The 72,089-nt window shown below is 41.6% G+C and overlaps 3 protein-coding genes across 3 annotated transcripts; 2 read left to right on the forward strand and 1 right to left on the reverse strand.

The window, feature by feature from the left end:
- The first annotated feature begins 617 nt into the window (after window positions 1-617).
- On the forward strand, window positions 618-2,182 carry LOC147621401 (uncharacterized). Its single transcript, XM_086824449.1, has 2 exons — window positions 618-633; window positions 732-2,182. The coding sequence occupies exons 1-2, from the start codon at window positions 618-620 to the stop codon at window positions 2,180-2,182; spliced, it is 1,467 nt and encodes a 488-aa protein (XP_086680575.1).
- Window positions 2,183-2,374: 192 nt separating this feature from the next.
- On the forward strand, window positions 2,375-26,497 carry LOC147621402 (pentatricopeptide repeat-containing protein At3g20730-like). Its single transcript, XM_086824450.1, has 6 exons — window positions 2,375-2,663; window positions 13,550-14,106; window positions 14,192-14,285; window positions 14,456-14,773; window positions 25,138-25,758; window positions 26,217-26,497. The coding sequence occupies exons 1-6, from the start codon at window positions 2,375-2,377 to the stop codon at window positions 26,495-26,497; spliced, it is 2,160 nt and encodes a 719-aa protein (XP_086680576.1).
- Window positions 26,498-27,979: 1,482 nt separating this feature from the next.
- LOC147621403 (pentatricopeptide repeat-containing protein At3g53360, mitochondrial-like) lies at window positions 27,980-59,292 on the reverse strand. The gene is made up of 8 exons (XM_086824451.1): window positions 59,073-59,292; window positions 44,554-45,288; window positions 36,087-36,442; window positions 35,908-36,001; window positions 35,417-35,737; window positions 28,706-29,262; window positions 28,527-28,620; window positions 27,980-28,356 (listed from the first exon to the last, which is right to left on the reverse strand). The coding sequence occupies exons 1-8, from the start codon at window positions 59,290-59,292 to the stop codon at window positions 27,980-27,982; spliced, it is 2,754 nt and encodes a 917-aa protein (XP_086680577.1).
- Window positions 59,293-72,089: the final 12,797 nt, after the last annotated feature.

The raw sequence follows: 72,089 nt of genomic DNA on the forward strand, positions 1-72,089 counted from the left end.
AACGTATATAGATACTTCTGGTGATCTGGCATCAACATGGCTCACACTGATTTGACATACTGTCTTACATGGTGCTCATATATAGTGGATGGTGGGGGTAGGCTCAAAGGATACCATGTGAGCTAAAGAAGCTTATGATAGTGATAGGTATGTATGGTCTAGTCCTATCGAGTGCTGTGGTTACTACTATGGTTAGATTCTGGAAGATGTGTGGTCTCCTTAGATCCAAGTACATAGTCCAGAGTGCTATGCCCTCCCCCACTGAAACACGTGTGTGCTTCATACCCGTGCCACTTATGCCATCCCTATAAATAACGAGATGGTGTCATGAGCCAAGTCAATCAGATACTGACAATAAACTTCTTGAATATAATGCTGATCAAAAGAAGAAATCCTACTAATTAATATGTCAAGTTAATTTCTATCATGAATAGATGATGTATTTCTTGGCTGAGTAATATATGGGTATAAATCCTAAAGAAGCATAATTAAATGCTTGCATGAAATATTGATAAGATCAAAAAACTAAGTTTTTTATCACAAAATGTGTAGCTGACCCTCTTATGGTTGTTTGAAAGATTCATGTTTTGCGTGAGAAGATATCTACATAAGAAGATATGGCTGGAAGCAAAGGTAATCATGCTTTAACTTTGACCAGCCTGCTGCCTCTTGTGTCTTGTCTACCGTTTTTTTTGCGTTTGCATATTTATGTAGAATCTTGTCAAAAACAGGAACTTTTAAACAATTGAATTTGAAGAGCTGGATTTTAGCACGCTCACCTCTAGTCCCTTCCTTGGTGCAAAAATCTGAGCAAGATGCACTCAATCAAATGTTTGCAGAGTTATTTGGAGAAATGTCATCTACTTCCGAAGGGAATGATGAGCTTTTGGCTGAGATAGAAGAAAGTAATGAAGCCACAGAAGCTAGTACCTCAAAGCCAAAGGTTGGATCAAAAAGAAAGTTCAGAGACTCCTGGAGGTTTTTTCACGGTTGGGTGCTGCCAGATTCCAAAAATGGTGAATTAGTTGTGAAATGCCAGGTCTGTATAGCAGCAAAGAAAAGAAACAAATTTGCAACCACAGGATCAGATGTTATGCTTCTTGTAGCATTCAGAAAACATGAAAGTACGAATCAGCACCAAAGTGCCGAGAGGATAAAAGAGAAGCTTCTAAAAATTGGAGGACAAATAGTTGGAGCAATGGATACAGGCTTGCAAAGAAGTGGGGAAGTTTACAGGTCTCAAGTCATAAGTGTTATGCAGGCAGTTTACTATAAAGCTTTAGAAGGAAAGCGCTTGCATGGTATCCCAAGGCTTATAGAATTCTTAAGATTCATGCAGACACCTTTTATCCCTATTAGTGATAGTTATGGGACTTATGGAAATGCTATGGCTGCAAGGGAGATGCTACAGGCTATCTGTGATTATATAAGAGGTGAATTACTAACAAAGCTGAGAAGAAGTCAGTTTTTCTCTTTGTCCATCGATGAAAGCACAGATCGATGCCTAGAGAAGCACTTGATTGTTTATGTGACTTACTTAACATCACAACTTGAGGTTAAGGTGAATTTTTTGCAGCTATTGGAAATAGAAAAGGCTGATGCTAAAACAATTTACAATAGCATCGTTAAGCTCTTCAAGGATTTGAAGCTCGACACAAGAAGATTTGTCGCCATTGCCACTGATGGTTGTAGCACCATGACAGGGAAGAAAACAAGTGTAGTGGCTAGATTGAAAAGGCTGTTTCCCTCTCTAATTGCTGTTCATTGCATTGCACATAGAGAGGCATTAGCTGCCAAAGATACTGTTGATCAATTTCTAGAATTGGAGTATATGGACAAATTAGCAGGAAAAGTATACACTTGGCTGGGAAAATCTAGTAATCGACATGCTGAATTTTTAAAGCTTTTGAAAGAGTTTCAAGTCCATGACTTGAAAATTCTACAACTTCACAGTGTTCGATGGCTTTCAAGAGGTTTGGTTATGGCCAGAATTGTAGAGGTAATGCCAGCTATATTGGAACTTTGGAAAGCAAATATTCATCTAGATTATGGGAATATGCTGCTTTATCAAGTTCAGTTTTTATTTCACTACCTTGCTGATGTTTTGGAGCAATTGAACATACTGAGCAAAGTTTTTCAAGAAAACATCGTTGATGTTTCAACGCTTGGAGGAAAGTTCTAAAAAACCAAAAACATATTACAAACCAGGTACTTGGACCCGCAAAGTGAGTTTGCCAAAGACTCAACGAGGCTTAATAAATTCATGAAGGGCACAAGCTCCATTGGATTCATGGGGTTTGAAACATTAGGTGTGGCAGCATTAAAAGTTTTCCCATCACCTGGAGATCAATACATGATCAGGTAATGGGAGAAAATGTTGAAAATGCTGAATCTGGAAGACTGTAAGAACATAGCAAAGCAACACGTGCAACGTCTTCTTCAAGCTTTAGACACTAGACTTGAGGACCTTGAAGTATTCAAGGCTATGAAATTTTTTGAGCCAGTTGGGTATCCAGATATTGCAGGAAGACAAGGTGAATCAACTTCTACATGGTTGAAGACTCTTTTCGAGCATTTTAGTGCTGGAGGAGCAGATTCCTCAACATGTTATGCTGAAACAGAAGGCTTTGTGGAGACATTGTACAATGCTTGTCCTCACAAAAGTATGCTTGGTGCCTGGAGATACTGCATTTTCAGATGTGAGTTACTCAAAAGATGGGCTTCTAAAAGGAAAGTGGTTTGACGACTTTCCTACAATAATGAGATTATGGCAAAGGATTTTGGTTGTTCCAGTGAGTACGGCAACCTGTGAAAGAGGGTTTTGGAAACAAAATGAAGTGAAATCAAAGCTAAGAAGCGACTTGCATCTTGACACATTGGATGCTCATATGATGATTTCTATGACAAGGATTCCATACGAGAAGGTGGATTGGAAAAGAGTGGAGCAAATATGGAAAGCGTTAAAGGAGCACGGGCGAAGGCCATGGTAGATAGCATGAAGAATCAGTTCAAGACATAAAACAATTCAAATTTTTGTATCTTTGCTTGAGTTATTTTGCTTCAACATAACTCTAGCATCATTTTTTTTCCAGCAAGTTTGAAGCAAAATAACTCCTGCATCATTTTTTGTCCAGCAAGTTCTACATTGAACTACATACGAGGAGCTTAGAGGGAACAAACATCAAGTCTTCACGAACATAATAATTTTTGTGCATTTATCTGATTATTATTTTTTGTATGTAATGAGTCAGCTCCTTACCCAATGTATTATGTCTCACCCAATGTATTATGTGCTTACATTTCCACAGAACTTGTCTCTTTTGAGCTTCTTTTTGTTGTCTCAAGATAATTTGATGCTCTTGGTTGTTGTTTTGTGCCACAATAATCTCGTGATTCACATCTATATATGACCCGAGCAATCCATGAGCGTTGCATTGTAGGGTATAGCCATTGTCAGCCTCTTATCTCCCTATTTCTACCTCTATGTTGAAATAGGGAGATAAGAGGGAGACAATGGCTATACCCTATGATGCTGCTCGGGGTGCCCAACGTGGGAGACTTCATCCCCACCTTGGCGTGGATGGATCTGCAGGGTTGGGAAAGGAGGATGAAAGCCGTGGGGAAGAAGATGCAGCAAGCGATGGGGGAGATTATCCTGCAGAGGAGAAGGGCTGAGAACTACGTGAGGAGTGGGCCAGATCGCCTTGAGGATCTGTTGGACGTGTTGCTAGAGGTGGTGTCAACTGAGGCATAGAAGGCCAATTCTAAAGTGCAAATAACCGACAACAGCAGTCATAATGGTAAGATTACTAGAAGCTGGAGTTGTATATGACTGTAGATTAGTGAATTTCTATCACTTACACCTGATGCAATCGCGGCTTGTGTCTTTTACAAGATATGTACTTGGGGAGAGCTGGTACAATTGCCATTGCAATGGAGTGGGCTCTTGTTGAGCTGCTACGACACCCCGAGGTTCTAAAGGGAGTGCAAGAGGAGCTAGATAGGGTGGTAGGAAGAGAGCAGCGAGCTGCCATACCTACGGCGGCGGGCAGTGGTTCTGAAGGGAGTGTAGGAGGAGCTAGACAGGGTGGTTCCTTATAGGAAGAGAGCGGCTGGTGGACAAGCTACCATACCTGCAGGTAGGTTCCAAATGCACCCGATGGCACCTTTGCTAGTGTCATGGGAGCCTCGTAGGCTTGCACATGGTTGGCTATGATCAGGCCGTTATATGTGCCTATGTAAACAAGTATGCCATTGGCAGGGACCCCAACACGTGGGAGGATCCCCTCTCCTTCTAACCTGAGAGGTAATAGGTAGCAAAGTGGAGGAGACGGGCCACCATTTCCAGCTCGTGCACTTTGGCAGTGGCAGGAGGTGTTGCTCAACTTGCGTCTCTTTCTGGCCATGCTTCTTGAAGCCTTCGAGTGGAGCCCAGCTCAGTAGATGGACATGTTTGAGCTATGGGCTCAACGTCATGCTGGCAACCCCTCTTGCCGCTATTGCCATGCCCAGATTCTTGCCCACTCTATCTTTGTATGGAGAGGTGAAACTCTGCTACATGCACTGATGTCCTAATGCTGAGAGCCTCCTTCAGAGCCAATCCCTGCATGACACAGAGAACTTTAGCTTTCTTGATGGACTGAAGCATACTGCATGCACCAGAGAATGCCTATTAGATGATGTAAACAGTTGAGCAAAAAATATTTGTGTAGAGGCTTACTTGAGGCGCTTCCAAATTCTAGGCTCGTTTGACACTGGCATGGAAAGTTGATGAAATTCCCTCAGCTTCACAGCAATCTTAGTTGATACATCAGAATCTCGTAAGTCTTGTGCAGTTAAGGTATGTGGGGTAGATAGTCACATAGAATAAATTAGAAAACAGCTTGTAGAGCAGGATCATAAAGCTGAGGGGTGGGCTAACAAAACATATGGCTTGTTTCTTTGCCATGGTTGATGTCTGGCTCAGTAGTCTTGTTGAACTATCAAAGGATCAATAAACGATGGCTTATAAGCCTAACAAGGAACACATTTACACATGTGGTAATTGCACTTGTACAGAAGCACAAACACCCAGACATGCACATAGTAGAACCACTAGCCTAGTCGGGGATTAGAAGCATGAACATCCACCTCAACATGCTTGATCACGACACAGAAAAGGATAAGAAGAGCTGACTCACCCTGGCATGCAGAAATTCCTCAATACGTCCCGTGGCAAAGCGGCCAAGAAGACGAGGCCCTTGCCGAGCTTTAGACATAGCTTAAAAGGTGCAGATCTCATCCTCACGATTGAAGAAGTTATTGACGTCCTTGCCGTAAACACGCACCAAAGCAATTCTTCTCTGATTCTTCCCCTGTTTGGGCTGCACATTCATGGCCTTCACCTCATCAGCGTTTCCATCAGCTTCATCATGCTCACGATTAATCCTCGAAACACTCCAGGATCACTCATAAACTGTGATATCTATCAATTATGAAAGAGTGTACATCATCCGTGATATCTATCAATTATGCTCCATGCTTCTGTTTTTAATGGTAGGTGCATTCAAAGAATCCGTTCAATTAAGTGATATGTTATGTTAAGAAAAGAGCTCTCATATTTATCTTTGATACTGTGTGAATTTGTCATTTGTTTTATGTCTTTTTGATTGTTAGTGTGTACCCACAATACAAGTGCCTTTTTATTATGAATTGGTATGATTGCAAGGTTAAGCAAAGAGGTGTCTTGTTTGTACTCTGAGTGTTTATTTTTTTAGAAGTTCTTTGTCGATCTTGATTTGAATTAACCATAGAATGTTACAAACTGAGGCCGCCAACTGATTCCTACCAAGGCTAGAAGAGATAGACAAAGTTTTTCTATGGAGTTCTACCAATCGAGGATAAAAGTACTTTGAGTGTTTAGTGTATGCAAGGTTAGGAGGTTACATAATATTGAAATTGTGTAGTAATGTGTTTGATATGTTAAAGAAGGTCGCTTAAGTCTCTCTTTTTCATGTTCCAGGTTGGTAAAAGACATCTTGAAGAATAAATTTTATCGACTACATTGAAGAGAGAGAGTGAGAGAGAGAGAGAAGGAGAAGAAGATAGAGAGTAGAGAAGAGAGAAGAACAAGAAGAGAAGAAGAATATAACTTTGAAGCTTTCTAGGAACACTCGTGACTCGTGAGTCATGAAGAGACCAAAGTGATCTATCATCTAACCAAAGAGAGAGAGAGAGAGAACCTGCGGCGGCAAGGAGTTTTGCTAGTATAACTAAGACTAACATTGGATGGTTCATTGAAAGACGGAGAGCACATATTCTAGAGGGGCTAGGTAGAGAGTATAGGTAGGGCATAGGGCTGCCTATTTTAGGCAAGTTGAGCAAGAAGATTTGGAGCAAGCAAAACCAAATAAAAATTTTGAAACTCTATAAATTTTTCAAGTATACTATGCTTGAACGTTTTGATTTTGTTACCACATGGTAACTAGAGGATTTGAATTAGTTACCATATGGTAACCAAAGGTTTTGAATTTGTTACCAGTGGTAATTTTAAAGAAATTTCAAATTTATGCAGTGGGCGCAGGAGGGGCGGAGACCGTGAGGACAGATATTACTACGGGGCGGATTGGATGTACCAATGTCGCGGCCGCCCGAGAGCTCAGCGCCAGCAGCGGCCTTTCACATCACCATGTCCTTGATTGGACAGCCTCTCTAATGGCCGCGCTCCTCTTTCTCTCTCTCTCTCTCTCTCTCACACACACACACATACAACTCACTACGTACCCACTCTCTATCCTGCGTCGTGTAATAAAAGCTTGGTGAAAAAATCGCATTTCAAGTTACCGTTTTCGTTATCCCCTGGAAAGCGATCTTACTCTTGCACCTTTGAGTACTAGGCTTATTATATGAAGATCAGCTTTCTTACTGCCCTTTTCCTTGTTAGGCCATCAGATGCAGAAGCTGATACTGCTCCTGCACAGGCTTATTTGTTGGTCCACCTACACTACAAGATCCTGGGAGACTTTCGCAACAACTAAGGAGTGAAGGCTTCTCCGCCCTTCCTATCACTGCTAATACTAGATACAGCAGCATGCCTCTTTTAAAGGTAGAGGCTGAAGCTAGATACTAGAAAGGCTAGCCGTTGACGGCTGAACTGCATGGAGCATTGGAGATAGGCTAGCCGTTGACAGCACACGTGGTGGTGGTGTCCGCAGCCCTACGATTAGGGGAGGGGAGGGGACCTCGGTAATAGGCAAAACATGATTAAAGGATATAATTGTGTGTGGAATAGGAGGAGCATGTGCGTCTGCTGCTGAGCGCACTATAATTCTACTAGCATATGTGGGACATTGTGGGTGTGGTCCGTGGTAGAATTGTATCTTCATCACTATTCTAGCCCGGACCAGAGGGTACTTGGAGAAAACATCTTTCATGTAGGTCGAGTCTGATGAAACGCCTCACGGTGAGGAGGGCGAGAGGGTAGTTGTGTATTGCGCACAGGAGAAATACAAATTACAAATTACAACACCACCACCCTCAGCTCCTTCCTTACACCTGATCATCAGCAACTAAGCATCATGGCAAGCAGTTGGACAGCAGGCGGCAGGCTAACATGAATGCGCCCAGTTCTGACACAAGCATTTTGTAAGATCTGCATGCATCAGGGCAAGCCGGTGGGTGCGCACAGTTTTGAAGGAGAGGGATGCCTTACATTAATGCGTAGCAGGAGCTGTTTTGTCCGCCCGCTAGTCTGAAAGCGAGCATCTTTGCCCACCCTCTGTTCGAGCAGGTGCTGATCAAAATTTTCCAAAGTAGATTCGGCCGCACTTCCGTCGCATTCGTGTAGCCCAAATCGGCTCAGCCGTTCTAATCCACACAGATTGCTCACTCAGCAATATCTGAACTCATATTTAGTCTCAAGTCAGCGAGCTTACTTCGAAGCATTTTGACTTAATTGGAATAGCAGATGATGATCCAGTGTGCATAGAAAACCCCCCAAACCCTTACAATGCACCTGCAAAATGTCTCATGTCAATGAGCTTACTTTGAAGCATTTTGACCTAATTGGAATGGTAGATAATCCAGTGTTCACAGAGAAAACCCGCAAACCCTTAAATTCATGATCTCGCTTCTAAAATTTATTTTTGCAATTTTAAAAATTCATAAAATTTTAGGCATTTTAGTTTTATTTTAGTGAAAAAGCTTGTTAATATTGAAAAAAAGCTTATAAATTTTAAAATTACAATTTTTAAGATCTGAGAAGAAAAATATTATCCATGATGAGTGTAATGATCCCTTCTTTCATGTCTCTGCATGTGTGTGATTTAAGAATAAGAAGGTAGCGTACGCTTATCAAGTTCTATTTATGAAATCTATTGTACATGCCGCCAATATGAGCAGGCAAAATTCTCTCAAGTGTGAAAAAGATTATAAAAGCGGCCAAATGAGCACGCTAACATGTGTTTGTGTGAAAGAAAAGAATGCAACCCTTGTAAAAACATTACATCCAAATGAGTTTGCAAGTGTAGGTGTGCACAAGAAACAACCAAAGAGTCGACAAGAAGAAGAGGACATTATCAACATGAAGAACAAAGGAAACAATGAGGGATCTTCATCAAGAAAAAGCAAGGAGTTCTCGAGCCAGCAAGAGCACTGAGCAACATCAAGGTACCACCACTACCCTAGCGATCTGTTTATGAAACAGGGGTCACTGTATGAGTAGACACCCATCTTATCCTCTTGTTTGTTGTGTGTATCATACCCGACCACCTGAGAGTAGCCAATGGAGTACGTGGGGGGGTAAATAATTGTTGTAACTCATACCCGAGCACCTCTAAAAATAACTTGTGAGCTAGAGAGTAAGCAAGCCAAAGAGCCTTTGAGTTACCCAGCCAAGTTAGAAATGAGGGGGGGTGATGACACATTGTAAACCTCACATTTGACCACCTTGAGTAGTCCAAAGATTTGGCACTAAGGAGGGGTGTTGAGAAATGTGGTTCCAAAGAGCACAAGGAAGAGGTAGGGAGTGAGATGAGTAGCCAAGAAAGTGCAAAGCATAGCATGAAGCCATGTGAGCAAAGGGATATATCCCACATTGATGTACAAGCCCAAGGATGTACCCCTCATATAAAAGGGGGTCATTTCAAGCAATGAAATCATATCACTTGCATACATCTCAAGCCTCTTTATAAGTACAAGTCTTAATCTTTTAACCTAATTATGCTTGAGTCTAATATTAATTAGCACACACTCATAATGAGTCTCCATCATTTCTATCCACCTTGGATTAGCAATGTCATTAGAGTATATTAGTTTGTGATTAGGGTATGTAGTTAGGAGAGCTAGATCCATAGTTTCAACACTCTTTAGAGTCGCGTAATGAAGGTATAGAAGCTTCATCTTTCGACTTACATTTTTTGTGATATTGTCCACTGAAGTGGTGTATATCACCACAACACAACCCTCCCTTACCGACGGGTCCGAAATGATGGGTTTTACAAAAGCATCGTTTATGCAATGACAAATGTTGTATAAACGACACTATATAAAGCTGAGCAAATTACGTCACACGGACCGACGTTATTTGTGCCTTCACTTACACGATGTTGTAAAAAAAGGTTACAAATTGCAATGCATTGCTTAAGCCACGCACAAGAAAGTTAGAAAACCCAAAATATATGGCTTGCATGAAATGGAAGGAGCCATCTATTGTAGCCATGCTCAATGCGCATCACTGCTAGCCCATCCATGTCCGTGCGTGCCCTTTCCTCAGCCTGTCCATGATGCCTTCTTGCATGCTAGGTCAGTGGGTGTGTGTGTGGGTGTGTGTGTGTGTGTGTGTGAGAGAGAGAGAGAGAGAGAGAGAGAGAGGGAGGGAGAGAGAGGTGTGTGTGTGAGAGAGAGTGAGAGAGGGATGTGTATGTGAGAGAGTGTGTGTGTGAGAGAGTGAGAGTGTGAAGAGTGAGAGAGGGATGTGTGTGTGTGAGAGAGAGGTGTGTGTGTGTGATTAAAGGATTTAAGGTGGATCCCAAAAGAGGATTAAGATGGTGGATTAAGCATAATGATAAACAAACAAGGGGATTTTAAAATATGGAGTGACATGGAACTGTGGTAGCTCCCTAATGGCAAGATTCAACCATTAATTTTTCCTAATGGTTGGGATTAGGGTTGATTAATCTCCAATTAGTGAAAATTAATCATTATTTTGGATGCAGTATAGTAGTATGTCTAGTTATGATTCAAGTCAAAAATGAAAATATTGAAGTTACCACCTTGTAGAGCATGCCAAAAAACCCGGACAGCCAAGAGAAACTCGAGATATTTACACTAGTTGCTTGTAGATCTAGATTTCCCTTTCAAAAAATAGTGTTAGTTCATCATGTAGCCACCAATAGCCTGGTTGTATGAATGAAATACCCCCCATAGTTGTTTCATCCCTCACACGGGTAGTCGAGATTTCATCCCTACACATTTGCATCGATTGCTTGTAGATCTAGATTTTCCTTTCAAAAAATGTCGCCAATTCATCGTGTTGCATCTACAACCTGGTTCGAAATTCAGTAACTCCTTTGATGTGCTTGTGTCCCCCAATGAGTTGGGAGGTAGCCTAGCTAGTTGCTTTAAGTAATGGTTAAGTGTATGGAGGGAATCCCCCCCCATAGCCACTTTGTCCCCTACACGGGCGGCTGGGATTCGATCCCTATGCATTTGTATTCCCTCATTGAGATAGTACCTCCCCACGTCATATCCATTCCTTGCCTTTAGGGGGAATCCATCATTCAAGAGTGGAGTAGTCAAGCGTTCTTGGCTAGTGTTTCATTTGCAAGAAGATGGGCCACCTTGCTAGAGCTTGCTCTCGGCACCAGTCCAGGAGATCGCCTTCAGTGGTCCCCCCAGTTGTTGTTCAAATCCTCACTAAGGCGTAGAAAAAGATAGTAACCCTCAAGAAGCCAAGGACTAGGACCCGATTGTGGATGACTCTACTGCTCTGCCGCACTAGGAGAATGGCAGACCATTGTCCCATGCGAGCGCTATCAATCGACTACCAAAGCTGAGTGCCACCGCCGTGGACATGAGTTCCCTCCTAGTGGACAGGATCATGCACTTTCTCTACACAATGCAAAAGACAAGACAATGTCATTGCTACTTTTGTGGAAAGCAGGTTCCTTTGGCCATTAGGGCCAAAAAAGTTAAAAAAAGAGTCGCATTTTAATCACTTGTATCGGATTTTAATTAAGCTTTAGACCAATAGAAATGCGACATTCTACCATAAATATGACATTGGGTGTCATATCCACTTTTTACTAACTTCACTAGTTTTGGCTATTTTAGTGGGTTATCACCACTTTAATGTAATACAGTGCAGCTATTTCAATATCATTTTAGTGCATTCCAACTTCAAAGGCTTGTCGCTTTACGTACCAAATGTAAGTACTTCAAAAAATTGAAAATTAAAATTTAGGTTCCCCCCAAAATGAGTAAATTAATTTGAAATTCCCTATTCCACCATGATTGCACATCTTTCTAGTCGTATTTTTTCATCATCCTCTCCTCTATTCATCATCTAACAATGTTGAGACAACCCAACCCAAGGTGCACTCCTAATGCCATTTCATCAAGCATCCTTCATGATGTTAAAGATGATCAAGGTTTGTGGAAAGTTCTAAACTTCAAATTAAACGATTGGGTGATTATGCAACCATCATGTAAAGGTCCGCATAGGATAACAAGGAAAAGAAGAGGCTTTGTACAATACCATAGAAAGGGATGTATCTTTAACTCCTCAACCATTCTTCCAGCCTACTAAAATTGGTGCTTGTTTCCCTAACATAAAGAGAGACTATTGGGTCTAACAAAAAATGAGGATAGTAGGCCTCCGGGGGTAGGTGGCCAAAAGAAGCCTACAAAAAATAAATCAGAGGATAATTTAAGCATTTATTAGAGAATAAAAAATAAATCAAGGATAAATTTTCAAAAAAGGTAGCTTACATACTTGAGAGATATCAAGATCATAACATCATTTATTTCTTGATTTCTCTCTACCAGCATATCTGAAGGTGCTATATCAAGATACTCTAAACCATTTACAAAATCTTTCACCTGAACAACAAGTTATCCAGGTACCTTCTTAAAGATTCTTATCCTCAAGTTCCATGAGCTCACCTTCCATTATTATTTCTTCATGAATTCTCCTTTCTTCCTCAGAAGACATTTTTTGTTTGCCCTGTCTTTGCTTGTTCTGTAGTCCTAGTATCCCTATGATGTGTAACATCTTTGCTTGTTCTGTAGTCCTAGTATCCCTATGATGTGTAACATCTTAAATCTTGAAACTTGCATCCTTGGGTTTTCTACATGGGGGTACATTCAAGATATTAAAAGCCCTAGAGTCGCTTAATGGTATAGGATGCAATAGATTTTCAAATCTGTACCTTTTAAGCCTATAGCTGTGCATATCCTTGTCCATAAGAGTGACCCTATTTATGTGCATGGGCAGAACAAATGTAACTATCAATAAACAAATCTATAATGATATCTTTTCTAGCTTCTTAAAGGACACATACTGCATTGCCATCCCATCTCATCCTAAGCTTCCAATCATCACAAATCTGTCTCATGACTCTCATTAATGTAATCTTGGGTATGAGTAACTCAATAAGTTTTTGAGCCCTCATTATCTCTCGTAGGAAGTTCATGTGTTGGTTGATCCTTTTTTAAAGCTTTCACTTTGCTATTCTACTTTGATTTGCTACTTTCTCTACCAATCCAATCATCCTTGTTGTTTTCTTCATTCAAGTCATTTATGGCCTATCAATCTAACACAAAAAGAACTAAAATAGTTAAACTACATAACCAAAAAACCAAGAAAGCTTACAAACTCTCTAAGACATGCTTATGAACACTAGAGAAAAAGAGAAAGAGGGCCAACAAATATGGGACTCATATGTGAACATTTTTCTTAACTAATATAAAGATATCGCGAATATAATCCCCAGTCATTTCTATCGCACCATCTTTCCATAGCTTTTGTGAGATTTATATCCATGCTAGAAGGAGGAAACTTTATGAATGTGAGACTACGTTGTCGTGCCATGGCACGTCTATGGTGTGAAACCATGCATATGAGGCCATTAAATGCAAATCCAGATGCATGGGATTAAGTGCCATGACTTGAGTCATTATATGATGCCTAAGTACATATGTTCATATTGTAAATGAGGTTCAATAAGACGAGTTGAGGCTGAGCCAAGTCTCGAAGCCTCTGTACATAAGTGTGGTGTGAATCATGGAGTTTTTTTTATGCTTATGGTGAACCTTGAGGTAGTACGAATTATCAATGAACCAAAAGCAGCATCACTTTCTAATGGGGCTAACAAGAAAGAAGGATTAGTTGCAGTTTTTGATCTTGATGGAGGGCATAACACCAGATAGAGTAATTTTCATTTCTGTACTAAAAGCATGTGGTAGTATTAGTTCAGCATGGCCATGGGCCTTCTGCTCTTGAGCTTTATGAGGAGATGTGGCATGAATGTGCAGAGGCTGACAAAGTGATTTTTTTTGTGTGTTTTAAAAGCATGTGGTAGCGCTGGAGCTATAGAGCAGGCAAGGCGGATACATTACCAGATCATTTCAAGTGGTCTTGATCACGATACAGAAATCGGGAACACCCTTGTTGATATGTATGCTAAAATTGAAACCCTGGAGGAGGCTCGCAGATCTTTTGATCAACTGCATACTCGAGATGTGGTATCCTGGGCTGCCATGATTGCAAGATATGCCCGATGTGGTAACGTCCAGGTAGAGGGTCAATGCCTTAAGGATATGCAACGGCAAGGCATGCAGCCGCATGATGGGATATTTACAAGTCTTCTCGTTGTTGCTTGCACACATGCCGGTGTTCTAGATGAAGGCCACCGGTACTTCAAGTTGATGATAAATGACCATGGCATCACACCAACTATTGAGCACTACAACTGCATCATTGACTTTCTTGGCCATGTGGGATGCCTGAAGGAGGCCATATCACTACTTACAACCATGCCCGTTCCATCAGATGTGATTGTGTGGACATCTTTGCTCAGCAGCTATAGACGTATTCGAAGGTGGCGTCTTGCATGGGAAATTACGAAGGTTTTTTAAAAAAAGGAATATCTGAATTTTAAGCAAGAAAAAAGGAGGCGCAGTGTATTTCAAATCGGGAAATCCGAATTTTTAGCTGCAAAAGCGAATGGAGCCCGAATCTCTTGCGGGGAAAAATGGGAAAGAACCAGAAAATCAGATATACGAAGGGGGGATATGCAGAAACGGAAGTGAAGGAAAAACCAGAGTTTGAATTTTGCAGAATATCTCGTTTTGTGAAGTTAACTTCTGTTCAAGCCTTGTAGGGGTTTGAATTAGAGAGGAATTGAAGCTTCATCCAGTGATACACTTCCTGAAAAATTCGAAAAATGAAGTGATGCACTGCCAATTTCATGCAAAGGACGAAGAGCTGAAGCCTTGGAGAGATGCCTGGGTAATCGTGAGGAAGCTGAGGCTGCCGTTTGTGAGTATAAGCTGCTGCTGGTGTTGACTGAAGCCGAGGAGTCACTTGCAACAACCAGAGGAGCTAAAGTGGTCGTGGAGTTGGCAAAGGATGATTGTCTGAAAGCTGCAGTCTTTCGCCATCCTTCTTTTGTTACTGTTGATGATATCAAAGATGTAAAGACTCCTTTAGCGATTTTGGCGGCAGAAATAGACGATAGGACTCCGCCTGCTGGGGAAAAACAGTTTCAAGAGATTTTAGAGTCCAAAAAGGGAGGTAAAGAGTTTTGTGAACATATATCCAGGTGCGGTCAATGGATGGACTACTCGTTATGATGTGAATGATGAGAAGGCAGTTGAAAGGGCAGGAGAGGCTCATCAGAAAATTCTAGAGTGGTTTGGAGATTTACTTTAGAAGTGCAGGTGCTATGGATATTGTAGAGGCTGATGCATGCTAGCTGGGAGACCGCCCTTATCCATGGATACAAATATAAAGTAAACTTGTTCTATCTTTGGATGTGCATAACCTATAACATCAATGTATAAAAGGAGTAGATATACAATCCTTGAAGATATCACTTGTTGGGACTTAACGAGTTGGATCTATGATGCATTGATGGATTAAAGTTGTTATTCAAGCATGATGCTATCCAATAAACATATGTATCAACAGTTTGGCAGTTGCTCCATTGATGCTCTTATGGGTTGTATTAGGTCCCTTGCCTTACAAGGGGGGGGCTCCTTTTTTGTGTACATGGTGAGTGGTTACTTTAGTTTGGGATAAAGGAAGGTTCGTGAGTCTATAGAGGCGAGAGAGAGTGAAGCCCTAGGTTCTGCAGACAGACGAGAAAGTTATAACCTTGGATTTTGGTTTGAGCCATGATGCTTATGATGGTTTTTGGTATAACTCATATGGCTTGCTGAGATTTGGTATGTAAATATTATGGTTCCAGCCTCTGCTGGTGGTTCCCCTTGAAGAGATAAATATTCTGTTTCCTTGCTAGGATTTGAAGCTACTCTCACAGCCAGAAGTCTCACACTTGCCCAGCGATACCCCCCACGTCACGACAGCTTTGGTGAACCCGACGTGAAACTGCTGGGGTGAGAGTGTGGTGGAATACACAGGGAAGCTATGGCTGAGAATCCTGGGTTCATTTTGACCCCGGAGTTATGCAAATGTTTCAGATGTTTACCATGTATATGCAATAGCAGCAAGCAGCTGAAAGGGGGCAAATTTCCACGACTAAAGCACTGCAGTCAATTGTGAAAAAGGTGGATCAATTTGATGGTAAGGACATCACAAAGTACCTGCGTAATTACACAAAGGAAATGGAGCTAAACAGGGTGACTGAGGAGGATATGGTTCAAAGCTTTGAGCTGGTATGTGTTCTTGAAATAAGAGAGCACATAAGAGGATTACAGGCAGCACATGGTGGCAGAAATTGGAAGGAGTTCAAGCTTGCTTTGAAGGATGATTATTTCATGGAGGATTCCGAGCGGGTGACCAAACGAACTTTCTTGGAATGGGTTACAAAACCCAAAATTGGAATTTTTGCCACAGAGTTGCTAAGAGAGTTTGAGAAGCGCTATGCCCAGCTGTCAAGGATAGAGCGCACAACCTTAGACAGGGAAAAAACAGAGCTCTTCTTACAAGCAGCTGGGAAAGATCTCCAAGAAAAACTGGAAATTCTCCTTGAGGATAAGGATACAGAGCAGGGGCTAAAGAATGATTGGAATGATGTCGAGGATGCGGTCACCATGTTAGCAAAGCGGCAGCGAAGGAGGGATAAAATGGTGATGAGCTCGACAACTCCTATAACTGCTGTTACCCCTGAGAATCTACCAAAACCAACTGCTATAATCCCAAAGGTAGAAGGGCCGATGGATGAGCTTATTAAGGGCATGCGAGACCTAAAACTGAAGATGTCCAGGATTGAGGAAAAAGGGCTACCATTAGGGCAGGCTTCTATGCAAAGGCCTCAAAGCAAAGAAGGGTTTACATTCAGATGTATATGGTGTGATGACCCAGAACATGCAAAGAAAGACTGTGCTAGCTATAAGGAAGCCCTCAGAAATCAACTTGTGTTTTTCAAAGATGGGAAAATCCACCTTACAGAGACTGGTCTTCCATTAAGCACAAACTTTGGAAAAGGAGGGATGAAAAAGCTAGTTGAAGACATGGTTGTTGGACATGCCATCTCTATGGTTAAGGCAGCAACCTATCGGTTAAAGGTTGGTCAATCAAAGCAGGAATTTGAGAATGATGAAGATTATGAGAATGAAAATTTTTGGCCATCAACAATGGAGCTAATTGCGTCAAAGAAGGTGTCTAAACAGGCTTAGCATGAGGCAGGTGACTGTATACGTCTTGAGACTGGCTGGGAAGAACCTGTGGATGCCAGAATAATGAGGCACAGGTAGAGGAAAAGCGTAAGAGGGAAAATGAGGAAGGAGGGCCATCAAAAAGGGTCACCCGTGTGGTAGTGAAAAGAAGGATCTTGGGCCATCACATATGCCTCTGCCACATAGCAGACCTCCACAAGAAGTATCAATGGAAGAAGTGCCAGCAAAAATGAAGCATGAGAAGGAGAAGGGTAAAGGGAAAAGTCCACTCTACAAGCTTCAATCTGATATTGAAGCCGCAACAGACCTCAAAAAGGTGCTTGAAGAGAGGATTCTAAACAGTAGGGTGGAATTTACACTAGGGGAAGTCTTGGGGATTGCAAAGAAAGAATTCCATGATGAGATAATTGATATTATACGAAGGAAAAGGGAGTCCATAATTGAATCTATTCCATCACAAGGGGAGACAAGCACTTCCAAGACTCATGGAGTACAGGTACAGCAAAAGGAAGAGAGAGAGAATGTGGTGGAATGTAATCACTCTGCTGAAGGGGCACGACACGTGCGCTTTGTGGATGAGGATGATGAAAAAGAAGTTCTTACAAAGAGTCATTACTCCAGGAGCCATTGGGCAAGGGCCACCACTGAAACCCTTGTCAAGATAGGTGACTTGGAAGAGCCGTATGTCGCTCTAATCGACCATGGGTCAGAAATAAATCTTATGGCTAAAAATCTCTACAACAAATGTAAGTGGCCAATGGATGTAGATCATGGGTGGATGATTAAAGCAGCTAATAACTCATCTGGAGAGCTCTATGCAGCCTGTCCAAATGTAAGGGTAACTATAGGGGATGTGAAAGATAATCAGAACTTCTTTGTCCAGGAGATGTCATCGTATCCCCTCATCCTTGGGCAACCCTACATTACAGGTGTGAGGATGGAAACAAAAGTTTTGGATGATGGCTCAGCATATGCAAGAATAAGGAGTAAAGATGGCAAGAAAGCTGTTCAGTTCTTGACAGTTTGCATTAACCCCATGAAAGGAACCGTGAGTCTCTTCGCACAGTCTCCCAAAGATAAACAGAGAATTCATGAACTACAGGGAGATGAGGGATTTTGGCCAGGTGCCATTGTAAAGCGGGATTCCAATGGTATAAGGGAAAATGAGTTCTCGCAGGACTCAATCAATGTAAATAACTTTTCAGCAAATTTTCAGGGATTTTCCAGCTATGGGTCACTGGTCTTTGTAAAAAGCAAGGATTTGAAGCATGGCATGCGTTGACATGTATAAAATGAACAAAAAAGTCTTGAGCAATGTGGTCTTTTGGAGAAGAATGAGTTTATTTCAGGGGTGCTTGATGAGGTGTCATTTGTGGATACTATGGGTGTGCTTTTTGCTATGGAAAGAGCATGCTTACAGGGTGGGAATGAGATGATAAAGGTGTCATCTGTGGGGATGTATGATATAATCCGGGAATTTGAAGGAATGGAATGTAAAAACATGTATTGTGAGATGGATGCTCGTGTTGACACAAAGTATAAAACGGTTGCAAAGAAGGTGAAACCAGTTGCCTTGACCTTGCCGCCAGGAAGCAAGGAGAAAATAGATGAAGCCTCTATGCAACCGAATCTCAGAGATCCGAAGAAAATTGGGCATAAGTTTACACAGGAAACCCTAAAAGAGCTGAAGATTGGTGAAAAGGATTTTCTGTTGCCAGTTGAAAAGGAATGCTTTGAGGAGATGCTTGTAAAACATGGGAAAGCCTTTGCTTTTCAACCGCATGAGATAGGCTCCGCATGAGATAGGCTGTGTTGATCCAAGCGTAACAGCGCCAATGGTGATCTTCACTGTTCCACATGTTCCCTGGAACCTGCGGCGGCCGATTCCAGTACCAAAGGCTCTCTTGCCAAAGCTGATGGAATTACTAAAAGAAAAGATTAGGATGGGAATTTTAGAGCCATCATGCGCTCCATACTCCAACAGATGGTTTACCGTGCCAAAGAAAAATGGAGCATTGCGCTTCATTCAAGACATGCAACCTGTAAACAAGGTCACAATTAGGAATGTGGGAGCAGGTCCGATTGTGGACGAGTTTGCAGAAGCATTTGCAGGGAAAGCTATGTACTCTATGGGTGATCTGTATTCGGGATATGATCTGGATATACAAAGCAGGGACTTGACCACAATGAAAACTCCTTTGGGATTGGTAAGGATGTGTACCTGAGGAGTTCAAGCTTGCTTTGAAGGGTGATTATTTCATGGAGGATTCCGAGCGGGTGACCAAACGAACTTTCTTGGAATGGGTTAAAAAACCCAAAATTGGAATTTCTGCCACAGAGTTGCTAAGAGAGTTTGAGAAGCGCTATGCCCAGCTGTCAAGGATAGAGCGCACAACCTTAGACAGGGAAAAAACAGAGCTCTTCTTACAAGCAGCTGGGAAAGATCTCCAAGAAAAACTGGAAATTCTCCTTGAGGATAAGGATACAGAGCAGGGGCTAAAGAATGATTGGAATGATGTCGAGGATGCAGTCACCATGTTAGCAAAGCGGAAGTGAAGGAGGGATAAAATGGTGATGAGCTCGACAACTCCTATAACTGCTGTTACCCCTGAGAATCTACCAAAACCAGCTGCTGCAATCCCAAAGGTAGAAGGGCCGATGGATGAGCTTATTAAGGGCATGCGAGACCTAAAACTGAAGATGTCCAAAATTGAGGAAAAAGGGCTACCATTAGGGCAGGCTTCTATGCAAAGGCCTCAAAGCAAAGAAGGGTTTACATTCAGATGTATATGGTGTGATGACCCAGAACATGCAAAGAAAGATTGCTAGCTATAAGGAAGCCCTCAGAAATCAACTTGTGTTTTTCAAAGATGGGAAAATCCACCTTACAGAGACTGGTCTTCCATTAAGCACAAACTTTGGAAACGGAGGGATGAAAAAGCTGGTTGAAGACATGGTTGCTGGACATGCCATCTCTATGGTTGAGGCAGCAACCTATGGGTTAAAGGTTGGTCAATCAAAGCAGGAATCTGAGAATGATGAAGATTATGAGAATGAAGATTTTTGGCCATCAACAATGGAGCTAATTGTGTCAAAGAAGGTGTCTAAACAGGCTTTGCATGAGGCAGGTGACTGTATACGTCTTGAGACTGGCTGGGAAGAGCCTGTGGATTCTTTATCTGTTCATGCCTACATTGCAAAATGCCAGAATAATGAGGCACAGGTAGAGGAAAAGCGTAAGAGGGAAAATGAGGAAGGAGGGCCATCAAAAAGGGTCACCCGTGTGGTAGTGAAAAGAAGGATCCTGGGCCATCACATATGCCTCCGCCGCATAGCAGACCTCCACAAGAAGTATCAATGGAAGAAGTGCCAACAAAAATGAAGCATGAGAAGGAGAAGGGTAAAGGGAAAAGTCCACTCTCCAAGCTTCAATCTGATATTGAAGCCGCAAACAGACCTCAAAAAGGTGCTTGAAGAGAGGATTCTAAACAGTAGGGTGGAATTTACACTAGGGGAAGTCTTGGGGATTGCAAAGAAAGAATTCCATGATGAGATAATTGATATTATACGAAGGAAAAGGCAGTCCATAATTGAATCTATTCCATCACAAGGGGAGACAAGCACTTCAAAGACTCATGGAGTACAGGTACAGCAAAAGGAAGAGAGAGAGAATGTGGTGGAATGTAATCACTCTGCTGAAGGGGCACGACACGTGCGCTTTGTGGATTAGGATGATGAAAAATAAGTTCTTACAAAGAGTCATTACTCCAGGAGCCATTGGGCAAGGGCCACCACTGAAACCCTTGTCAAGATAGGTGACTTGGAAGAGCCGTATGTCGCTCTAATCGACCATGGGTCAGAAATAAATCTTATGGCTAAAAATCTCTACAACAAATTTAAGTGGCCAATGGATGTAGATCATGGGTGGATGATTAAAGCAGCTAATAACTCATCTGGAGAGCTCTATGCAGCCTGTCCAAATGTAAGGGTAACTATAGGGGATGTGAAAGATGATCAAAACTTCTTTGTCCAGGAGATGTCATCGTATCCCCTCATCCTTGGGCAACCCTACATTACAGGTGTGAGGATGGAAACAAAAGTTTTGGATGATGGCTCAGCATATGCAAGAATAAGGAGTAAAGATGGCAAGAAAGCTGTTCAGTTCTTGATAGTTTGCATTAACCCCATGAAAGGAACCGTGAGTCTCTTCGAGCACAGTCACTCCCAAAGATAAACAGAGAATTCATGAACTACAGGGAGATGAGGGATTTTGGCCAGGTGCCATTGTAAAGCGGGATTTCAATGGTACAAGGGAAAATGAGTTCTCGCAGGACTCAATCAATGTAAATAACTTTTCAGCAAATTTTCAGGGATCTTCCAGCTATGGGTCACTGGTCTTTGTAAAAAGCAAGGATTTGAAGCGTGGCATGCGTCGACATGTACAAAATGAACAAAAAAGTCTTGAGTAGTGTGGTCTTTTGGAGAAGAATGAGTTTATTTCAGGGGTGCTTGATGAGGTGTCATTTGTGGATACTATGGGTGTGCTTTTTGCTATGGAAAGAGCATGCTTACAGGGTGGGAATGAGATGATAAAGGTGTCATCTGTGGGGATGTATGATATAATCCGGGAATTTGAAGGAATGGAATGTAAAAACATGTATTGTGAGATGGATGCTGGTGTTGACACAAAGTATAAAACGGTTGCAAAGAAGGTGAAACCAGTTGCCTTGCCCTTGCCACCACCAGGAAGCAAGGAGAAAATAGATGAAGCCTCTATGCAACCAGGAAGCCTCTATGCAACCGAATCTCAGAGATCCGAAGAAAATTGGGCATAAGTTTACACAGGAAATCCTAAAAGAGCTGAAGATTGGTGAAAAGGATTTTCTGTTGCCAGTTGAAAAGGAATGCTTTGAGGAGATGCTTGTAAAACATGGGAAAGCCTTTGCTTTTTAGCCGCATGAGATAGGTTGTGTTGATCCAAGCGTAACAGCGCCAATGGTGATCTTCACTGTTCCACATGTGCCCTGGAACCTGCGGCGGCCGATTCCAGTACCAAAGGCTGTCTTGCCAAAGCTGATGGAATTACTAAAAGAAAAGATTAGGATGGGAATTTTGGAGCCATCATGCGCTCCATACTCCAACAGATGGTTTACTGTGCCAAAGAAAAATGGAGCATTGCGCTTCATTCAAGACATGCAACCTGTAAACAAGGTCACAATCAGGAATGTGGGAGCAGGTCCGATTGTGAGTTTGCAGAAGCATTTGCAGGGAAAGCTATATACTCTATGGGTGATCTGTATTCGGGATATGATCAATTCCAGCTAGATACACAAAGCAGGGACTTGACCACAATGATTGGGATTGGTAAGGATGTGTACCTTACCACAGGGAGCCACGAACTCAGTGGCGCATATGATGAATGGAATGAATAAAGTCTTGCGAGACTTCATACCACAAATAACTATGCCTTATCTGGATGATGTGCCAATAAAAGGCTATGATGAGAAAGATAAAGATGGGGATTTGGATTCGAGGGGGTGCCGCAAGTTTGTGGCAAATCATATAAAAGATTGTGATATGATTCTATCCAGGATTGAAGAGGTGAATCTTACTTTGTCTGGATTGAAATCAGTGTTTGGGGTTGGTGAAGTGCTAATCGTGGGGCATCTTTGTAGTACTAATGGACGCCGACCTTGTCCAGCCAAGATAGATGCAATACAAAGAATGAAAGAGATATGCATTAATGTTACAGAGCTGAGGAGATTTCTTGGTGCATGTGTCTTTTATGTTATATGGATCCTGCATTATGCACATGTAGCAGATCCTCTTTATCAACTTTTGAGGAAAAATCAAAAATTTTTGTGGAGTGCAGCACATATTAAAGCTATGCGGAAGCTGAAATATCCGCTCCAATCATCACCTACTCTAAGGAAGGCAGATTATGAGTGTGACAGGCCTGTGATTGTTACAGTTGATACTAGTCCTACTGGGATAGGATGGGCAGTAGGGCAAGATGATGAGGATGATCACAAGTATGCAATTAGATTTGGAGCAAAGGTATTAAGCATTCGTCAGCGAAAATATCCGCAGATCAAGAGGGAGTTATGGGGAATAGTCACTGCTCTAAAATGTGAAAAAGAATATCTTATTGGGACATCTGTACTTGTGGAAACTGATTGCTCGCCACTCCTTGGGATGATTGCAAGCTGCACCACTCGAGATATCGCTATGCTTAGGTGGATTGCCTATATCAAGTCACTAAATCCTGAGTTTGAGCATATTGCAGGAAAAGATAACCCAGTTGCAGATATGCTATCAAGAGCCAGGTATGAAGATGAAGAAGGGATGATTAGTGACATTGATGATGTAGGTACAAAGTTCTATACTACTGCATATGCAAAAGGGGACCATACTTGCTTATCAAACGCACTTGAGTCTTTTACTGAGGAAATGTATGAAGGAGATTGGTTGGTTATTGGTCAATACTTGAGTACTTTGACAAGACAGGAAAGTTGGTCTGATTCAGAATTTAAGAGGATCCGCAGAAAAGCATATGGGTATTTTCTAAAGGATGGGTACCTGTGGAAGCATCCTAAGCAGAGGAATGCTATGCCACAGAGAGTCATATGTGATAAAGAGACTCAAGGGAAGCTCATGAAAGAATTCCATGAGAGTCTCTGGGCTGGACATCGAAGTGTGTGGGCCACCTTTACCAAAATAAAGGAAAGATATTGGTGGAAAGGAATGTACAAGGATGTTTCCCAATATGTGGAAACATGCATGGTATGTCAAATGTACTCAAATGTGCGACATCGTGATGGCTTGCAACCAACCTACCCACTTGCCATGCACTACAAATGGGTAGTGGATCTAGTTACAATGCCTTTGGGAATTTGGCAGATGCGGTACATAGCACTTGCAAGAGAAGATTTTGACAAATTAGGTGGAAGGGCGTGCTCTTAGAACAAAGAGTACGAAAACAGTATGCAAATTTCTCTTAGAAGATGTGATTTGCCGGTATGGTTGTGTTGGGAAAATAACAGGTGACAGGGGTGAGCTAGATGTTGAAGAAGCAAGGGAATTCTTCTCTAGAATTGGCATCAAATTGGCCCTAACATGTGCTTACAACCCTGAGGGCAATGGTAAAAGTGAGCGAGGACATCCTCCAATCATTAAAGCTTTGTCTAAGGCATGCAGAGGAAGAATACGAGAGTGGCCAAGGCTACTACCATATGCTTTGTGGGCTGACCGTACAACTCATAGCTCAGTGTGACAGGATGCATGCCTGCAGAATTAATGTATGGTCAGAAGCCAGTAATGCCAGTTGAAGAAGTAGTTCCAACTTGGAATGTATTACCCTGGGTGGAAGAATTGAACAGGGAAGACCTCCTTGCATTGCGAATAAGGCAGCTGGAGAGGAGACCTCAAGATGTAGAGCTTGCTAAAGCTCGTTTGAAAGATGCAAGGTTGAAAAATAAAGAAAGATTTGATAGAAGACACAGACTCCGGCCAAAACCTATTGAAGAAGGTGATTGGGTCCTAATGTATGATAGTAGTCTTGACAACCAGTTTACTGTGCAAAGGAAGTTTGCAAAAAGATGGTTTGGCCCTTACATTGTCAAGCATGTGCATGGAAATACCACGTATACCCTGTGTGAGCTTGATGGAACAGAGATAAAGAATCTTGTAGCAGGCAAAAGGATCAAGATGTTTAAAAGAAGGCATGACAGTGATCCTTTTGATTCACAGGAGACTCAGGATGAGAGGCTTGACAGTGATAGTATGGATATGGTTGAAGAGGAAGAGGATGATCTTCCTGGTAATGTAGAAGATGAAGACGACATCCAGATATATGTGGATCTTGATGATGATTTGGCACATACCAGAGGATGTGCAGGTTTAGAGGGGGTGGATGTTGTGCCATGGCACGTCTATGGTGTGAAACCATCCATATGAGGCCATTAAATGCAAATCTAGATGCATGGGATTAAGTGCCATGACTTGAGTCATTATATGATGCCTAAGTACATATGTTCATATTGTAAATGAGGTTCCATAAGACGAGCTGAGGCTGAGCCAGGTCTCGAAGCCTCTGTACATAAGTGTGGTGTGAATCATGGAGTTTTTTTTATGCTTATGGTGAACCTTGAGGTAGTACGAATTATCAATGAACCAAAAGCAGCATCACTTTCTTATGGGGCTAACAAGAAAGAAGGATTAGTTGCAGTTTTTGATCTTGATGGAGGGCATAACACCAGATAGAGTAATTTTCATTTCTGTACTCAAAGCATGTGGCAGTATTAGTTCAGCATGGCCATGGGCCTTCTGCTCTTGAGCTTTATGAGGAGATGTGGCAGGAATATGCAGAGGGTGACAAAGTGATTTTTTTGTGTGTTTTAAAAGCATGTGGTAGCGCTGGAGCTATAGAGCAGGCAAGGCGGATACATTACCAGATCATTTCAAGTGGTCTTGATCACGATACAGAAATCGGGAACACCCTTGTTGATATGTATGCTAAAATTGAAACCCTGGAGGAGGCTCGCAGATCTTTTGATCAACTGCATACTCGAGATGTGGTATCCTGGGCTGCCATGATTGCAGGATATGCCCGATGTGGTAACGTCCAGGTAGAGGGTCAATGCCTTAAGGATATGCAACGGCAAGGCATGCAACCGCATGATGGGATATTTACAAGTCTTCTCGTTGCTTGCACACATGCCGGTGTTCTAGATGAAGGCCACCGGTACTTCATGTTGATGATAAATGACCATGGCATCACAGCAACTATTGAGCACTACAACTGCATCATTGACTTTCTTGGCCGTGTGGGATGCCTGAAGGAGGCCATATCACTACTTACAACCATGCCCGTTCCATCAGATGTGATTGTGTGGACATCTTTGCTCAGCAGCTGCAGACGTATTCGAAGGTGGCGTCTTGCATGGGAAATTACGAAGGTTTTTTAAAAAAAGGAATATCTGAATTTTAAGCAAGAAAAAAGGAGGCGCAGTGTATTTCAAATCGGGAAATCCGAATTTTTAGCTGCAAAAGCAAATGGAGCCCGAATCTCTTGCGGGGAAAAATGGGAAAGAACCAGAAAATCAGATATACGAAGGGGGGATATGCAGAAACGGGAGTGAAGGAAAAACCAGAGTTTGAATTTTGCAGAATATCTCGTTTTGTGAAGTTAACTTCTGTTCAAGCCTTGTAGGGGTTTGAATTAGAGAGGAATTGAAGCTTCATCCAGTGATACGCTTCCTGAAAAATTCGAAAAATGAAGTGACGAAGAGCTAAAGCCTTGGAGAGATGCCTGGGTAATCGTGAGGAAGCTGAGGCTGCCGTTTGTGAGTATAAGCTGCTGCTGGTGTTGACTGAAGCCGAGGAGTCACTTGCAACAACCAGAGGAGCTAAAGTGGTCGTGGAGTTGGCAAAGGATGATTGTCTGAAAGTTGGAGTCTTTTGCCATCCTTCTTTTGTCACTGTTGATGATATCAAAGATGTAAAGACTGCTTTAGCGATTTTGGCGACAGAAATAGACGATAGGACTCCGCCTGCTGGGGAAAAACAGTTTCAAGAGATTTTAGAGTCCAAAAAGGGAGGTAAAGAGTTTTGTGAACATATATCTAGGTGCGGTCAATGGATGGACTACTCGTTATGATGTGAATGATGAGAAGGCAGTTGAAAGGGCAGGAGAGGCTCATCAAAAAATTCTAGAGTGGTTTGGAGATTTACTTTAGAAGTGCAGGTGCTATGGATATTGTAGAGGCTGATGCATGCTAGCTGGGAGACCGCCCTTATCCATGGATACAAATATAAAGTAAACTTATTCTATCTTTGGATGTGCATAACCTATAACATCAATGTATGAAAGGAGTAGATATACAATCCTTGAAGATATCACTTGTTGGTATTTAATGAGTTGGATCTATGATGCATTGATGGATTAAAGTTGTTATTCAAGCATGATGCTACCCAATAAACATATGTATCAACAGTTTGGCAGTTGCTCCATTGATGCTCTTATGCATTGTATTAGGTCCCTTGCCTTACAAGGGGGGGTGCTCCTTTTTTGTGTACATGGTGAGTGGTTACTTTAGTTTGGGATAAAGGAAGGTTCGTGAGTCTACAGAGGCGAGAGAGAGTGAAGCCCTCGGTTCTGCAGACAGACGAGAAAGTTATAACCTTGGATTTTGGTTTGAGCCATGATGCTTATGATGGTTTTTGGTATAACTCATATGTCTTGCTGAGATTTGGTATGTAAATATTATGGTTCCAGCCTCTGCTGGTGGTTCCCCTTGAAGAGATAAATATTCTATTTCCTTGCTAGGATTTGAAGCTACACTCACAGCCAAAAGTCTTGCACTTGCCTAGCGATACCGCCCACGTCACGATAGCTATTGCACCAAAGCTGTCGTGACGTGGGCAGTATCGCTGGGCAAGTGCGAGACTTCTGGCTGTGAGAGTAGCTTCAAATTCCAGCAAGGAAACAGAATATTTATCTCTTCAAGGGGAACCACCAGCAGAGGCTCGAACCATAATATTTACATACCAAATCTCAGCAAGACATATGAGTTATACCAAAAACCATCATAAGCATCATGGCTCAAACCAAAATCCAAGGTTATAACTTTCTCGTCTGTCTGCAGAACCCACGGCTTCACTCTCTCTCACCTCTGTAGACTCACGAACCTTCCTTTATCCCAAACTAAAGTAACCACTCACCATGTACACAAAAAAGGAGCACCCCCCCTTGTAAGGCAAGGGACCTAATACAACAAGAGCATCAATGGAGCAACTGCCAAACTGTTGATACATATGTTTATTGGGTAGCATCATGCTTGAATAACAACTTTAATCCATCAATGCATCATAGATCCAACTCGTTAAGTCCCAACAAGTGATATCTTCAAGGATTGTATATCTACTCCTTTTATACATTGATGTTATAGGTTATGCACATCCAAAGATAGAACAAGTTTACTTTATATTTGTATCCATGGATAAGGGCGGTCTCCCAGCTAGCATGCATCAGCCTCTACAATATCCATAGCACCTGCACTTCTAAAGTAAATCTCCAAACCACTCTAGAATTTTCTGATGAGCCTCTCCTGTCCTTTCAACTACCTTCTCATCATTCACATCATAACGAGTAGTCCATCCATTGACCGCACCTGGATATATGTTCACAAAACTCTTTACCTCCCTTTTTGGACTCTAAAATCTCTTGAAACTGTTTTGCCCAAGCAAGCGGAGTCCTATGGTCTATTTCTGCGGCCAAAATCGCTAAAGGAGTCTTTACATCTTTGATATCATCAACAGTGACAAAAGAAGGATGGCAAAAGATTGCAACTTTCAGACAATCATCCTTTGCCAACTCCACGACCACTTTAGCTCCTCTGGTTGTTGCAAGTGACTCCTCAGCTTCAGTCAACACCAGCAGCAGCTTATACTCACAAACGGCACCCTCAGCTTCCTCACGATTACCCAAGCATCTCTCCAAGGCTTCAGCTCTTCGTCCTTTGCATGAAATCGGCAGCGCATCACTTCATTTTTCAAATTTTTCAGGAAGCGTATCACTGGATGAAGCTTCAATTCCTCTCTAATTCAAACCCCTACAAGGCTTGAACAGAAGTTAACTTCAGAAAACGAGATATTCTGCAAAATTCAAACTCTAGTTTTTCCTTCACTCTCGTTTCTGCATATCCCCCCTTCGTATATCTGATTTTCTGGTTCTTTCCCATTTTTCCCCGTAAGAGATTCGGGCTCCATTCGCTTTTGCAGCTAAAAATTTGGATTTCTCGATTTGAAATACACTGCGCCTCCTTTTTTCTTGCTTAAAATTCAGATATTCCTTTTTTTAAAAAACCTTCATAATTTCCCATGCAAGACGCCACCTTCGAATACGTCTGCAGCTGCTGAGCAAAGATGTCCACACAATCACATCTGATGGAACGGGCATGGTTGTAAGTAGTGATATGGCCTCCTTCAGGCATCCCACACAGCCAAGAAAGTCAATGATGCAGTTGTCGTGCTCAATAGTTGCTGTGATGCCATGGTCATTTATCATCAACTTGAAGTACCGGTGGCCTTCATCTAGAACACCGGCATGTGTGCAAGCAACAACGAGAAGACTTGTAAATATCCCATCATGCGGCTGCATGCCTTGCCGTTGCATATCCTTAAGGCATTGACCCTCTACTTGGACGTTACCACATCGGGCATATCCTGCAATCATGGCAGCCCAGGATACCACATCTCGAGTATGCAGTTGATCAAAAGATCTGCGAGCCTCCTCCAGGGTTTCAATTTTAGCATACATATCAACAAGGGTGTTCCCGATTTCTGTATCGTGATCAAGACCACTTGAAATGATCTGGTAATGTATCCGCCTTGCCTGCTCTATAGCTCCAGCGCTACCACATGCTTTTAAAACACACAAAAAAAATCACTTTGTCAGCCTCTGCACATTCCTGCCACATCTCCTCATAAAGCTCAAGAGCAGAAGGCCCGTGGCCATGCTGAACTAATACTGCCACATGCTTTTAGTACAGAAATGAAAATTACTCTATCTGGTGTTATGCCCTCCATCAAGATCAAAAACTGCAACTAATCCTTCTTTCTTGTTAGCCCCATAAGAAAGTGATGCTGCTTTTGGTTCATTGATAATTCGTACTACCTCAAGGTTAACCATAAGCATAAAAAAAACTCCATGATTCACACCACACTTATGTACAGAGGCTTCGAGACCTGGCTCAGCCTCAGCTCGTCTTATGGAACCTCATTTACAATATGAACATATGTACTTAGGCATCATATAATGACTCAAGTCATGGCACTTAAGTCCATTTAGTGGACGAAATTGCTTTATGTGGTACTGTGCATGCACGATGGGATGTTCTTCCTAGAGCGCTTCATGAAGACCTTAAAAGAGAATTTCTTGGTCAGGTGGACAGCTCTTTGCCACGACTATGGAGCAATGAAGAGGACTTGAGGATGACCTCTATTGTGCCTCAAGGAAAAGGACAGAGTAAAGTAATTGACAGAACATTGATTGATGATCTCAATTTCACTTGTATGCTTAATAGTGATGTGATGAGTAGATGGGTTACAAGATATGAGGATGCAAAGACAAAAAGGCAAGCAGAAAGAGCTCTCTTTCGGAGGCAACATGGCTCTCGGAAGGCGTACCCGAAGCATCTAGCAACACTTCTGAATGATATCCATGTTGATTGGTTGCATGAGGAAATGGAGAGAGCAGAGAGCGACGAGGGGCTGCATATCACGGCGGAAGAATGGGAGTATGCACGAGGATGCATGTCAAAGGTACATAGAACTAATGTTTTGCATTAGTTGTAAGTGATTTGCTTTTAATATTTATTCACATTGCTTACACAAATATTGCTTCTATTTTGATCCAGTGCACTATGTTCAATGCTATATGGTGTGAAGGCAAGCATTTTCGAACACAAAGAATTGATGAAAAGAGAAATACACAAGATTGCGATGTCATTAGTAGCTTTGAGGGAGCTAATGGAAAAATGGATGATTATTGTGGCATAATCCAAGACATATTTAGGCTTGACTTTCGTCGCTTCTTTGTGTATGTTTTGGATGTCAAATGGCAAATGAACGTGGTGGAAAAAGGGCCTGATGCAACGATAAAATGCCATGCAAGTGGATATGTAACTATTGACTCTACAAAGTTCTCGCAAACAAAGAAAGATAGGCTCGTATTGCCACAACAATGTGAGCAGGTATGCATTTTTTTACTAATGTGTTTCATGTACATATATATCTAAGCTCGCGTACCCCTTGACTTTTGATATGCTAATTAATTACTGTACTGTGTGTATTTGAGTAGGTTATCTATCTACCAATGGTGCATGACATCAAATGGTGGTACGTCATCCCTATTGCACCACGTTCCAAAGTGATGTATAATACATTCACTGATATGGAGCGTATGGAGGATGTAACAAGCCGCAATGAAGATGATGTCGAACATGCCATTGAAGATGTTGTGATCGATGATCAAGAAATAAGAGATGATCATGATAATGAGGATGAGCATGCCATTTCTCATGATCATGAGAATGACCCTACCATTGAGGATGATGGTGATGTTGATGAGGATGATCAGGACATCGATACCATTATCAATGGAGTACAGAATATCGATAGTGGAATAAATTTAATCGTAGCCTTACCAATTGATCAAATGGATATTGATGTTGATCGTTTGGCAAGGATGGATCTTATTGAAGATGAGATCGAACCCTAACCAATCCGTCACTGTATGTTCTAAATTGATGACATTTCTATCATCTCATATGCATGATTTATTTTTGAATATATTTCATTGTTGTAAATGCATGTAGTGGGATTGTGTAATGATGTATACTGTAATGTACTATGAGATGGTTTAAGGAAAATAGTCTTTAATTTTGTAAAGGAATTCAGTTTTTCTTCAGTTTTTCTCTGCCATGCGTGTATTAATCCGTGTATAGTAGCGTGTATTTATCCGTGTATAATAGCAAGTATTACCCCGTGAATATTATCGTGTATAGATGCGTGTATTACTGCGTGTATATAAATGCGTTTATACACGCGTTGATAAATGCAAACATACACGCGAACTTAAATGCTAAAATACACGCGCCCGATTCTATTCAAATACAAGCGCGACCATACACGCGTTCGTAATTTATTGCGTGTATGAAACGCGTGTATGGCAGCATTGTCTTGTAGTGTAGAACTAGTATCAACTGTAACAATCACAGGCCTGCTCCACACTCATAATCGGCCTTCCTTAGAGTAGGTGATGATTGGAGCAGATATTTCAGCTTCCGCATAGCTTTAATATGTGCTGCACTCCACAAAAATTTTTGATTTTTCCTCAAAAGTTGATAAAGAGGATCTGCTACATGTGCATAATGCGGGATCCATATAACATAAAAGACACATGCACCAAGAAATCTCCTCAGCTCTGTAACATTAATGCATATCTCTTTCATTCTTTGTATTGCATCTATCTTGGCTGGACAAGGTCGGCGTCCATTAGTACTACAAAGATGCCCCACGATTAGCACTTCACCAACCCCAAACACTGATTTCAATCCATAGAATCATATCACAATCTTTTATATGATTTGCCACAAACTTGCGGCACCCCCTCGAATCCAAATCTCCATCTTTATCTTTCTCATCACAGTCTTTTATTGGCACATCACCCATAGCTAGAAAATCCCTGAAAATTTGCTGAAAAGTTATTTACATTGATTGAGTCCTGCGAGAACTCATTTTCCCTTGTACCATTGGAATCCCGCTTTACAATGGCACCTAGCCAAAATCCCTCATCTCCTTGTAGTTCATGAATTCTCTGTTTATCTTTGGGAGTGACTGTGCTCGAAGAGACTCACGGTTTCTTTCATGGGGTTAATGCAAACTGTCAAGAACTGAACAGCTTTCTTGCCATCTTTACTCCTTATTCTTGCATATGCTGAGCCATCATCCAAAACTTTTGTTTCCATCCTCACAGCTGTAATGTAGGGTTGCCCAAGGATGAGGGGATACGATGACATCTCCTCGACAAAGAAGTTTTGATCATCTTTCACATCCCCTATAGTTACCCTTACATTTGGACAGGCTGCATAGAGCTCTCCAGATGAGTTATTAGCTGCTTTAATCATCCACCCATGATCTACATCCATTGGCCACTTACATTTTTTGTAGAGATTTTTAGCCATAAGATTTATTTCAGACCCATGGTCGATTAGAGCGACATACGGCTCTTCTAAGTCACCTATCTTGACAAGGGTTTCAGTGGTGGCCCTTGCCCAATGGCTCCTGGAGTAATGACTCTTTGTAAGAACTTCTTTTTCATCATCCTCATCCACAAAGCGCACTTGTCGTGCCCCTTCAGCAGAGTGATTACATTCCACCACATTCTCTCTCTCTTCCTTTTGTTGTACCTGTACTCCATGAGTCTTGGAAGTGCTTGTCTCCCCTTGTGATGGAATAGATTCAATTATGGACTGCCTTTTCCTTCGTATAATATGAATTATCTCATCATGGAATTCTTTCTTTGCAATTCCCAAGACTTCCCCTAGTGTAAATTCCACCCTACTGTTTAGAATCCTCTCTTCAAGCACCTTTTTGAGGTCTGTTGCGGCTTCAATATCAGATTGAAGCTTGTAGAGTTGACTTTTCCCTTTACCCTTCTCCTTCTCATGCTTCATTTTTGCTGGCACTTCTTCCATTGATACTTCCTGTGGAGGTCTGCTATGCGGGGGAGGCATATGTGATGGCCCAGGATCCTTCTTTTCACTACCACGGGTGACCCTTTTTGATGGCCCTCCTTCCTCATTTTCCCTCTTACGCTTTTCCTCTACCTGTGCCTCATTATTCTGGCATTTTGCAATGTAGGCATGATCAGATAAAGAATCTACAGGCTCTTCCCAGCCAGTCTCAAGACGTATACAGTCACCTGCCTCATGCAAAGCCTATTTAGACACCTTCTTTGACGCAATTAGCTCCATTGTTGTTGATGGCCAAAAATCTTCATTCTCATAATCTTCATCATTCTCAGATTCCTGCTTTGATTGACCAACCTTTAACCCATACGTTACTGCCTCAACCATAGAGATGGCATGTCCAGCAACCATGTCTTCAACCAGCTTCTTTATCCCTCCTTTTCCAAAGTTTGTGCTTAATGGAAGACCAGTCTCTGTAAGGTGGATTTTCCCATCTTTGAAAAACACAAGTTGATTTCTGATGAGGGCTTCCTTATAGCTAGCATAGTCTTTCTTTGCATGTTCTGGGACATCACACCATATACATCTAAATGTAAACCCTTCTTTGCTTTGAGGCCTTTGCATAGAAGCCTGCCCTAATGGTAGCCCTTTTTCCTCAATCCTGGACATCTTCAGTTTTAGGTCTCGCATGCCCTTAATAAGCTCATCCATCGGCCCTTCTACCTTTGGGATTGCAGCAGCTGGTTTTGGTAGATTCTCAGGGGTAACAGCACTTATAGGAGTTGTCGAGCTCATCACCATTTTATCCCTCCTTCGCTGCCGCTTTGCTAACATGGTGACCGCATCCTCGACATCATTCCAATCATTCTTTAGCCCCTGCTCTGTATCCTTATCCTCAAGGAGAATTTCTAGTTTTTCTTGGAGATCTTTCCCAGCTGCTTGTAAGAAGAGCTCTGTTTTTTCCCTGTCTAAGGTTGTGCGCTCTATCCTTGACAGCTGGGCATAGCGCTTCTCAAACTCTCTTAGCAACTCTGTGGCAGAAATTCCAATTTTGGGTTTTGTAACCCATTCCAAGAAAGTTCGTTTGGTCACCCGCTCGGAATCCTCCATGAAATAATCATCCTTCAAAGCAAGCTTGAACTCCTCCCAATTTCTGCCACCATGTGCTGCCTGTAATCCTCTTATGCGCTCTCTTATTTCAGGAACACATATACCAGCTCAAAGCTTCGAACCATATCCTCCTCAGTCACCCTGTTTAGCTCCATTTCCTTTGTGTAATTGCGCAGGTACTTTGTGATGTCCTTACCATCAAATTGATCCACCGTTTTCACAATTGACTGCAGTGCTTTAGTCGTGGAAATTTGCCCCCTTTCAACCGCTTGCTGCTGTTGCATATACATGGTAAACATCTGAAACATTTGCATAACTCCGGGGTCAAAATGAACCCCATGACCCTCAGGATTCTCAGCCATAGCTTCCCTGTGTATTCCACCACACTCTCACCCCAGTAGTTTCACGTCGGGTTCACCAAAGCTGTGGTGACGTGGGCGGTATCGCTGGGCAAGTGCGAGACTTCTGGCTGTGAGAGTAGCTTCAAATCCCAGCAAGGAAACAGAATATTTATCTCTTCAAGGGGAACCACCAGCAGAGGGTGGAACCATAATATTTACATACCAAATCTCAGCAAGACATATGAGTTATACCAAAAACCATCATAAGCATCATGGCTCAAACCAAAATCCAAGGTTATAACTTTCTCGTCTGTCTGCAGAACCAAGGGCTTCACTCTCTCTCGCCTCTGTAGACTCACGAACCTTCCTTTATCCCAAACTAAAGTAACCACTCACCATGTACACAAAAAAGGAGCACCCCCCCTTGTAAGGCAAGGGACCTAATACAACAAGAGCATCAATGGAGCAACTGCCAAACTGTTGATACATATGTTTATTGGGTAGCATCATGCTTGAATAACAACTTTAATCCATCAATGCATCATAGATCCAACTCGTTAAGTCCCAACAAGTGATATCTTCAAGGATTGTATATCTACTCCTTTTATACATTAATGTTATAGGTTATGCACATCCAAAGATAGAACAAGTTTACTTTATATTTGTATCCATGGATAAGGGCGGTCTCCCAGCTAGCATGCATCAGCCTCTACAATATCCATAGCACCTGCACTTCTAAAGTAAATCTCCAAACCACTCTAGAATTTTCTGATGAGCCTCTCCTGCCCTTTCAACTGCCTTCTCATCATTCACATCATAACGAGTAGTCCATCCATTGACCGCACCTGGATATATGTTCACAAAACTCTTTACCTCCCTTTTTGGACTCTAAAATCTCTTGAAACTGTTTTGCCCTAGCAGGCGGAGTCCTATGGTCTATTTCTGCCGCCAAAATCGCTAAAGGAGTCTTTACATCTTTGATATCATCAACAGTGACAAAAGAAGGATGGCAAAAGACTGCAGCTTTCAGACAATCATCCTTTGCCAACTCCACGACCACTTTAGCTCCTCTGGTTGTTGCAAGTGACTCCTCGGCTTCAGTCAACACCACCAGAAGCAGCTTATACTCACAAACGGCAGCCTCAGCTTCCTCACGATTACCCAGGCATCTCTCCAAGGCTTCAGCTCTTCGTCCTTTGCATGAAATCGGCAGCACATCACTTCATTTTTTGAATTTTTCAGGAAGCGTATCACTGGATGAAGCTTCAATTCCTCTCTAATTCAAACCCCTACAAGGCTTGAACAGAAGTTAACTTCACAAAACGAGATATTCTGCAAAATTCAAACTTTGGTTTTTCCTTCACTCCCGTTTCTGCATATCCCCCCTTCGTATATCTGATTTTCTGGTTCTTTCCCATTTTTCCCTGCAAGAGATTCGGGCTCCATTCGCTTTTGCAGCTAAAAATTCGGATTTCCCGATTTGAAATACACTGCGCCTCCTTTTTTCTTGCTTAAAATTCAGATATTCCTTTTTTTAAAAAACCTTCGTAATTTCCCATGCAAGACGCCACCTTCGAATACTTCTGCAGCTGCTGAGCAAAGATGTCCACACAATCACATCTGATGGAACGGGCATGGTTGTAAGTAGTGATATGGCCTCCTTCAGGCATCCCACACGGCCAAGAAAGTCAATGATGCAGTTGTAGTGCTCAATAGTTGCTGTGATGCCATGGTCATTTATCATCAACATGAAGTACCGGTGGCCTTCATCTAGAACACCGGCATGTGTGCAAGCAACGAGAAGACTTGTAAATATCCCATCATGCGGCTGCATGCCTTGCCGTTGCATATCCTTAAGGCATTGACCCTCTACCTGGACGTTACCACATCGGGCATATCCTGCAATCATGGCAGCCCAGGATACCACATCTCGAGTATGCAGTTGATCAAAAGATCTGCGAGCCTCCATACATATCAACAAGGGTGTCCCCGATTTCTATATCATGATCAAGACCACTTGAAATGATCTGGTAATGTATCCGCCTTGCCTGCTCTATAGCTCCAGCGCTACCACATGCTTTTAAAACACACAAAAAAAATCACTTTGTCAGCCTCTGCACATTCCTGCCACATCTCCTCATAAAGCTCAAGACCAGAAGGCCCATGGCCATGCTAAACTAATACTGCCACATGCTTTTAGTACAGAAATGAAAATTACTCTATCTGGTGTTATGCCCTCCATCAAGATCAAAAACTGCAACTAATCCTTCTTTCTTGTTGGCCCCATAAGAAAGTGATGCTGCTTTTGGTTCATTGATAATTCGTACCACCTCAAGGTTCACCATAAGCATAAAAAAAACTCCATGATTCACACCACACTTATGTAAAGAGGCTTCGAGACCTCGCTCAGCCTCAGCTCGTCTTATTGAACCTCATTTACAATACGAACATATGTACTTAGGCATCATATAATGACTCAAGTCATGGTACTTAATCCCATGCATCTGGATTTGCATTTAGTGGCCTCATATGCATGGTTTCACACCATAGACGTGCCATGGCACGACATCCACCTCCTCTAAACCTGCACATCCTCTGGTATGTGCCAAATCATCGTCAAGATCCACATATATCTGGATGTCGTCTTTATCTTCTACATTACCAGGAAGATCATCCTCTTCCTCTTCAACCATATCCATACTATCACTGTCAAGCCTCTCATCCTGAGTCTCCTATGAATCAAAAGTATCACTGTCATGCCTTCTTTTAAACATCTTGATCCTTTGGCCTGCTACAAGATTCTTTATCTCTGTTCCATCAAGCTCACACAGGGTATACGTGGTATTTCCATGCACATGCTTGACAATGTAAGGGCCAAACCATCTTTTTGCAAACTTCCTTTGCACAGTAAACTAGTTGTCAAGACTACTATCATACATTAGGACCCAATCACCTTCTTCAATAGGTTTTGGCCAGAGTCTGTGTCTTCTATCAAATCTTTCTTTATTTTTCAACCTTGCATCTTTCAAACGAGCTTTAGCAAGCTCTACATCTTCAGGCCTCCTCTCCAACTGCCTTATTCGCAATGCAAGGAGGTCTTCCCTGTTCAATTCTTCCACCCAGGGTAATACATTCCAAGTTGGAACTACTTCTTCAACTGGCATTACTGGCTTCTGACCATACATTAATTCTGCAGGCATGTATCCTAGCTATGAGTTGTACGGTCAGCCCACAAAGCATATGGTAGCAGCCTTGGCCACTCTCGCATTCTTCCTCTGCATGCCTTAGCCAAAGCTTTAATGATTGGAGGATGTCCTCGCTCACTTTTACCATTGCCCTAAGGGTTGTAAGCATATGTTAGGGCCAATTTGATGCCAATTCTAGAGAAGAATTCCCTTGCTTCTTCAACATCTAGTTCACCCCTGTCAGCTGTTATTTTCCCAACACAACCATACCGGCAAATCACATCTTCCAAGACAAATTTGCATACTGTTTCCGTACTCTTTGTTCTAAGAGCACGCCCTTCCACCTGATTTGTCAAATCTTCTCTTGCAAGTGCTATGTACCGCATCTGCCAAATTCCCAAAGGCATTGTAACTAGATCCACTACCCATTTGTAGTGCATGGCAAGTGGGTAGGTTGGTTGCAAGCCATCACGATGTCGCACATTTGAGTACATTTGACATACCATGCATGTTTCCACATATTGGGAAACATCCTTGTACATTCCTTTCCACCAATATCTTTCCTTTATTTTCGTAAAGGTGGCCCACACACTTCGATGTCCAGCCCAGAGACTCTCATGGAATTCTTTCATGAGCTTCCCTTGAGTCTCTTTATCACATATGACTCTCTGTGGCATAGCATTCCTCTGCTTAGGATGCTTCCACAGGTACCCATCCTTTAGAAAATACCCATATGCTTTTCTGCGGATCCTCTTAAATTCTGAATCAGACCAATTTTCCTGTCTTGTCAAAGTACTCAAGTATTGACCAATAACCAACCAATCTCCTTCATACATTTCCTCAGTAAAAGACTCAAGTGCGTTTGATAAGCAAGTATGGTCCCCTTTTGCATATGCAGTAGTATAGAACTTTGTACCTACATCATCAATGTCACTAATCATCCCTTCTTCATCTTCATACCTGGCTCTTGATAGCATATCTGCAACTGGGTTATCTTTTCCTGCAATATGCTCAAACTCAACATTTAGTGACTTGATATAGGCAATCCACCTAAGCATAGCGATATCTGGAGTGGTGCAGCTTGCAATCATCCCAAGGAGTGGCAAGCAATCAGTTTCCACAAGTACAGATGCCCCAACAAGATATTCTTTTTCACATTTTAGAGCAGTGACTATTCCCCATAACTCCCTCTTGATCTGCGGATATTTTCGCTGACGAATGCTTAATACCTTTGCTCCAAATCTAATTACATACCTGTGATCATCCTCATCATCTTGCCCTACTGCCCATCCTATCCCAGTAGGACTAGTATCAACTGTAATAATCACAGGTCTGCCACTCATAATCTGCCTTCCTTAGAGTAGGTGATGATTGGAGCAGATATTTCAGCTTCCGCATAGCTTTAATATGTGCTGCACTCCACAAAAAATTTTTATTTTTCCTCAAAAGTTGATAAAGAGGATCTGCTACATGTGCATAATGCGGGATCCATATAACATAAAAGACACATGCACCAAGAAATCTCCTCAGCTCTGTAACATTAATGCATATCTCTTTCATTCTTTGTATTGCATCTATCTTGGCTGGACAAGGTCAGCGTCCATTAGTACTACAAAGATGCCCCACGATTAGCACTTCACCAACCCCAAACACTAATCTCAATCCAGACAAAGTAAGATTCATCTCTTCAAGCTTGGATAGAATCATATCACAATCTTTTATATGATTTGCCACAAACTTGCGGCACCCCCTCGAATCCAAATCCCCATCTTTATCTTTCTCATCACAGTCTTTTATTGGCACATCATCCAGAAAAGGCATAGTTATTTGTGGTATGAAGTCTCGCAAGATTTTATTCATTCCATTCATCATATGCACCACTGAGTTGGTGGCTCCCTGTGTGGTAAGGTACACATCCTTACCAATCCCAAAGGAGTTTTCATTGTGGTCAAGTCCCTGCTTTGTATATCCAGCTGGAACTGATCATATCTCGAATATAGATCACCCATAGAGTATATAGCTTTCCCTGCAAATGCTTTTGCAAACTCGTCCACAATCGGACCTGCTCCCACATTCCTGATTGTGACCTTGTTTATAGGTTGCATGTCTTGAATGAAGCGCAATGCTCCATTTTTCTTTGGCACGGTAAACCATCTGTTGGAGTATGGAGCGCATGATGGCTCCAAAATTCCCATCCTGATCTTTTCTTTTAGTAATTCCATCAGCTTTGGCAAGAGAGCCTTTGGTACTGGAATCGGCCGCAGGTTCCAGGGCACATGTGGAACAGTGAAGATCACCATTGGCGCTGTTATGCTTGGATCAACACAGCCTATCTCATGCGACTGAAAAGCAAAGGCTTTCCCATGTTTTACAAGCATCTCCTCAAAGCATTCCTTTTCAACTGGCAACAGAAAATCTTTTTCACCAATCTTCAGCTCTTTTAGGGTTTCCTGTGTAAACTTATGCCCAATTTTCTTCGGATCTCTGAGATTCGGTTGCATAGAGGCTTCATCTATTTTCTCCTTGCTTCCTGGTGGCAAGGGCAAGGCAACTGGTTTCACCTTCTTTGCAACCGTTTTATACTTTGTGTCAACACGAGCATCCATCTCACAATACATGTTTTGACATTCCATTCCTTCAAATTCTCGGATTATATCATACATCCCCACAGATGACACCTTTATCATCTCATTCCCACCCTGTAAGCATGCTCTTTCCATAGCAAAAAGCACACCCATAGTATCCACAAATGACACCTCATCAAGCACCCCTGAAATAAACTCATTCTTCTCCAAAAGACCACACTGCTCAAGACTTTTTTGTTCATTTTGTACATGTCGACGCATGCCACGCTTCAAATCCTTGCTTTTTACAAAGACCAGTGACCCATAGCTGGAAAATCCCTAAAAATTTGCTAAAAAGTTATTTACATTGATTGAGTCCTGCGAGAACTCATTTTCCCTTGTACCATTGGAATCCCACTTTACAATGGCACCTGGCCAAAATCCCTCATCTCCCTGTAGTTCATGAATTCTCTGTTTATCTTTGGGAGTGACTGTGCTCGAAGAGACTCACGGTTCCTTTCATGGGGTTAATGCAAACTGTCAGGAACAGAACAGCTTTCTTGCCATCTTTACTCCTTATTCTTGCATATGCTGAGCCATCATCCAAAACTTTTGTTTCCATCCTCACAGCTGTAATGTAGGGTTGCCCAAGGATGAGGGGATACGATGACATCTCCTGGACAAAGAAGTTTTGATCATCTTTCACATCCCCTATAGTTACCCTTACATTTGGACAGGCTGCATAGAGCTCTCCAGATGAGTTATAAGCTGCTTTAATCATCCACCCATGATCTACATCCATTGGCCACTTACATTTTTTGTAGAGATTTTTAGCCATAAGATTTATTTCAGACCCATGGTCGATTAGAGCGACATACGGCTCTTCCAAGTCACCTATCTTGACAAGGGTTTCAGTGGTGGCCCTTGCCCAATGGCACATCACCCATAGCTAGAAAATCCCTGAAAATTTGCTGAAAAGTTATTTACATTGATTGAGTCCTGCGAGAACTCATTTTCCCTTGTACCATTGGAATCCCGCTTTACAATGGCACCTGGCCAAAATCCCTCATCTCCTTGTAGTTCATGAATTCTCTGTTTATCTTTGGGAGTGACTGTGCTCGAAGAGACTCACGGTTCCTTTCATGGGGTTAATGCAAACTGTCAAGAACTGAACAGCTTTCTTGCCATCTTTACTCCTTATTCTTGCATATGCTGAGCCATCATCCAAAACTTTTGTTTCCATCCTCACAGCTGTAATGTAGGGTTGCCCAAGGATGAGGGGATACGATGACATCTCCTCGACAAAGAAGTTTTGATCATCTTTCACATCCCCTATAGTTACCCTTACATTTGGACAGGCTGCATAGAGCTCTCCAGATGAGTTATTAGCTGCTTTAATCATCCACCCATGATCTACATCCATTGGCCACTTACATTTTTTGTAGAGATTTTTAGCCATAAGATTTATTTCAGACCCATGGTCGATTAGAGCGACATACGGCTCTTCCAAGTCACCTATCTTGACAAGGGTTTCAGTGGTGGCCCTTGCCCAATGGCTCCTGGAGTAATGACTCTTTGTAAAAACTTCTTTTTCATCATCCTAATCCACAAAGCGCACTTGTCGTGCCCTTTCAGCAGAGTGATTACATTCCACCACATTCTCTCTCTCTTCCTTTTGCTGTACCTATACTCCATGAGTCTTGGAAGTGCTTGTCTCCCCTTGTGATGGAATAGATTCAATTATGGACTGCCTTTTCCTTCATATAATATGAATTATCTCATCATGGAATTCTTTCTTTGCAATCCCCAAGACTGTAAATTCCACCCTACTGTTTAGAATCCTCTCTTCAAGCACCTTTTTGAGGTCTGTAGCGGCTTCAATATCAGATTGAAGCTTGTAGAGTGGACTTTTCCCTTTACCCTTCTCCTTCTCATGCTTCATTTTTGCTGGCACTTCTTCCATTGATACTTCGTGTGGAGGTTTGCTATGCGGCGGAGGCATATATGATGGCCCAGGATCCTTCTTTTCACTATCACGGGTGACCCTTTTTGATGGCCCTCCTTCCTCATTTTCCCTCTTACGCTTTTCCTCTACCTGTGCCTCATTATTCTAGCATTTTGCAATGTAGGCATGAACAGATAGAGAATCCACAGGCTCTTCCCAGCCAGTCTCAAGACGTATACAGTCACCTGCCTCATGCAAAGCCTGTTTAGACACCTTCTTTGACGCAATTAGCTCCATTGTTGATGGCCAAAAATCTTCATCATTCTCAGATTCCTGCTTTGATTGACCAACCTTTAACCCATAGGTTGCTGCCTCAACCATAGAGATGGCATGTCCAGCAACCATGTCTTCAACCAGCTTTTTCATCCCTCCTTTTCCAAAGTTTGTGCTTAATGGAAGACCAGTCTCTGTAAGGTGGATTTTCCCATCTTTGAAAAACACAAGTTGATTTCTGAGGGCTTCCTTATAGCTAGCATAGTCTTTCTTTGCATGTTCTGGGTCATCACACCATATACATCTGAATGTAAACCCTTCTTTGCTTTGAGGCCTTTGCATAGAAGCCTGCCCTAATGGTAGCCCTTTTTCCTCAATCCTGGACATCTTCAGTTTTAGGTCTCGCATGCCCTTAATAAGCTCATCCATCGGCGCTTCTACCTTTGGGATTGCAGCAGCTGGTTTTGGTAGATTCTCAGGGGTAACAGCACTTATAGGAGTTGTCGAGCTCATCACCATTTTATCCCTCCTTCGCTGCCGCTTTGCTAACATGGTGACCGCATCCTCGACATCATTCCAATCATTCTTTAGCCCCTGCTCTGTATCCTTATCCTCAAGGAGAATTTCTAGTTTTTCTTGGAGATCTTTCCCAACTGCTTGTAAGAACAGCTCTGTTTTTTCCCTGTCTAAGGTTGTGCGCTCTATCCTTGACAGCTGGGCATAGCGCTTCTCAAACTCTCTTAGCAACTCTGTGGCAGAAATTCCAATTTTGGGTTTTGTAACCCATTCCAAGAAAGTTTGTTTGGTCACCCGCTCGGAATCCTCCATGAAATAATCATCCTTCAAAGCAAGCTTGAACTCCTCCCAATTTCTGCCACCATGTGCTGCCTATAATCCTCTTATACGCTCTCTTATTTCAGGAACACATACCAGCTCAAAGCTTCGAACCATATCCTCCTCAGTCACCCTGTTTAGCTCCATTTCCTTTGTGTAATTGCGCAGGTACTTTGTGATGTCCTTACCATCAAATTGATCCACCTTTTTCACAATTGACTGCAGTGCTTTAGTCGTGGAAATTTGCCCCCTTTCAACCGCTTGCTGCTGTTGCATATACATGGTAAACATCTGAAACATTTGCATAATTCCGAGGTCAAAATGAACCCCTAACCCTCAGGATTCTCAGCCATAGCTTCCCTGTGTATTCCACCACACTCTTACCCCAGCAGTTTCACGTCGGGTTCACCAAAGCTGTCATGACGTGGGCGGTATCGCTGGGCAAGTGCGAGACTTCTGGCTGTGAGAGTAGCTTCAAATCCCAGCAAGGAAACAGAATATTTATCTCTTCAAGGAGAACCACCAGTAGAGGCTGGAACCATAATATTTACATACCAAATCTCAGCAAGACATATGAGTTATACCAAAAACCATCATAAGCATCATGGCTCAAACCAAAATCCAAGGTTATAACTTTCTCGTCTGTCTGCAGAACCCAGGGCTTCACTCTCTCTCGCCTCTGTAGACTCACGAACCTTCCTTTATCCCAATCTAAAGTAACCACTCACCATGTACACAAAAAAGGAGCACCCCCCCTTGTAAGGCAAGGGACCTAATACAACCCATAAGAGCATCAATGGAGCAACTGCCAAACTGTTGATACATATGTTTATTGGGTAGCATCATGCTTGAATAACAACTTTAATCCATCAATGCATCATAGATCCAACTCGTTAAGTCCCAACAAGTGATATCTTCAAGGATTGTATATCTACTCCTTTTATACATTGATGTTATAGGTTATGCACATCCAAAGATAGAACAAGTTTACTTTATATTTGTATCCATGGTTAAGGGCGGTCTCCCAGCTAGCATGCATCAGCCTCTACAATATCCATAGCACCTGCACTTCTAAAGTAAATCTCCAAACCACTCTAGAATTTTTTGATGAGCCTCTCCTGCCCTTTCAACTGCCTTCTCATCATTCACATCATAACGAGTAGTCCATCCATTGACCGCACCTGGATATATGTTCACAAAACTTTTTACCTCCCTTTTTGGACTCTAAAATCTCTTGAAACTGTTTTGCCCAAGCAGGCGGAGTCCTATGGTCTATTTCTGCCGCCAAAATCGCTAAAGGAGTCTTTACATCTTTGATATCATCAACAATGACAAAAGAAGGATGGCAAAAGACTGCAGCTTTCAGACAATCATCCTTTGCCAACTCCACGACCACTTTAGCTCCTCTGGTTGTTGCAAGTGACTCCTCGGCTTCAGTCAACACCAGCAGAAGCAGCTTATACTCACAAACGGCAGCCTCAGCTTCCTCACGATTACCCAGGCATCTCTCCAAGGCTTCAGCTCTTCGTCCTTTGCATGAAATCGGTAGCGCATCCTCAATAGTTGGTGTGATGCCATGGTCATTTATCATCAACTTGGAGTACTGGTGGCCTTCATCTAGAACACCGGCATGTGTGCAAGCAACGAGAAGACTTGTAAATATCCCATCATGCGGCTGCATGCCTTGCCGTTGCATATCCTTAAAGCATTGACCCTCTACCTGGACGTTACCACATCGGGCATATCCTGCAAACATGGCAGCCCAGGATACCACATCTCGAGTATGGAGTTGATCAAAAGATCTACGAGCCTCCTCTAGGGTTTCAATTTTAGCATACATATCAACAAGGGTGTTCCCGATTTCTGTATCGTGATCAAGACCACTTGAAATGATCTGGTAATGTATCTGCCTTGCCTGCTCTATAGCTCCAGTGCTACCACATGCTTTTAAAACACACAAAAAAATTCACTTTGTCAGCCTCTGCACATTCCTGCCACATCTCCTCATAAAGCTCAAGAGCAGAAGGCCCATGGCCATGCTGAACTAATACTGCCACATGCTTTTAGTACAGAAATGAAAATTACTCTATCTGGTGTTATGCCCTCCATCAAGATCAAAAACTGCAACTAACCCTTCTTTCTTGTTAGCCCCATAAGAAAGTGATGCTGCTTTTGGTTCATTGATAATTCGTACTACCTCAAGGTTCACCATAAGCATAAAAAAAACTCCATGATTCACACCACACTTATGTAAAGAGGCTTCGAGACCTGGCTCAACCTCAGCTCGTCTTATTGAACCTCATTTACAATATGAACATATGTACTTAGGCATCATATAATGACTTCATGTGACTCACTCCCTACCTTCCTTGTGCTCCATGGCACCACATTTCTCAACATCCCCTTGGTGACACATTTTTAGGCTACTGCAAGGTGGTCGGATACGAGGTACCTACATATTTTCATCGCCCCTTGACCTATCTTTGAGGCCTAGAGGTCATCTCTAAGAGTGAGGTTTTCCCCTTGATAGAGACTTGACCTATATTTGAGGTCTAAAGGTCTTTTCTAAGAGTAGGGTTACAACAATCATAACCCCCCTGTGGGTGCTCAACTGGCTACTCTCAGGTGGTCGGATAGATATACATAACAAATGATTTTTGGCCTACTCATTTGGTGGCCTTTACAATGGTTTCTTTGCTGCTGCCCACTCCATTGTACACACACAGGGCCTACGAAGTAGTCTGGCCTTGTTTTCCTTTTTGGCAGCTACTTGGGTAGTGAGGGAGTTTTTGCATGCTCATTTGGCAGCTTACACATCCTTTTGGAACTTTGTCTAGGGCAGGACACCCACACACTTGGGAGTTGTACTCCTCCTTGGGAACAAATTTTGGTAAGTTTAGAGATTGCTCGCATACTCATGTGGTTACAGCTTTTTACAAACATTTTGGTGAATGTTTTACAAAGGTTTTGCTTAACATTTTTGGTTATGGATTTTGTTGATGAGGATTTTGATGATGCCTAGTCAATGTAGAAGGACCACAACAATTTGCACATTATACTCATACACGCCAAAATATCTTCCCTCTCGTAACACCCTTTAGTGTTTGTTTCGCTCTTATTTTGAAGGCCCATAATTAAAACCATGAAAACACACCCTTATTTTAAGGTTTCCACACTTTCAAAATTGCAAGGTTTTAATAAACCTTAACACTTTCTACGCTGGAGGAAGTAGCCGCCTGTGGAAGAGATTACCATCGTCATCTGTGGAGGTCACCTGGATGTTTGCTAAAGTTCACTTGTCCACTGCACTCCAGTGTTGCTCTCTTTCATAGTCCTTTCTCACTAATGAGAGCCACATAGCCATCTCCTGCTGGACTTTTTTCTAGTATGTGCTCTGGCCGTCTGCGCTGCTGGGGGTGCAACACTTTGTTGGACTCTTTTTTAGTAGCTTCTCTGGCCGTCTGCATTGCTGGGGGCGAACACTAATGACACAAGATTAACAATCTCCTATGTACTTGCTAATGTTAAAAGAATGTATCTAGGGTGTCTCATAGCAAATAATTGAAGACATGATTGAGAAGACTAATGAGATGATTAAAAAAATAAATAAGATGTTAACAACAAAATGATATTCTCACAAAATGTCACATAAATCTCATTGCAATATATACACCCATATTTATAGTCTTGGGAAGGGATTCAATCCATGCTTTATGTGCACCCTATTGCCAACCATGTGTTCATTAATGCTCACACTACATGTGCCTCCTTGTGCTTTCCATGTTTCACCTTTTGACCATTAACTTCACCTTTTACAAGTGACCATACAAATCAACCATTGATATTAGACCCTTAGTCTATTCCTTGTGCATGCTTCTTCTCTTGTTCATGTGACTCACTCTCTATCTTTCTTGTGCTCCATGGTACCACATTTCTCAATAGAGAGTTGTCTCGTTGATCATTTCAAGTAGTACTATAAAGAAGAGATGCAAGTTTTCATGGCCTTGACAAATGAAGTTGCTATAGGCATGGAAGGTATCAAGTTTGATCATCTTAGTAGTTTGGCAAACACATCTTTAGAAAAGGGCAGGTTGTAGAAGAAGTATGATATACTTCCTGAAATGTGACATTCATTGTGGAGAAGTCAAAGTAAAATAATAGGAAATGCAGTCTTGTTCAGCATCATGTGGCTTTTCTTTTCTAACTGCATGCATAAGTAGGAATTGAGGATTCTGGAAAGTGCAATATTGATAGTTTTGGTGTCCAATCTATAGCATTTTTAGGGGATATTAAAAACCAAGAAGAAATGAATGATGTAGAAATGGTTGTGGATATATCCATAAGAACAAATAATGAGAATTAATTTTGATGCTGTAAACTTTAAGGAAAGTTTAAGTGTTCCAAAGGAAAGGGATATTTCTAGAGAGGTTTCAGAGAAGGATATCATTCAAAGATTTTATACTCCTCGTAGATATCGAGAAGCTCTTGAATTTGAGGGAAGACTATTGTCTTGGTTTTATGGAAGATGGGTGTCAAGTCGCTTCACATTTTATAGATCCAAATGCCACTGATGAATTTTCAATGCTTGATATAGAAGCAATAGGTGGCAATTTCAATGATGCACTTAGGGCTATAGAAATGTGTGATAAAAAGATTGAAGAACAGGAAAACACTCTTCCCACAAAAAGGCCAGTAATGAGAACACCATAGGTGTGCAACACAAATTCAACGCATCTAGGAATTGATAACATGTGTTTTTGTATAGAGATTTTTCTTCACAGCTAGTACACCTTCAGGCTTCATTAGTAACGATTCAAACTCAATTACACCATCACATTGAGCACTTTGGAGTTTGAGCCAACACCAAGCATACGGCTCAAAAGATTCAATCACAACTGATTTAGTCAGCGGTGATTCAACACTAGCACCGATTCAGTCAAAATTGATTCAGTTGGTATTTATTTAGCACTGATTCAATCATAATTTATTCAGCATTGATTCAGTCAGAATTTATTCTAATTCATTCAGCACTAATTTAGAATTTATTCTAATTCATTCAGCACTGATTCAGTTAGAATTTATTCTAATTCATTCATAATTTATTCAGCATTGATTCAGTCAAAATTTATTCTAATTCATTCAGCACTAATTTAGAATTTATTCTAATTCATTCAGCACTGATTCAGTTAGAATTTATTCTAATTCATTCAGCACTGATTCAGTTAGAATTGATTCTGATTCAATCAGCATTGATTCAGCTAGCACTGATTCAGTCAGCACACCTGAGTCAGAATTGATTCTGATTCAATCATAATCAATTTAATCAGCACTGATTTAATTAATTATGATTGAGTCAGCACTTGAGTCAGAATTGATTATGATTCAATCATAATCAATTCAATCAGTACTGATTCACTCAGAATTGATTCTGATTCAATCAAAATCAATTCAATCAGCACTGATTCACTCAGAATTGATTCTGATTCAATCATAATCAATTCAATCAGCACTGATTCACTCAGAATTGATTCTGATTCAATCAAAATCAATTCAATCAGCACTGATTCAATCAATTCTGAATCAATCAGAATTGATTCAATCAGCACTGATTCAGTTAGAGTTGATTCGGTCAGCACTAATTCAGCATTGGCACTCATTTAATCAGAATTAATTTGGTAAAAAATAATTCAATCAGAACTAATTTTGATTCAATCAACACTGATTCAATCAGAACTAATTTTGATTCAATCAGCAGGACTTATTCAATCAGCAATCAGAATTACTTCTGATTCAATTAGAAATAATTCGATAAAAAACAATTCAATTAGCACTGATTTAGTTAGAATTTATTCATTCAAGGTATCAAAAGATTGGTCTAATCAAGTCAAATTTATTCATTCAAGGTATCAAAAGATTGATCTAATCAAGCAATTTATAGTGGTACCGATGAGGTTCGAGAGCTTGGAGAGATGGTAGAGGACCTGGCTAGCCATCTACAGGTCACCCGCCACTCCTCCATTCACCATCCAAGTGAATGCTAAGAGAAGTAGATATAGTTGTTCCTCTTGCAAGCTTGTCCCCTAGGCAAAGCATCCAACAAGACAACTCCGAGGCATGAACTCATTCCTTAGACAATTCCTTTGGGGCTACCTCCCAAGTAAAGCATCCACTAAGACAACCCAACTGTAAAAAGAGGACACCTCTTTGGCACAACTTCCCGAGAAAAGCATCTAGTGCGATAACCTAGGCATACATAGAAAACAAAAGGTAATGGGTGAAGATGATCACACCCGCACTTGAGCAACCACGAGGGAGGGATGGCTATCTAGGGTCCCCCACTATACAATATAAAGGCACGGTGGTGGGGGTTTTGCTTGAACACTTGTAAAAAATATGTGGAATGGGGATGGGGGTGCTTATCGATGGAGAGGATGCACGGGCAAGATATCTCCAGAGTTAGAGGAGTTGATAAAGGCAAGAATGGGTACCACCACCTCCCACCAGAACCAAGAATTTGAGCAAAAGCCCATGCTTAGTGAAGCCACCGCCAAATGTCTCGAAGAAAGTCTTGCTTTGCAAATCGTTGTATGGAGATGGATAGTCAGAGCCATAGAGATCCCATGCACCGATAGTGTTACCAATTTCCTCAAAGTCGAAGTAAATGCTCTTCTTGTAAATCTTCGTGAAAATAGCTCCCAATCTTGTGGAACAACGGTGGACAACTGGGAGCAGGTGGGGAGCCTCTAGCCTAGAATGTTGCTGGAGATGAGGTGGGGATCCTCCAACACACACAAAGATAGGCGAATGGACCGGTTGTGGCTTTAGCGGGTGCAGCGCACGCAAAGAAAGATAGAGAGAAGATAGGGAAGGCGGTGCTGATGGGGCATGAGAGAGAGATGGAGAGCGATGGTTGTTGTCAAGTATGCGAGGTGCTCAACGTATGCAGTAGGTGATGGCTGTTGTCAAGTATGGTAGGCGATTGTTGTTGTCAACAAGTATGGTAGGCGAGTGAGGGAGGTTCTCAACGTATGCAGTCGGTGATGCTGCTTAAGTTTACCAACGTGTCGGTTGTTAAAAAAAAAACCCCTTAAGCGGCGTCTTGAGGGGGTTTTTTTATTTGAGCGCGCGCTGTTGTCAAGTATGGTGAGGCAGGTTCTCAACGTATGCAGTCGACGATGTTTCTTAAGTTCCCCAACGCATCGGTTGTTTTAAAAAAACCCTATCAAGAGACCGCGTGTTTAAAAAAAAAACCCGCAAGAGGTTGTGTGCCAGAACGGCGGAAAATGGAAGAGCGGGCCATGTTGCTGCTATGGTAGGCTACCTGCGGAAGAGGTGGTCAGAAGAAACTCGCTCTGGGAACTGAGGACTCTAAGAGGGACTGGATAGGATCGCGACAAACTGATGAGCAAAGATCCTGCAGGGCAGAAGCACGCCGCCATATCTGCGGAGATCTTGCAGGGAAAAGCACGCTGCCATATCTGCGGAGACAGAAACCCTAGAGCCAACACCACCGGGAAGTGCACATAGATGATGTCGTTGGAATGGGCAATTGTCCACAGGGCGAGCCAAGCAATTACCATCTCACCACGCTACGCGGCCTATCATTGTTAAAAAAAAACCCTCAAGGAGGCCGCGCCGGCGCAGCGTCCTTGGGGTTTTTTTTTAATACAATACCATATATATTGTGCATAATGATTGCTGTCTGCTCTCTACGGTGATGGCCACACAACTACACATAATCATTCTTTGCTGCTGGCTGAATCTATGGTTGTAGGCACGGTTGAAATGCCATCTTTTTTCTTTCATCAAGATCATGCATATAGCGAAGGGCTGTTAGTGGTGGGGTGCCTTGAAAGAGACCGTGCCCGCGTCAAGACCGTGCCCACTGTCAAGACCTAAGACGAAAAATCATCCTTTGTTGTTGGCAGTGTCTATGGTTGTGGTATTGCTCCAATTTAAAAGAAAAGATAGTTTTCATAAAATTCACCAAAACGACAATACTAAAAATTTCTTATTGCATCTATGGTTAAAGTGTGGCTATGGCATGTATTCATGAAATTCACACAAAAAAAATTTCCCAAAGGAGGCCGCGCTGGCGTGGCCTCCTTCGGGGAAATTTGTTTTTGTATATGCCATGGGAAATTCACTGTGTCAGGGTGCCTTCAAGGCAGTTGGATTCACGTGGGAAATTCTCTTCATTATGAGGCAGTGCCATGGCATATCCACCCCCATTGCCCAACATGCAAGATTATGTGGGTACTTAATGTGTTAATTTTCTTGAATTTCATGATTATGTAGCAATGAATTCCTTTCCTTTTTTGTGGAGAACAAAACTTCTATCACAAGAACAAATCCCTGAAGGATGCCACAATGTTTTTTTGGAATTTCATGCTTATGAAATAAAAGACTTTTAGGACTTCCTTTTTTGTGTTTTTTTTTTAAAATAATGGAGCCATGCCATAACCATAGATTCAGCAAAGAACAACACTTCCATCACAAAAAACATTGCCCTAGATGAGGCACAACCTCCTTCAAGGCATTTTGTTTTTGGTGAATTTCATGCTTATACAGTGAAAGATTTTTAGGACTTCCTTTTTTTTTAATTTTTATTTTTTTTGGAGCCATGCCATAACCATAGATACATCAAAGAAAACCACTTCCGTCATCACCCCAAAAAAACTGTGGAGGAGGCCATGCCAGCGCGGCCTCCTTCAAGGCAATTTGCTTTTGTGTATGCCATGGGTGAATGCTGTGCATCCGAGTCCACATCCTCAAAAAGCTTTGATAAATAAGACGAGAGAAGGGATGCCCAAAAAGCAAGGTAACAAGATGGTAGAGAGAGTCGCGTGTCCTCGATGGATAATGACTACAAGTTCACAGCGTGTGTCTGTGTGTGCCAGCACCCACACCTTCTTACCTTGTGTTTCTTTAAACCGATCCTCAACAACTCTCTATGTTAAAAGGCCAATGGTCATATATCCCTGTCAAGACAAGGTCATCGTCAAGTCACTCTAACGATGAGAGAGTGGCCATATATCCCCATCAGCACACAAGATCATCCTCCTCTGAGCTCTACATGAGAATCATAAGCATCTCCTCAACCTTCACCCTTTTCCATGATGGGGATATTAAGGTCTGTTATTAAGAGATCATTGCCACATGATGGGGATAGTAAGGGTTGTTACTCCCCTCTCCTTTGCAGGGTACCACCAACAATACGGGGAAGGTTCCTTCATCCTTTGGATCGAAATTCAAGGATGGAAAGATTGTCTAGTTGAGGAACAAACTGACCAAGGACTTTAGCAATTTCTGGGAGGGTGAAATCCATGAGGAAGGCCACGTGGGAGTCATCAAACTTCATGATCCCCATGGCCTAGATGACCTCAAGCTAAAGATGGCATCTTTGGTAAAGGATGAGGAGGCCCTCAACTGTATAAGGTGGAATCTCGTATGGGCAGAGGGATTTGTATGTTGTGTAGGTAATGTCTCAGCCAGTGCAGTGGAGGTAGCAAAGGGCATCGGTGGTGAGGGGGAAGGAGTATGGATAAGGGCAGAGCCCATCTGGGACCGCAAGTTTGATGGGGCATTTTGCTCTATGGGTTGCCTGAATCGAAGGAGATGGGACCATTTCATGACATTGTCTTGGAGGGGGTGGAAAGAAAATAAAAAAAGATGGTGGGGTGTGTGAAGGAAATTTGGCCTGGAAAAAAAAAGGTGGCCGGTAGGGAGATGGAGACGAGGGGGATCTTGGTGAGGATATACGAAAATTTATCTTGGGAGATGGGTTCATTGATGAAGATGTCATGTTGGAGTAAATTTAGGCGAATGGCACGGATGTGGATATCAAGGATTTGGGTGGGGTTTTGGGGAGGGATGGCAAGGGTGGGGAGTTCGGTGGTGGTGTCCATCAATGCATCGACCTTATTTTTGAGTGCACTAGGGCCAGGGCCAGATGGGGTGGGTGGGGTTTGGGTGGCTCCAGCCTTTGTGGCTTCAAGCTGGGAGGCTTTGTGGGGCAGAGGGCTTCCTTGGCAACTTCCTTCTATTCTTAGAAGGGGAGGGTGGTGGTATTGTGGTTGTCTTTATCTTGAGCTGCTGTCTGTGGCAAGTCCTTGGCTTTTCCTTTCGAAAGAGAGAGGGCATGTAATGCCTGCTATTCGATGTCTTGGGTTTCTTGGAGCTGTTGGGGCTGAAGCTCAATGAGAAAGGAGAGGGTGTTGGCGATGGTAAGCTCATGATCCTCCAATGCCCATTGGAGGTTATGGTTGGCGACTATGGCCTCCTAGCTCTGTTCCTCTTGGGCCCTTGCTAGCAACATCTATTGTAACTCCATTGTCCCTTGCTCTTGCTGCATGTACATGCAATCTGTCATCTAGTTGTGATGAGCTCACGGGCCAAGTTTGAGAAGTCCGTCTAGCACTGCATCATGAGTGAAACAAATGCCCTCAGGGTATGCTTTCTATGATCAGAAGTTTCCCGATCGCACCCAACGGAGGGTTTCTAGTGTGTTGTGCTGGGAGGAGGCGGGGGAACACGGGCTGGCTTCTGAGAAGTGAGGAGGGAGTGGAGAAGAGCCCGGGGGTGGGGGTGTCTCCTGCAAGTTTGTATTAAAAACCTCCTTGTGTTGTGCCTCCTCTTCGACGGCCTTATGGCAGGCTTCAACGTCTTGTGCCTTGATTCTAGTATAGGAGTGGAGTGGAGAGGAGCCTGGTGAGGATCAGAGTGAGAGAGATCGGAATGGAAGTGGAACCGTACATGTACTTAGCCCAATTGACACAAGTACGCCTTGGTGGAGTCTAGGTAGTGTAGATAGGATGCATCGACTAAAATGGTTGGTCCACTCAGTGGCTAGCATGATAAACTCTTGTTGGGTGATATTGGACCACTCTACCCCATCCTTGGTGATGGTGCTCTAGTAAGTGCCGTGAACAAGTCATGTTGTGTTTGTGAGGCGCACATAGGGTTGGTCCATCTGCAGGAGTTGAAGTGCTTCGCAGACAAGGTTGAGGATGAGGTGGATGGTCTAAACTTGGCTTGCACTATCCAACACTTGTCCTGTGGTAGCATTTGTGTCATAACTCTCAATAAAGTAGAGGCAATTTAATAAATCTAGCTGCCATGGTTCCAGCGTTGGGTAGGCCATCCAGTCCAATCTACTCCACATGGGCCACGATGGCTAGGTCTACAATGACAGTTCTTTAACAAGGCCTTGTAAAGTAGAGGAGCTTGTGCTCCACCTTATGATTATTTTTAATAAGGATGTCGGCAGCATGTCCACTCATCTAGAGCATCAAGGTCTCACCCAGGTGTGATAGTTGGGTGGGGTAAGTTGCATATTCTTCAAAGTCGCTCCCCACCAAGTGCTTATTCTTCTCGGGGGTATGGGTGAAGACCTCAAGGGAGGAGCCCAAATGTGTGGCCCTACTACTTAGGATAGCAGGCTTGAAGGTGAGAGATCAAGACAAAAACAATTGGCAAGAGTTTGGATAGGGAGAGAGTAAAATGTGAGGGAAAGGAAGCGGTGGGCCATGTATTTATAGATTTGCATGGACACGACTATGGCACATAAAGGTGACAAGAAAATAAATAATTAGAGAGCACACACACATGAGAGAAAAGCCTAATAGATTGATCTAACCCTAAACATAGAGGGAAGCCATATCCACTCACACAATGCATAATAGAAGAAAACTACACAACCACACACTACATGTGTTGTGTTCACACACAAAATAAACTATCCAATGTCCACACACTGTGGCCAGCTAGACGTGGCCATTTATTGTCACACACATGCTACTGCCTACCATGTCATCACATATCGTGCCTGACTCTAATTGTCATCGAGATTGTAAACTCAACAGCCCCTCTGAAGCTCATGATGTACAGCCATAGATGAAGATGTGCTTGGGCTATCAACACTCCCCCTCAAGCTCATGGCATGTACTCCTAACATGGTATGGGAGTACTCAAACTTCTCTCTCCAAAGTGGATTCATAAATATGTCAGCAACCTACTCTTCAGTCTTCACAAACTTCAAGTCCATTATCCCATCCAACACTTTCTCCCCTGACAAAATGATAGTGGACCTCTATACGTTTGGTCTGCGCATGAAAAAATCAATTTTTAGATGCTGCGCATGTTGTCACAATGTATGACAACCTTGCCCTCAATAGGCTCACCCAAATCACCCCCAGGAGATTTTTTAACCATACTCCTTCACATACAACTATGGCTGCTCCTCTTCTGTACTTGATAAAGCATCAGTGGATTGCTTCTTGCTACTCCAACTCACCACTGCACTCCAAAATGTAAAGGCATAACCACTAGTAGATCTCCTATCTCATATAAGCTACCTGCCCAATCTGCATCTATGTAGCCATATACATCTAAGCCTTTACCATACTCATAAAGAAGACTATAATGTGCAGTGGTCTTGACATAACGCATGATTCATCTCACTGCGCAGCTTCTTCTGAAAAGCTTGTTCAGTATCTCGTGCGACGACCATCTCCTCATGACATATCATTTTTAAATGTGATGGCTTACTCTGTAAGTTATACCTTGCAAGCACCAATGCATTTACCTCCTCAATTGTCAAATTTGTGCCTTCAGCCACACTGGCCATATAGTAGGCACATTGTGTGGGGGATGGTCAATGTTCTTGTCCATAACCCATGTATGCATGATGTCATTTTTACTGCTGAGAGGTAGCGATTGCGATTATGCAGTGCTACATTGATAAGGGTGATGGGTGATGGGTGAGTTATGGAACACCTCGATTAAGAGGGGGTGTTGAGAGATGTAATCAACGGTGATGTGTGTGTGGAAAAGCACCCTAGAGGTGCACGATATTGTGGCAAGATAAGAATGCCACATGTAATATTGTATGGTGTGTGAGTGTTGACCAAAAGAGTGGAAAAGGAGTTGCCACTTGGATGATGATATGTAAAGTGAATAAGGCTAGAGGGCCTATATCATTGTATGGTTCATTGGTGATATGCAATAGGATTGAGTCTTGAGTTTGTAATCTCTTCTCTCTCTCTCTCTCTTATGGAGTTCTTAGTGTGGTTTAATCCACCTTAATTATGCTTCTTAATCTATGTCTACCACCATGATCAATCCTATTTTAGGATTGTTTAACAATTATTGCAAAACCACATCATTTGACGAGTTTTCCGAGCAGTATGAGACCTTGTTGAAAAAAGAGATGGTGCAGGTACTCCTTTTGCACATCCTACAATCATGCGACCACACTTACTACTACCTACATAACCTAAACACTTTACTTTGCTACCCTTTGGAGTTCTCCTAATTGCCCAAAATGTCTTATGTGCTTCCTTTATGATTTTGTCACTCGATTCATTTCTTGTTATGACCACATCTTCATCCATGAAGGCTATTTTCCTACGATGTCCAATAGACTTCCTATCTCTCATGTGCACGTTGTACTCAGGTCTATGACTAGCATCATCATCTACATCAATTACATTACATTGTTGTCTCTTGTGTCGGGCTGATTCCCAATCACCTGCCAAAGGTGTTGGGGCCTTGTACACAGGTTTGCCTGAAGTGTTACTCTTTATTGTGTCCATACAACTTATGCTGGGGCTTAGAGTATGTACATTTTCCCTCCTCTCAATGAGCTTTTCAAGACTTGAACCTTCTCTGATATGCTTGCCCATCATGTATGAATATTTCTTTGCACTCTATAAGAAAGCATTTAGCCATGTCTGATACACATGCATTGTAGAGTGTTATTTTTTATTTGAAACCCTCCCCAACTAGCTAGCTTCCATGTTTAGACTCTAACCAGTTTGTTCATGGTGTACATGATTGATCATCGCTCTTCTCCACCTATATGCAATAGTTAGAGACATATTAGAAACATGAATAAAGACACTAGTTTTCAAGACAATGGTTCTTATGCATCTCGAAATCATTACATTGCCCCAATGTGCAATCACACTTCCCACAAGCTCTGCCAAAGATCCATGGTAGGTATATCTGAATCGTTTACATTTCCACTATGCCACCATTGTTAGATAAGTCACCCCTTGAGCTAGTGCAGCCTTTTTTGTTGACTCAGTCTGCCACTTCTCGCACATGCTCTTATGCACACCTTGGATAACCTTTATAACATACTTTCCAGTATGTATATTTAGGCTTTGTGCCCAATGAAATAAAAATGAGTGTTCCCGACCTTTCATTTCTTGTCCTTCATTGTAAACTTCTCTAATGGCAATCCATGAAACCAAAGAAGTAAGTATGCCTTTTCAAATCTGTGTGCCACCATGACATTATTCTGCAACTAAAAGTCAATATGCTAAAAGAGGTAATAACAAAAAACGTTTTTCTTTCAAAATAGCGACAAGCCATTGTTACTACCCTCGATCATAAATGTGATAAGCCATTATTACCCAATCCATGATGCCTCTAGTTTGGTCAAATTGAATTCAAGCTCTTCTTCGATCACTATTCCGTGAACGCCTCATTCTATTAATGAGTTTGACACCACGGCTAGTCCCTTAGTAGACATCTTGAAAACAAAACAACGTTGAGTTTCATTGCCTTAACCTGGAAATCGGCTCCCATATGGAAGAAGTCATAATTGTAATCCCTCTTCAAACATAGCAAGTCATCATATCCAAATGATGACTTAGGTGGTCCTTGGCGTGCGTGAACTACTAACCTTTGAAACCTAAAAGAAAGAAAATTTTAATCATTTTGTATATATGGCCTTAAAAAATGCTTCTCTAATTTAGCTCACCACTTGTTCTTAACTAGCGGGCCAAGTTCTTCTAGCACATTATTGAATTCTTTATCACCAAGCTCATGTCCTTGATCCCCTTCTCGGACTAATGAAGTTAATACTAACTACTTGGCAACACACACCTACACCTTCCTTGGACCAGCACCTGCATCTACTGTAAGTACTATTTGAAGCATTGCTTTAGACTTATCAAGAAATGCCTTTGGTGTTCTGGCCTCGACACCATGTGAATGAGTTCCGGTGTGTATTAGAAGCCATGTTAGGCATGCCATAATACACATAGCACACACACGATTCTTTGTTGCAAGTTGCTATCTTTTTGCAATAGTGACAATTGAGCTTTCCATAATTAATGGCTACGACACCAACTGCATAAGTTTTCTTTATGCACCCTTTCAAACTAATGTCATTAGGGGAGCCATTGTTCAAATACAAAGGGCATGTGATGTGCAAAAATACATTTCACCTATGCAATGGCTTATCCTACACACCCCTCAAAAGTTGACATTTGATGTAGCTACCTTTGTAGCTACCTTTGTCCACATGTGGCCATTGTTCTTATGATCCATACCATCCATGCTTTATATAGAACCCATGGTGGCAAGAAACTCAAATATCTTTGTCCACATGTGGCCATTGTTCTTATGATCCATACCATCCATGCTTGATATAGAACCCATGGTGGCAAGAAACTCAAATATTACATCCCCATCATAAAACCTAGGAAGCTAATTTACCTTAAACACCCATGGTATGCACCTCACCAACTTTGTCAAAGTGTCCTCTTTCCTCATGTTCAATAAGAACTCTACAGTTCTTTTCGATTTCAAGGGTGAAAGTACTTCATGGTTGGGTAACTAGGTATATAGAGGCACTGCGTCTAGTACAGTTGTCTTTTGTAGCACACTATAATCAGAATTTGTTAAACTTTTAATATTCACATAATTAGAGGTACCAATTGATGTATTGGCTTTTGAGCTTACATATACCTCATATGTAAGAGATATCAGGTCATCAAGGAGGTAGAGCTCCTTGCCTTCTATATCTTGAATTGGAACAAGGGCAACACGTGTCTCTTTATCTTCTATGATTGTGATCACCTCTAAACTCTTGAACTGTGAAGGTAAACATTTTCGAATAAGAAATTCTTTGTTCACAAAGCCTTTGCCAACCATTGCTTAAAGATACCCTCATCTCACATGTGCCATTGTTGGGGAAAATAAGCAGAGCCTCCATAATAGAGATAGAGAGAGAGATGTGTGTGAGAGAGAGAGAGATAGTGAGGGGTGTGTGCATGTGTGAGAGAGAGAAGCACTAGTTACAAGGTCCTCAATAAATAATTACCAAATATCATATACATTATCGTTTTTATTAGGGTTAGAGTTAGTGTTAATGTTAACCATTTTAACTTCAGTATTAAAAAAAGTAAAAATGTAAAAATGTAAATTTTTACCAAAAAATATTTTTACATTTTTTATTATTCTTTTGTTTCACTTTTCCCGTGAGCATGATAACTAATGTTGTAGAGTAAACATGATGAAATAAAAGAGAGAGCATATGTTTCATGACTCCTTGTAGTTTTATATAAAATTTAAATAGAAGTTTTTAAACCCAAGTCCTTAATAATTTTATATATAATTATACTTATAGAAATTGATTAACTAGTTCACTAAGGCTAAAGGCACAATGATGATGAGGAGAAATTGCAAAATAATTATAGTTAATTTCCATATAGAATCTAATGGGGAGTTGAGTATTAGATAAATATAGAGTACTGGGTTAAGAGGAGGGTGCTAGAGCACTGGTGGGTGGAGAGAATGTTGGCCCTCCCTTTGTTACTATTGGTGGCCGAGAATATTGGTTTCCCCTTTGGTACTATTGGTGGCCGAGAATATTGGTTTCCCTTTCTACACGTATGATTTTTTGCAATTAGGGACTAGGGAGAAGACTACACGATGTTAAGAGGAGAGTGCTTTAGAGGACTAGCTGGAGAGAATATTAGTTCCCCCTTTGCTAATTTTGAAGGGGTCAAAGGTGTAGGAGGGTCCTTATCTTTATGATTTGGGGACTCATATTTAGAGGCACTACCTTGATGTAACCTCTCCTTGGATTCATCTTTTTCTCTTTCTTAAAGAATAATAATATATATGTGATGACCAAATGTATTTCTAACAAATCTTGTCATTGCGAGTTAGCTAACCAAAGAGTGTTCTCACTTGCCATCAATATTACATGTGTTATGGGTGCTCTAACACATATAATATGGATACTCTAATTGGATATGGCATCCATGACATTTTATTCATAGTGGTGTAAGCCTATATGGATAAATTATTTTTGTTGGACTGAAAGATGTTATATTCATTAATGCCTTGAATAATATGAGCTTTGGCTTTGGTAAAGGATTACATGTACATATCATGGCCTCATATATTCTGCTAACATCAGAGAGCTTGAATTAGTTCTTTCCTTGGATCCTATACCTATGGTGGAGTAAGAACTTGCATGCCATATTCAATCGGTAACTCCTTAAGGTCTAAAATGTTAATGGGAAAGTAATCATGTGGAAGAGAGAAAGCAGTGTTAGTTTGTTGGGTTATATTGACATTAGAGGATTACTTGTATGGATCATGTCCTTATAATTTGCTGACAATGTAGAGCTTCCATTGCTTGTCTCCTAGGATCTCCCTAGGATCGTGTACCGTTTCTGAAGCAAATGGTGTTCTATGTTGCAACATTGAAAGTGTTAGAATTTTGTTGGCATTGATTTTAGTGATTTATGAGTGGTGTGAGAATGTAGTAATTCAATAGTTAGGGAGCATTTAATAGGGTAAGCATAGTGGGACATATCATTAAAATGTCCCCCCTCATCCTCTTTATATGTGATGGATTTTTGGGATTCAAAAAGTATTACGATAGCCCTCTCACTCTGATCAATATGTGAAGGATATTATAGATGCCCTAAGGTAAAAAAACATTTATTGAATCATTAAAATAATCATAGCATCTAGTTGATTATAAATGCATTGTATAGCTTAAGTATGCCTTTGTTGGTAAGAGGGTGACGTGGCCCTATGTGCCACATCACATTGTCGAACCTCAGCAATATGATGTGGCACATAGAGCCACGTCACTAGACAGTGCCATTTGACGGACAGCATGTGGGATGTTGTTTTTTTCACGGGCGACGACCTCAGCTTGAATTTCTTAATCTCTTATTTGTTGCTAGCGATGATGTGGCATCTGACTTCAGTGTATCTGACGTGAGTGTATCCAATGTGGCATCTGACGTGACGATGAATAATACCATGCGTGCGAAACTCGGAATTGTATTAGTCCTCAGCTTGATGACCTGGACGACGGATAGGTATTCCGCGTGGAGAATTTAGAAGACAGAGGTGTTTGTTTTGTTGATCCAAAGACGGAGTAGAACAAGCTGTAGAGGTACTAGGTGCGACAAAAGTAATATGATGTGGCATCTGACCTCGTGGTGTCATACTACCAAAGTTTGACAATATGATGTGGGAGAACTTTGGCAATATGACGTGGTGGTTAGATGCCACATCAGCATCCTCAATGTCTGTAAGTGGCAAGCCAGCAAAATCAACGTTCGTGTTTGTTTATCCGGCATGATTCAAGCGTTTGTGTTCATTTATCCGGCATGATTCAAGAATTGGTGTTTGTAAAGCATTTGTGTTCATTTTTTTGGTGTGATTCAAGCATTCCTATTCGTTTATCGGATGTGATTCAAGTGTTCATGTTTGTTTATCCGGTGTGATTCAAGCGTTCATGTTCGTGTTCTTTTATTCGACGTTCATTCAATCGAAAGATTCAAGCATACGTTTCCATTATTTTTCAAGCGTTTGTTCAAGGGTATGACCATCTTCCTTATTTTGTGATCTTTCATGTACCATGCTTGAAATTTATTTTCAACTCATCTTTCAGCTCCAATTATATCTTGTACATTAGGTGAAATATGGACTCTCGTTTTTTCCCCTTAAGGATTTCCACACCTCCTCTCTCTAGAAAAATGGGATCATAGTGAAATTTTTACAAATTAACTCAAAAGTGAATGGAGTTTAGACATTTGGAATCTACTCTTCTCGACCTTTCCAATGATATATAGCATGATAAGAAATTTTGAATATTCAAGAAGTCCCCAAATTGGTGATGATGTGATGGCCTTGGTAAATTATCTTTTAATTTCTTTTTTAGCTCATGGATGGCTTCCTTCACCTTATCTTGCTACTCTCCATATAATCTTTGATTAATCCATCTAGCTCTAATGTGCACCGAGAGTGCATATTCTTCATTTGATTTCTCTTCCATATGCTTTTTGGTAGTGGCCACATGACATGCTCTCCTAGCTCATTCTTTGGTATATTGTCCATTGATGTATTTGTATTGAGAACCAACCCTCCACCAACCTTCCTTTCTAGAGGAATTTTCCTACTGTGTGTGGATACCCTTTTTCCTTCAAGCACTGGAATTTTTCTTTCTATTCTCACACTTTTCTTTGCATCATAGCTGCTTGTCTTGTTCCTTATTATTTGTATTTCTAGTTTTACACTCCTTAGAAGTTAGATGCCTAATTTTATTTGGAGAATTCTCTAGCTTCCAGATTCATGGGTTGCATCATCCTGGTCCTGCTATCCTTTTCCCTCAAATGGATTATAAAAATATAGCACACTGGAAAGATAAATAGCAAAACAAGATAGAGAGCTAAAAATTTTTGAGATAAGTACAAGATGATGGCTTTTAAGCATAAAGTAACCTTGAGATAGGAACAACATGAGCTTTGGCTTTGGTGGTAAAGGATTACGTGTATAGATCATGGCCTCATATATTTTGTCTAACATCAGACAGCTTAAATTACTTCTTTTCGTGGATCCTATCATATGGTGGAGTAAGAAATTGCATTACTTCTTTCCTTAGATCCTTTACCTATGGTGGAGTAAGAATTAAATGCATGGATTTGGGGCACTAATCAACACATAAATTAGACTTGTTTATCATCACGAATTAATGCACAAAGCGGAAATCCAAAGCATAGACTAGGTTTACCTAGAGATTTTGACAACTTTCTAGGGTAGAGAAGAGGGCAACAGAGCTCCCAAAAGTGCCTAGAAGGAGGAACCTACTACTAGCTATATCTCCCCCTCTCATTTGTGTTTTCAGGGAATAGTAGGTATGTGGGGGTAGAAGGGAAAGTGGACACATCACTTGATTCACTCTATAATTATGGCTTCCACTAAAAGGATAAACGAAACAATTTAATTCTATGCTCTGATATGCCTTGATTTTTTTAAAAGGAGGAATCATTGTGTGTGTGTGTGTGTGTAGAAACGAAAGCACTCAAACGTGTTGCACATTGCCTCATGAAAATTAGCTTATAAAGATTCTAGGGAGAGATTAAGATGCCCATGTTGCTCTATTGATGATGTTGGATCAAGTATATGCCAGGAATTTGGGTCCATGAAAAGTATGCAACACCCACCAATTATCTTAGCCAACTATGGTGTAGATGAATAACTGGAGTGGTTAGGTTAGGTTTCATGTTGGGTTAGATTTAACCATGGTTAGTATATGTTTTTTGTACAAAAGGGCATCTTAATGTCTTTTTTTTTGGGTGTTTCCCACCATAAGGAGCAAGGATGTGACATTCTCTCTCTATGCATCTCTCTCTCTCTCTATATATATATATAAATATATATATGTGTGTGTGTGTGTGTGTGTGTGTGTGTCTCTCTCCGGTATACACACACATATTAAAACACAATCATATACAAATACACTCACTTTTCAATGTTGTATGTTGCAAAATGGCTTCATCAACCCAATCTTGAAAAGCTCATCAACAAATAGACATCATTAACATTGCTCAACCAACATTATCCAAGAGCACTGAAAATGTAGCGCCAAGTGAAATTGTGGCAAATGTGGTGCAAGGAAAAAATGTAGCAGGCTCCTCTACCCCACATAGAGCTCTCAAAAAAGGGTGGCCAGGCAATTGCTGGAAGAAGAGGATGAGAACTTGCAATCTCTACCGGAAAATTTTGGGAGGCTGGTGCAAACTGAGATGTTACAGGACTAGTTGTCTTCACATTTTGTTGATGATGTGAGACTACAATCTGTACCATTGAACATGCTTTGTGTGAATCTAGCCATTTGAACTACAGATGACCATCTGTTCGAACTTGAAGAGAGCTTCAATAGGCATGATTATGTGCCATCAATGGGAGAGTTCATTGTTTCTGAGTCTTTTCTTAGAGAAGACCCCACAAAATATGACCCTAAAGACCCGAGATTGAGAAATGGGTTTTGGTGGCAACAATTGAATATGTTTGATGAGAATCTCAAAGAAACATAGAAGTGGGCTCACCTTACCAATAAAAATTTAGTTGTTTGGGACGGAAACCATAGACTTGTATCATATCTTCATACCATTAAAACAAGTAATTTAAATTCACACTTCTTTCTTTGAAATGTTTTCTATCTTTCTTGAAAGCTCCAATCTAATTTTCTTCACTGTCTTGGATACATAGAATGGTTACATTTGAAGGATATGTATCCTCAAGTTCGGTGTGGCATCATTTTCTTCAGAAAGAAAGAAGAGGCAGAGTTATTAATAAACCTTGCAAACCTCATTGACAATAGGTATACAAATTTTCCTCCTGTAATACAGATGTTCAATGTCTTGCATGTAAGTCTCTCTGAAGCTATTAATTGTTATTTTTTTCATCAGGGTAACTCGTGTGCATGTACCACACACACAGTAGGCCATGATGTTTTTTTGATGCAACGTTTTGGTCTAGCAAACGGGAATACTCTGCTGCTCTTCTACAGAAGCTAACAGATGATGAATGGAAGTGGGCAACCACAATAGTTGCTTGCAATAATAAAAAAGTGGGCCAACCAAGTTGGTACAGTGTCCCAATGGCACTATTGTCCCAATTTATTTTTTAGGTAATATCTGGGCATGCCTCTAACATTTAATTCAAAGACATTAGTTCTTTAGCTTTGATTTTCTTAAAGTTTTCCATCTTGATTTGTAAGAACAGTATGACTTCAAGAAGATGATTCAAACAAAAATGAGAGGATTGCATAAGGAAGGGGAACACACGGAAGCTGAGGAGGAGGTGTACTAGAATTACTTAAAGGGAACACATATGATTTTCACAAAAAAAGGGGTACACATTCGCAGCCATTGCAAATCTTGTAAATGGAAAGGATTTCTTTGATGTGGTATTTAAGTAGGAAGATTGGCATGAGAAGCAGCAACAACTCACAATCAAGAAGTTGTAACTCATTGCCCACTCCAGCTTGCCTCCAAATGAGTAAGTTTCGTCTATTGTGTAAAAAGTGCAAGTTGGTTTTAGTAAAGTTTTAGAGCGTAATGCATGGCTACTCTGTTTTTTTAGAAAGAGCAAGTTGGTTCAAACCATTTCTAAAGAAGAGAATGCTACAAAGTTTGCATGGGCACCATGTGGAGAACTTGCATTCCGGACGTTCTTCAACAAGTATGTGTATTGGCATCAATTAATAACCACATCACTTGATATGAAGTGCAAAATAGAGAAAGAGAAGAAAATCTTGCAGGGTGTTCATGCGGAAGGATAATAAAAGGGAATAATGTCCCTAAAAGATTATTTGAGCGATTACAAAGCAAAACATTTTGACATTGCATTTGTATCATGGCAAAAAGCAATGTGGTCTTTGGTCATAGCATCGGCTCAGTCACATCTCATATATGTACAGCAAGACGCGCCATATACACGTATGCTTAGAATAGAATATTTCATTCCAATTTGCTTGTACACTATGTTGATAACACAACTTTGTTATTATCCTATTTATTACCAAGTGGTGGGTTTTGATGAGGCACATAGTTTCTTTCCCCGAGCTTCGTCATCCCACAGATGAGTGGGTGTTGAGTGAGGTTGAGGAAAATGGCATATATCTAGAAATTTGGATAGAAGAACTTGCCGTAAAAGAGGTCTCATGGTTTGTGCCCATGGTGGTATAGAATAAACACTACTTGTTTTTTTAATGGTGTAATGATTCGATATACAATGTAAGACATTGATCTTAAGTTATTTTCACTTTGAAAGGTGGCTCCTTGGTACTTTCACAATGGAAGGGGAATTAGTACTCGATTGCTTTGCCAGGGACTAGTGTCATGACTAAGACATGCAAGGAGCTTCGTCAACATTGTATAAGAATAGAAAATGATTGGCTATGCTATAATCAGAAGTTGGGTCCTTTGCAAGATGTGCCCATAGACCTGGGTTCCACGTGGTTTCAAGGTAAAGAATCCAAGAAACTTATTCAAGCAAGCATGCAATTTTATTGTAGGAACCTTGGTGTGGAGAACCCCAATGTTTTCAAGGGCATGCTTCATATGTACCACGTGGTGGTGCTTTTACATCCCGACAACTTTCTTACTATCCACCACCACCAGGAGTAGAAATGATGCCATACCCTTATGGTATACCACAGCCTAACATAACCAACCCATATCAGTATGCGCATTGGGGGGGGCCTCCACGACCCAACATAAACCAGCATGATCATACAACTTCAAGTAGTGCTGGTGCCTCACATGGAATATGAGTCATAGAGATGACCATGTCATTGGTTTCCAAAAACATTTATTGTTGTTTTGCATGGATTTTTTATTCACGTCTCATGTATGGAAGTGATATTTATCAATATCTTGCAAAAGTTTGAAATGTGTCAATATCGAGAGAGAGAGAGAGAGAGAGAGAGAGAGAGAGAGTGAAAGAGAGAGGAAAATGTCCTATGTGTTACATGTGAAATATCTTGCAAATGTGTGAAATGTGTTGGCTTGTAAATGCATCAATATCAAGAGAGAGAGAGAGAGAGAGAGAGAGAGAGAGAGAGAGTGATAGATAGAGAGTGAAGATAGCGAGAAATGTCCTATGTTTTCAACCAAGCACACTTATTGGTATTTTTCATGGAATTTGTATTTAATGTCTTCTGTATGGAAGCGAATTTTATTAATATCTTGCAAATAGAGTCTACATGTGAATTGTGTGTGTGACAGAGAGAGAGTGAAAGAGAGTAGGGAACAAGAGGTCCCCATGTGTTATGATTTCAACCGCTCGCCAGTTTTGCAAGACTGCTCGCCGTAATTACTCGCGCCAAAAAAATCCCCCATATTCCTTCATGATCTTTGACCACTTCAATGCTAAGAAATTCAATTCGCCCAAGTCTTTTATATCAAAATGCCCACTCAATGCTTTCTTGACATGCATAATATCTGTAGCATGATCACCTATCAGAATCAAGTCATCCAAATACATGACAACCACAACAATCCCATGATCATTCTAGTGAATAATTTGACATAGAAACGTGAAAGCCAATAGAGATAAGATATCATCTTATCTTGTCAATCTAAGCATGAGGTTCTTGTTTAGCCCATAAAGTGCTTTCCTCAACATGCATACATGAGTGGGGTACCTTGGGTGACATACATAACCTTTTGGCTACTCTATAAAGATGTCCTCTTGCAAATCACCATTTAGAAATGCATTCTTGACATCCATTTAATGCTTTTTCCAACAACTTGCTACTCTATAAAGACGTCCTCTTGCAAATCACCATTTAGAAATGCATTCTTGACATCCATTTAATGCTTTTTCCAACAACTTGCTACAGCCCTGACAATAATTGACCAAACAGTTCCCATCTTCCCCACTAGACTAAATGTCTCATCATAATACAAGCCTTAGGTCTGTGCACAACCACGAACACCTCTAGCACTGAATGATGGCTAAAAATTTAGTTGAGATTGTGGTGATCTATCCTGCCAACCATGTCCACCTATACATCTTCTCAGACTGAATCTCCCCTTGTCTCTCTAACACCTTAATAAGTATAAAATGCTTGATTCCTTGCATTTTCATTGGTGCTAGTTGAGGCACCTAAACCAAGTTTTATCTCTTCCACAATAAGCAAAAAATCACCTCATCAAAATCTGGAGAGTCTCCACCTCTAACCCGTGATATAGGTTTCAAATGCCTTGTACTCCTTATCCAAGCCATTCAATCTTATGGCTACCAAATCATCATCATCCATGGAGGCACCAATAGATGCTAATGCATTAGCATATTCTTTGATCTCCTGCTACACATAATCATTTATACTTCTATTGTTGCGAGTAACACCATGTATTTTTTGCTTCAATTGCATCTTCTTTGACACTCAGACACACACATACATACATATACTTTGGCACCAATGCTATCCACACATCCCAAAAAAAATTTGGTGATAACTTCTAGGACTCAAAACCTTTGTTTGCATATGGTTCAAAACAACTTGGTGCCACTCACAAAATGTGATAAATGCATCTAAACCAGTCCTCCACTGTCCAAAACTGTTCAATTATCTTGTATTATTCATACAATATCACCCACATAGCATTTGAGCTCAACTATGTACAAACAATCCTAGTAGATAATGAGATAGCACACACACATGAGAGAAAACCCTAATAGATTGATGTAACCCTAACCATAGAGGGAAGCCATATCCACTCTCACACAATGCATAATAGAAGAAGACTACACAACCACATACTACATATGCTATGTGTTCACACACAAAATAACGCTATCTAATGTCCAAACACTGTGGCCAACTGGATGCGTCCATTTATTGTCACACACATGCTATTCTCTACCATGCCAGCACATATCATGCCTAACTCCACTTGTCATCAAGCTTGTAATCTCAACAAAAGGACATGACCGTGGAAAACCGAAAGATACGGGCGTATCTTCATTAGGATATGGGCATGTCTTGAGATTGGTAAGAAGGGAACGATTGTGGCTTCAAGTTGGAATAGTTGTGGCTTGAGGCTTGTATGGCCGTGGCTACAGTTGGTAAGAAGGGTATGATCGTGTCATCAGGTTGGGAGACGACTATGTCAATAGGTTGGTACCACCGTGGTTGGAGCTGTTGAGAAGGGTACGATCATGGTTTCACTAGTCGTGTATTCATTTAGATTTGTTTTATGGGCACCTTATAAACAAGTTTTGTATCCATGGGCTATGTAGTCAACATCCCAATGTGGGTTTTTCACTGACTCCATGCCCAATTTGCCACAGTGAAAAGGCCGCTCCAATTTGGTTAGGGCGAGGTTGGTATTCCCCTTAGAAGTTTTGAGGCTTTGATAAGTGAAGCAGCTAAGGCTAGAGAAGCCAAGGATTGAGTGGGAGTACTTTGAAGAAGCTGGATATTGAGTGGTGGAGGAGGAGCCAAAGGCGAAGGTATATCACAAGTAGGGACCGTAGGCCTTTGTTGGAGGGGCAAGGGTTCTTTGTGAAGTTTTTGTTTTCCTTTGTCTTGTGCAGTAGAAGTGGAGGAGTAGCCGAAGTCGAGGGTATATCACAAGTAGGGACCGTAGGCCTCTATTGGAGGGGCAAGGATTCTTCTTGAAGTTTTTGTTTTCCTTTGTCCTCTGCAGTATTAGTGGTGGAGGCCACTTTGGGATTCTATTTAAATGTTGGTGCCTGGGAGATGAGAGTAGGAATAGTGTAACTTGGTTGATGGGAAACCCAAATTTTTTGATTGCCTTGATAGAAGTTTTGAGCTTAAGGCAAGCGCTTAGGGATCCATTGGTAAGTCGTTCGCTCGAAAAGGCCGAGGTTGTGGTTGAGGATGGGTCGGCCTTGGGGAGATTTTGGGCCGACGACGAGTGTCCTATACCTAGTGGGCCTATGGCTAATAAAAGGGTTGCCGTCGAGATGGATGAGGAGCTGGTTTTGCTAGTGTGTGAGTTTGGGAAGTGGATCAACGGTGGGGAATCCAAAGAGTTTGGTACCTTCATAATATCCTTGAGCCGTGAGAATCTTCTTAGGTATCCACCAGCAAGATTGCTGACCCTGTGTATGTGGGTTAGACTTGTTAGAAGTGTTAGTCTAGTGAGTGAGGTTAGGGGGGTCAGCAACATTTGTGGCATTTGTGATGCAGGGTTGGGCTTCTATAGAGTTGGGTAGTGGTGAGGGTATATGAGGCAACTAGGTAGGCATAGTGGAAAGAGGCCTCTTTTTATGCGGCTCCAATCTGTATTGGTCGAAGGGAGGAGTAATAGTGGTGAGGGGAGGAGGGGGGTTATTAGCTTGGGATAAGTGATCGGGGGCAAGGGCTCTTCTTTTTTCATTATTACGATTGCTTGAGTGGATGCCAGTTGGAGGGTAACAGTACTTGTGTCAATCCATGTTGCAGCAGTTGTATCCCATCCATCCTTGTCTGAGAAGAATTTCCTCATGCACAATTCCTGCAAAAGCATGATGTAAAACTTCCCTTACAAGGGATTATTACCAATGTGGAATAAGGTTGTGATGGTGCCCAAACATTGAACAAACTATGAGGCCACTGTTGAGGTGTCTTTTAATGGGAGCCTCCCAAGGGAGAGCCATGTGTCATAGGACATTAAGTTGTGATTAGCTCATATATTAACAAGAGACAATTTTTAGGTGAAGTTTGTTGGGGTGGTCACTCCTAACCACAACCGAGTTGGTTTCACCTCTCCTACTTGAGGTCTACTACTTGGGCCATGTTTACCATGCTGTTTTTCTCCCTAAATTTTGCTTGGCGCTCCTTTGCCTCTCGTTGGGCTGTTTATTTTAGCTCTTTATGCTATTTTTTTTGTTGTTTTTTATCACGATTTTCCCTGAGTGTGGTTTTGGTGAGTGGGCCATATTAGAGTTTCCATTTGCTACCATTGAGATAACCCACTATCTCGACACCATCGAGCATTTCTATGCGCACTCCGCCTTGTGGGGTAATATCAATGACTAGGAAAGGTCTTAAGCATCTTAGTTTAAGTTTCTTTTTGTGTTTTTTTCTCCTAAAGAGAAGGAACATGCTACCCTTGTTCATTTTTTTGTCCTTAAGTGGGTCATCAAACCATTGTTTATGCCTCAGTTTTTTGATAATCATGCTATATACAATGAGGAGGCATGCTTCATTAAGCTTTTCTAGCTCAAACATGCAATAGCCAAGAACATTGCATGTGAGTTTTTCCATCACTGGAATGCGCAAAATGGCACCAAGAACTCCATAGGCACGACCGCTATTCAGTACCATAGGTTAAACTGAAAGGTGTTGAATTGGCGGTAGTTCTGTAGGATATTCGATATGCCTAGAGTGTAGCAGGCAACTTTTGTTCCCAATTGTTGCGATGGTGGGGCTGGCCTCAACTATTTTGGTTAGAATGGCACAAATTACTTTATTTGTGCTCTTTGCTTGGCCATTGTCTTGGGGATAGTAAGGGGAAGATCATGAGTTCTTGTAAGAGGAATTGTATTTAATGAAGTGTGCAATTGTCACTCAACGATCTCAAGAGGGCATCCAAAACGAGTGATCATTGATTCATATAGGAATTTGTAGTGGATCTTGCATTATCTTTGCGGTGGGTATCCCTTTCCTCGACCCATTTCGTGCAATAGTCCATGGGTGCGATGATATATTGAGCTTGAGTGTATCGAGCCGCTAGACAATGGGTCATAGGAAATGAATGCCCCATTTTTCAAATGGTTGTAGGGATACAATAGGGTTCAGAGGCATGTTGTCTGTAAAGCATGGAATTGCCGCTCGTGTTGGCATTTGTCACACCGTTTGACATATTTGACGGTGTTTGCCATCAAGGTGGGCCACAATAGCCTTGTTGTGAGGACTTTGCGAGAGCAGTGATATCTGCTCTAAATTGCTCCCCCAACACACGTAGAGTGAGGAAGACATACTCGTCTTCTCAGACGACACAATTTCTTATAATTCTGTCCTTCCTCTACTTGTAGAGTTTGCCTATCAATTGAATAGAGGGCCGCCTTTTCAATGAGGTGCCTTGCATAGTCTTTGGTGAGGAGTGGGTCGATGAGTAGGCCATTGGAGAGAAAGTGTCCAACCTCCTCTCCACATTCTAGAATTAGGCACAATT

The sequence above is a fragment of the Cibotium barometz genome, chromosome 30 (genome assembly GCF_041138505.1).
Source record: "Cibotium barometz isolate CiBa-2024 chromosome 30, ASM4113850v1, whole genome shotgun sequence".
NCBI lineage: Eukaryota > Viridiplantae > Streptophyta > Polypodiopsida > Cyatheales > Cibotiaceae > Cibotium > Cibotium barometz.

Coding starts and splice junctions, on each gene's coding strand:
- LOC147621402 (XM_086824450.1), top strand. CDS start 2,375: ATGTTGAAAATGCTGAATCTGGAAGACTGTAAGAACATAGCAAAGCAA. Junction 2,664..13,549: donor CAATGCTTGTCCTCACAAAA/GTATGCTTGGTG, acceptor GTGTTTTAAAAG/CATGTGGTAGCGCTGGAGCT. Junction 25,759..26,216: donor TTTGCTCAGCAGCTGCAGAC/GTATTCGAAGGT, acceptor TGTTGACTGAAG/CCGAGGAGTCACTTGCAACA.
- LOC147621403 (XM_086824451.1), bottom strand. CDS start 59,292: ATGGTTGGCAAAGGCTTTGTGAACAAAGAATTTCTTATTCGAAAATGT. Junction 36,443..44,553: donor TTTAGAGTCCAAAAAGGGAG/GTAAAAAGTTTT, acceptor CCATGATTGCAG/GATATGCCCGATGTGGTAAC. Junction 29,263..35,416: donor TTTAGAGTCCAAAAAGGGAG/GTAAAGAGTTTT, acceptor GTGTTTTAAAAG/CATGTGGTAGCGCTGGAGCT.